Source organism: Lactuca virosa, chromosome 4, assembly GCF_052849685.1.
Source record: "Lactuca virosa cultivar CGN04683 chromosome 4, Lactuca_virosa_CGN04683_v6, whole genome shotgun sequence".
Lineage (NCBI taxonomy): Eukaryota > Viridiplantae > Streptophyta > Magnoliopsida > Asterales > Asteraceae > Lactuca > Lactuca virosa.
Window position 1 is genome coordinate 399509397 of NC_136429.1, and position 72089 is coordinate 399581485.

General features: G+C 38.7%; 2 protein-coding genes and 1 long non-coding RNA gene across 4 annotated transcripts; all 3 read right to left on the reverse strand.

The window, feature by feature from the left end:
• Positions 1–1154: 1154 nt before the first annotated feature.
• On the reverse strand, positions 1155–2783 carry PAD2 (proteasome alpha subunit D2). Its single transcript, XM_079045947.1, has 3 exons — positions 2503–2783; positions 1594–2008; positions 1155–1508 (listed from the first exon to the last, which is right to left on the reverse strand). Exons 1-3 carry the CDS (start codon positions 2673–2675, stop codon positions 1350–1352), a joined length of 747 nt encoding a protein of 248 aa, XP_078902073.1. The 5' UTR covers positions 2676–2783; the 3' UTR covers positions 1155–1349.
• Positions 2784–3597: 814 nt separating this feature from the next.
• On the reverse strand, positions 3598–5694 carry LOC145169049 (protein EARLY-RESPONSIVE TO DEHYDRATION 7, chloroplastic-like). Of its 2 annotated transcripts, XM_079087637.1 has the most exons (4): positions 4687–5694; positions 4427–4593; positions 4227–4311; positions 3598–4113 (listed from the first exon to the last, which is right to left on the reverse strand). In XM_079087637.1, the coding sequence occupies exons 1-4, from the start codon at positions 5586–5588 to the stop codon at positions 4110–4112; spliced, it is 1158 nt and encodes a 385-aa protein (XP_078943763.1). In that variant the 5' UTR covers positions 5589–5694; the 3' UTR covers positions 3598–4109. The 2 variants fall into 2 exon arrangements, with proteins under 2 accessions (XP_078943763.1, XP_078943764.1); XM_079087638.1 differs by lacking the exon at positions 3598–4113 and having other exon boundaries at positions 4223–4311.
• A 14004-nt stretch (positions 5695–19698) lies between these two features.
• On the reverse strand, positions 19699–23484 carry LOC145108858 (uncharacterized). The gene is made up of 2 exons (XR_013708601.1): positions 23248–23484; positions 19699–22808 (listed from the first exon to the last, which is right to left on the reverse strand). It is a non-coding gene; the product is annotated as an uncharacterized LOC145108858 (long non-coding RNA).
• Between the last annotated feature and the right edge of the window lie 48605 nt (positions 23485–72089).

Consider the following 72089-nt stretch of genomic DNA (forward strand, 5'->3'; position numbering starts at 1 on the left):
GTTTTTATATATTTAGCAATTTTTATTTAATTAATGTTTAATGTTTATAACATTATTGTCATCATCATTTTATAAATACATACGTTTTTATTTTATTTATTTATATTTTGAAATAGTTAATTTATTCTTTATATATTTTTGTCTTTATGTTAAATTAATACTAAAAACATGTAATGTTTAACAAAATATATTAATTTTTATTTTAAAAACCTGTATATTACACGGGACTCATACCTAGTTATGTATCAAAAATCAAAAATACTCTAGTAAGAAGCAAGACACAAAATAATAATAATAATAATAATGATAATAATAATAATATTCCCTCCGTCCCAAAATTATTGTCCACAGACAAAAAACACACAGATTAAGGAAGCATTAATTTCCACTAACTTTATATAATAAAATGACAATTTTGTCCTTACTTTGCATTTAATGTTCTATTAAATGTTTATTTGGTTAAGTAATAATGATGAGGTATTTGGTAATGTTATTTATTTTTAAAAGTTGACTATTATTTTGGGACAAACCAAAAAGAAAAGATGGACTATAATTTTAGGACGGAGTGAGTAATAAGTTACACAAAACTACTTCCAAGTTCGAACAATCCAATACCGAATTGCAACACCAATCAATCTATTTAAGACTAGAAAATCTCAATGACTTGATATGCTCAATTGCTCATATCACATCACATAAAATAATAAAGTTGAATCTCACCTACAAGTTTAGGAACGATATCACAAACTTTCTTAAAATATTGGTTTCTGGCTTTCCATTAAGAACCAAAAGAGCACCAACCTCCGACCATCTAAAGATCCAATGCCAAAGATTAAGCCCATACTCATATGAACAAAAAATATTTGATTTGCTCGGAGTATCCAAATCAAAATTTTCAAAATCAAAATCATTTAAAAGACATAAATACCCTTCTCATCTTAGTCATAAAAGATAAACCTAGAAAGCGTACTATTGAGTTCCATCGCACCTAGTTTTGTCTCATGTAACGAATACAACTCGAATGCATCATGAAAGATGTACCGAAAAGGTCAAGATGAGAAAAAGACGTAAATACCCTTCTTATACTGCTCACAAAAGCTAAACCTAAAAAGCCTACTATTCGGTTTTGTCTCATGTAACAAACACAACCCAAATGCATCACCAAAGATAACCAATGGCTCATAAAACATTCAATCAAACCACAAATCAAAGCTTCTTAAATGTCAAATTTAACAAATTCCTTATAACTACCATGCCAAAAGTCTTAAAATAGATGTATCCAAAAGGTCAAATAAGAAAACAACAATAAAAAACCGGGTGAGAAAAAGACATAAATGCCCTTCTCATCCTCATGTTTCCTTAGCGGGACCCTTCTTTGCCGCCTCAGCAGCCGCCTTTTCTGCTTCAATCTCTGCAACAATGGCATCAATTTCAGCCTCCTCAAGTTGCCTCAGCCCTTCCTTTGTCATCACAGCAACTTCTATATTCTTCCCTCCACTTTCAACAACCTAAACACATCATAAATCATAATCCCTAAGTTTTACTTCCAAAACAAACAAAATTAAAATAAATTTTACTCTAAAAAACACTTACTTCAAGCAAAGCACGAATGGCAAGTTTGATAGTTTCTTGACCAGATGTCTCTTTGTAATTCTTTTCAAGAAATTCCCTCATGGAATTGGAGTTTCTACCAGTGGCATTAGCTTTCCAAGCAGAAAATGTTCCTGAAGGATCAGTCTGATATAATGATGGAACACCAGTATAAGGATCAAATCCCACAATTAGAGTTGAAAGCCCAAATGGCCTCACACCACCACTTTGTGTGTACTTCTGTTGAAGACCTGCAATGTAACGTGTGATATATTCCACAGTTACTGGATCTTCAACAGTTAGCCTATGGCTTTGACACTCGATTCTTGCCCTGTTGATAAGAACACGGGCATCTGCTTTAAGTCCAGCACAAGCCAATGCTATGTGATCATCCAAGCTTACAATTTTCCTAACTGATCTGCAAACACAGGTAAGTAAAAGTTTCAGAAAAGAATAAATAAGAACACACAAACATACATGCCATAAACAATCAGTAAAGTAAAGGATTTGTATGTAGATTGTAGCCAACATTTCAATTCTCTCCATTCAGCTCTAATACACGACATAATCTTCAGATCCGAATTCGGAGCTGATACAAAATCGCAATTCCAGTGTATATGATTTATAGTGTCACTGAAAAGTCGAAGAGCAACTTTATGTGCTCAAAAGGCTGTTAATTTGTGAAAACTGGATCGCAATTAGGGTTTGAAATGTACGAGCATGTCTGCGGATATTTCGCATCAGTATTGGCAAATATCATTTGAAGGTAAACGAAGAAGATGAAATCGCAAATAAATGGTGTATACACAAATGAAAACAGAAGTAAATTTAACCATAGCTCTTCCTATTGAAGAGTCACGATGATGATTTTCTATTCATGTAAACGAATTACGAGAGAGTTTTGGTGTGGACCTTGAGTCTTGAAGTTTAACGGTGGACTTCTTCTCGACGCCAAGGACGATGGTGTCAGTGCCACGAACACCGACGGCGGCGTTACCCTTGCGTACGGCTTCCAGAGCGTATTCAACTTGGAAGAGGTGACCATCGGGGGAGAACACCGTTATAGCTCTGTCGTATCTCGCCATAGCTGATCAGATTCTACCGGAGATTTAGGTTTTCGTTCTCGGATTCGAACTTTTAGTTTTGATCCGGGACCAAAAATACAGAGCTCTTAATAATGGGGGATCTCTCGACTTTGGGAGCAAGGCAACTCATTTAGAAAAGAAACAAATAGACCCCCAAACTTTAAAACATTCTACTTCATCCCCCAAAACTTTTTTTTTCTTCCAGTTTACACCTAACCCTGTGGGTTTAGAGATTAAAAAAAAAAAAAAAAAATCAGATTCGTGTTTTAACCAACGGGCAACCCAACTAGAATGGTGTGACCTTTTTAGTTTTTACACCAAATTTTACTTTATTTCAATCATGTATTGAAATATCACATCAATAATTAATATTTTAACAAAAAGATGATGTATTTTACTATAAATTATTCACAAATTGGTGTAACTTTGTCAAAAAGGGGATTATATATATTTGTATCACATGCTCAACGTATACATATAAAAGCATGGCTAAGAGCGAAATTCGGTTTCCATCATGACATTAAAAGCTAAACAATCTTCAAAATGTACTAATCGTGGTCTAATTCTAATCCAACCCTTTTCCCTCTATACTAAGCCATATTCTTGAAACACATTTGAACATAGTAATTGTAAGCATATACTTGGTAAGTAACAATGATAATATCTCACAAGGAAATCCCAACTCATCAATATCACATCAAGTATAAACAATGTACTCATAATGTAAATGCAATGAGATGACATATATACGAAATGTAACAGAGACTACATCTATGAATCATATGCTACATTTTATGTTTGTTTGATTGTTTCTGTCTTTGTATATTTCCATTGATTGTTAACTTAGATTCTAACACCATCTACACACTATAAACAAAAGAAAAAAAAAACATTAATGAACATACTTACAAATAGACACACATAAACAATTTTACACTAGATTCTAAAATCATTATTTACATTTACATTTTATTTTACTAATTCATCTATTTATCTAAGTATCTTTTAAGGTTGCATTTGTTACACGAGACACAACTATACAGTATGGGATTAGACTAAACTCAACTGTACAAGCTTTTCAATACAATGGATTGTCTGTCCCAGTCTCAGTCCCTGTCCCACCTTCTTAGGTCTTCTGGTACATGACAAACACAGTACAAGGCTGTCTGTTGAACAAACTAGGCATTACCTATCTATAAATGAAACCAACAATCACTTGGATGTTTTTTGGGAATCTTTAGCCTTTATGTCTTTAAGTGCTTTATTCCTCATTTCTTCGGTTGCATCTTTAAGACCAGTTTTTGTAAGCACAGAAGGCGCCACAACTCCTTTTGGATTCATTGCGGTTCTAATTTTGAAAACTGTCCATGCAGCTCCTACCGCATGGCCCGCAGCATCCAGCCCTTCATTTGTCGCCTTAGCTGCCTCTTCTCCTTATCTACACACAAACAAATTACACTGAACAGGTTATACTGTGTTTCACATTCATTGTACTGGGTCTGAGACTGATGTCAGTAGTACAAAAAATAGAACAAATATTCATAGACTTACTTGTGGTTGACGAGTTCTGTTGTCACAGTAGATGATGTTGACATTACATTCTTTCCAGAAACTTCAAAAGCATCACAAATTTTGCCTATACACATAAAAAAGTTGCAGTTTTTAGTTTTTTTCATTGACATCTTTTATACCTTTGGATAAAAAAGTAACAGTTTTTTGTTACATTGAGAATAATGTAAGAGAGAACTTACTAAATCCATCAAGAGTCGCGAGTGCTATTTCCCCAGGCAAAAACTTGAAGAACTTCTTGCCAAGTTTAGAGCTAGCAACAGAGCTTGTAAAGAATCCAGTAATCTTCAGAACGCCAGAAAGAAGTCCACCCACAACTGTCTCTGTCATTTTCGTCACCTTATTAACCCTAGAAGAATCACCCACATAGTGAAAATGCAAATATTCACAGAGGAATCTTGGAAAATATATAAGAAAATAGTTTCAACATGAACTTCAAAACCTGTGTATAGCCTTTAGAAGTTCAGGATTAACTGCTGTGTTGCTAGCAGGTCCGATCTTTAGCTTCAAAATCTCATTACCCTTGATCAATCTATCCACTGTAACATCTCCACACCAGAGAATCCCTTTAACAAGTTGCCCTGAACCTGCAGCAATCAATTTTGCAGCCTTCGTACCGTAATCCTCCACATTTGGGGCTAATGTCGTCCAATAAGCTCTACAAATCTGCTCCATCTGTTCCTTATTTGCTTCCATTTTTAGATCTGAGGGACTCATTCGTTCCGCCATTGTCAAATCCAAAGCCCCCTTCTTCTCCTCCACTTTCTGCACCGAGAAACTACTGCAATGCTCCAATAACTCATCCATTTCTTTCAACAACTTCTCTTGTCCTTTCGAAGCAAATGTCAATCCGTAATTTAACGTCATAGCTTCGTGTTCTTTCTCCTTTGGAGCGCGTAACGAGAAGAAATAATGAGACTGGTCTAACTTAACGCAAGCCTCGTGTCTCGCCAAAGGCCATTGGATCTCTTCACCAACGCGTGCGAGAATGGCGATCAGACTGTCGGATTGACGTAGTTTGACTATCGAGAAATCTCCCATCGCTAGTTGCACGCTGTGATTCTTATCGATTAAATGTAGGATTGCGCCTGGAACAGAAACGATAACTTCTTCAAGTGATTCGGATGGATCGTGTGGCGAATTTGGGCCAGAGTCCGTGAAGAGATTGTCGGATTCGTCATTCGTATCTGCGTTTGGGTGAAGCGACGATGACGATGATGATGGTTGATTAGGGTTTGATGACGAGGGTAATGGAGGTGCGGAAGGGCTTTGGGATGTATCGCTTTTAGGGCACATTAGGGTTCTTGGAGATTTTGGGGTGGAATTAGGGTTTTCTGACGCCATGTTTGTTGAATTTGGGGTGAGGAAGATCAAGATACGCTAGGGGAACATGGCAATGGCAATCTTAACTGCCCGAAAATGAGAATCACGAAGAAGAAGAGCGCGTGGGCGTACAAATACGCGCGAAAGAAACAGTTGAATCTCTCCTTGTTCAACTTCTTTCACTTGCGTCTACAAGTTTTTTATAATAACATGTTTTACACTTTTATTTTGATATTTTTCAATTTGGTCCTCCTGCCCCCGACATTAAATATTTTTATAGCGGACATTTACCCCAATAACCAACTTTTCCAAATATCATCTCATTAAAAAATTTATAAACTAACCAAGATCTTCAAATAAATAAATAAATAAGATTTATCGTATTCTAGTAGTGGCATAGTGGTCTCGGTGCATAAAGCCTAAAATGATTTATTTGTATCCTAAAATAACTTTGAAAGTCTATACTAAAACGTACAGATTGGGCTTCACAAATCTTCAAAAATGAAAAGATATGTAAATTTTCTGCTTATTTCTTCATATATAGTGTAATGTGAAGTATTTTGTTAAGTTTTTAGATGAAAAAGCATTGTGAACATCAAGAACATGTTTGAAAATGATACACCAATTTTGGAATATGTTCTTCATGTTTGCAAATGTGTTTCTAGGTTTTATTTAAAGAGTGTTTATGTTGGTGATTTTAGTGTCACCATGTCATTTTAAGTAACTGAAACTAACATGTGAGCTAAGGGGCTTCATAATTTGTACTATATTATATGTACGGGGTTGTGCGGAGTGCACGCATGTATAAGATCGAATTAGAAGCCGGTTCAACGACTAGTCGGGGGTCCGGGGGCAGCGCCCCCGGGTCCGGGGTTTCTAAAGGGGCAGCGCCCCTTTGGCGGGGTCCAAGGGGCAGAGCCCCTGGCTGGGGTTGTCGAGGGGCAAAGCCCCTGCAGGGTTTGGGGCAGCGCCCCAAAACCTCACCGAATTTTACATATGGGAACATAATGGAAAATTCATTTTCTTGAGGGTGATTATGGTAAAACTAACGAAACTCGTTAGTTTTTGGTAACCCTAAATCCTCATTAAATCCGGATTAACATTGTTTGCTTCCAAAGCAACTAATGACAACTCAACCCTAATGAAACCCTAATCGTGTTTAATATATAAACAGCTCTTCCTCTACAGAAGAGGGTTACGATCTTAAGCTCTCGTTTCATCATACTTTCACAGAATCCTCTAGCATATTGGCTTACGTCTTCTGTGCCTAGAAACGTAAGTGTCCACTTGGATTATCCTATGCTGAATTTCTTGTAACCCAGGCATAGGGTAGAAATATCAGTTCGGAAAGTGATATCACGATCCAAGTTGGTATCCAGATCTCCACCACAAACCCTAAATTTCCCAACATGTTCGTTTATATTGGTCTATTAGGTTGTAGATAAAAGATTTTTTTATCATATTTGTTGTTTTTGAGTCTTTGAAGTAAATAACGACCCAAATGACCTTCTTCAAAAACGATGAGCATGTTCAGAAAGTATCATGGAAGCTTTGAACTATTTTGAACATCATGTTTTCAAAAATAATATTTTGATAATTATACATTTAAAATTTTGAAAATCTTAGGGTGCGTTTAGTTGCGGAAAAATGGGTCGTTTTGCGGAAAAAATTTCTAAGAAAAATAAGAATTTTGAAAACGCGTTTAGTTCGTCTGTTTTTCTAAATTTTTCACGGAAAATTAAAATTTTCCGTTTTCAAAAATTACAAAGAAATTGAAAATTTTTGGAAAACCAATAATCATTGTTTTCCACATTTTTCTAATTCCAAAATTTTTCTAAAATATAAACACACCTACTCTCACCCCCACCCACCTCTACCTAACTCACCTTAACACCCCCAACCCACCACACCCTTACCTACCCACCTCGCACCCCCCCCCCCCCACAAACACACACCCCTACCCACACCCCCACAAAAACACACACACACAAACAAACACCCCCACCCCCACAAACACCCCCCCCCCAAACACACACACACACACACACACCTACAAACACACCCCCACCCCCACAAACACACACAACCCACACCCACACCCACCCCACAAACACACACACACACAACCCATACAAACCTACACCCACCCCCACCTCCACAAACACACACACACACACACACAAATAAACCTATCTCATACCTACCCACCCCACCCCACCCCTACTACCTACTCCACTTGGATTATCCTATGCTGAATTTCTTGTAACCCAGGCATAGGGTAGAAATATCAGTTCGGAAAGTGATATCACGATCCAAGTTGGTATCCAGATCTCCACCACAAACCCTAAATTTCCCAACATGTTCGTTTATATTGGTCTATTAGGTTGTAGATAAAAGATTTTTTTATCATATTTGTTGTTTTTGCGTCTTTGAAGTAAATAACGACCCGAATGACCTTCTTCAAAAACGATGAGCATGTTCAGAAAGTATCATGGAAGCTTTGAACTATTTTGAACATCATGTTTTCAAAAATAATATTTTGATAATTATACATTTAAAATTTTGAAAATCTTAGGGTGCGTTTAGTTGCGGAAAAATGGGTCGTTTTCCGGAAAAAATTTCTAAGAAAAATGAGAATTTTGAAAACGCGTTTAGTTCGTCTGTTTTTCTAAATTTTTCACGGAAAATTTTAGAAATTGGAAATTTTTGGAAAACCAATAATCATTGTTTTCCACATTTTTCTAATTCCAAAATTTTTCTAAAATATAAACACACCTACTCTCACCCCCACCCACCTCTACCTAACTCACCTTAACACCCCCAACCCACCACACCCTTACCTACCTACCTCGCACCCCCCCCCCCCCACAAACACACACCCCTACCCACACCCCCACAAAAACACACACACACACAAACAAACACCCCCACCCCCACAAACACACACCCACACCCACCCCCCCCCCACACACCCACCCCCACAAACACCCCCCCCCCCCCAAACACACACACACACACACCTACAAACACACCCCCCACCCCCACAAACACACACATACACACACAACCCACATCCACACCCACCCCATAAACACACACACACACAACCCATACAAACCCACACCCACCCCCACCTCCACAAACACACACACACACACACACCTAAACCTATCTCATACCTACCCACCCCACCCCACCCCTACTACCTACTCCACTTGGATTATCCTATGCTGAATTTCTTGTAACCCAGACATAGGGTAGAAATATCACTTCGGAAAGTGATATCACGATCCAAGTTGGTATCCAGATCTCCACCACAAACCCTAAATTTCCCAACATGTTCGTTTATATTGGTCTATTAGGTTGTAGATAAAAGATTTTTTTTATCATATTTGTTGTTTTTGCGTCTTTGAAGTAAATAACGACCTGAATGACCTTCTTCAAAAACGATGAGCATGTTCAGAAAGTATCATGGAAGCTTTGAACTATTTTGAACATCATGTTTTCAAAAATAATATTTTGATAATTATACATTTAAAATTTTGAAAATCTTAGGGTGCGTTTAGTTGCGGAAAAATGGGTCGTTTTCCGGAAAAAATTTCCAAGAAAAATGAGAATTTTGAAAACGCGTTTAGTTCGTCTGTTTTTCTAAATTTTTCACGGAAAATGAAAATTTTACGTTTTCAAAAATTACAAAGAAATTGGAAATTTTTGGAAAGGGATAATGTCATAAAAAGGCTTAAGTTTGGCAGAAAATGTCGGTTTTACCCTTCGGCAGATTTTTTGTTCGTTTATACCGCAAACTTGTCATTTTTTTGTCGGTTTTGCCCTTTTTACCTGCAATGGCAGGTTTCCAGGTTACCATGAATTATTTTTTTACGAAAAAACCCTTAAGTTTACAAATATTTTGCAAAAAAACCCTTAAGATTATAAACATATAAATTATAAATATATATTCAAAATTTGATAAAAAACTAAATAGTTTTCTACTGAAACATATTTTTAGCTTTACGTACGGTAAATTTTATATTGGTTCGATATAAAGTTTTTATATTTAAATTTTAAAAAAGTTACCTAGTTTTATCAAAATTTGAATATATTTATTAATTAATACTTAAATTTTTCAAAGAAACATTAAAAAAACGTCTGTTAGCTAATAATTAACTATGTTAAAACAGTTAAACATATGAATAATATGACATTAGTTACATTCAATTAATTTTTTAAAAAGGAAAATAAAAATATTTTATATGTTTAAAATGTTTGTATTTTAGAAATAATAAACTATCATATTTTTTTATAAAAGTAAATATATTTATATAATAAATTAGACAAATATATTTATATTTTATATGTTTAAAATGTTTATGTTTATTTTTGATGTTTAAAATGTTTATAATATTTTTATAAAAAATATATGATAATATTATTATGTATTTTAACATATAAAAAATATGATACATTATTATTTCTGAAATACAAACCTTTTAAACATATAAAATATTTTTTTTTCCTTTTAAAAAAATTAATTGAATGTAATTGATGTCATATTATTCATATGTTTAACTATTTTAGCATACTTAATTATTAACTATCAGACGTTTTTTAGTTTTGCTTTGAAAAGTTGAAGTATTAATTAAGAAATATATTCAAATTTTAATAAAACTATGTAACTTTTTTAAAATTTAAATATAAAAGGTTTATATCAAACCAATATAAAATTTACCGTATGTAAAGCTAAAAATATATTTCAATTTTGGTTTCATAATATAAGTTCAATAAAACTTATATTAGTTTTGATATAAACTTTTGACCTTTAATTTTTAAAAAAATTATTTAGTTTTATCAAAATTTGAATATATATTTATATTTTATATGTTTATAATCTTAAGGGTTTTTTTGCAAAATATTTGTAAACTTAAGGGTTTTTTCGCAAAAAATAATTCATGGTAACCTGGAAACCAGCTATTGCAGGTAAAAAGGGCAAAACCGGCAAAAGAATGACAAGTTTGCGGTATAAACGAACAAAAAATCTGCCGAAGGGTAAAACCGACATTTTCTGCCAAACTTAAGGCTTTTTATGACATTATCCCTTTTGGAAAACCAATAATCATTGTTTTCCACATTTTTCTAATTCCAAAATTTTTCTAAAATATAAACACACCTACTCTCACCCCCACCCACCTGTTTTCCACATTTTTCTAATTCCAAAATTTTTCTAAAATATAAACACACCTACTCTCACCCCCACCCACCTCTACCTAACTCACCTTAACACCCTCAACCCACCACACCCTTACCTACCCACCTGGCACCCCCCCCCCCCACAAACACACACCCCTACCCACATCCCCACAAAAACACACACACAAACAAACACCCCCACCCCCACAAACACACACCCACACAAACCCACACCCACCCCACCCCCCCCCCCCCCCACACACACACACCCACCCCTACAAACACCCCCCCAAACACACACACACACCTACAAACACACCCCCACCCCCACAAACACACACATACACACACAACCCACACCCACACCCACCCCACAAACACACACACACAACCCATACAAACCCACACCCACCCCCACCTCCACAAACACACACACACACACACTTAAACCTATCTCATACCTACCCACCCCACCCCACACCTACTACCTACTCCACTTGGATTATCCTATGCTGAATTTCTTGTAACCCACACATAGGGTAGAAATATCACTTCGGAAAGTGATATCACGATCCAAGTTGGTATCCAGATCTCCACCACAAACCCTAAATTTCCCAACATGTTCGTTTATATTGGTCTATTAGGTTGTAGATAAAAGATTTTTTTATCATATTTGTTGTTTTTGCGTCTTTGAAGTAAATAACGACCCGAATGACCTTCTTCAAAAACGATGAGCATGTTCAGAAAGTATCATGGAAGCTTTGAACTATTTTGAACATCATGTTTTCAAAAATAATATTTTGATAATTATACATTTAAAATTTTGAAAATCTTAGGGTGCGTTTAGTTGCGGAAAAATGGGTCGTTTTCCGGAAAAAAATTCTAAGAAAAATGAGAATTTTGAAAACGCGTTTAGTTCGTCTGTTTATCTAAATTTTTCACGGAAAATGAAAATTTTCCGTTTTCAAAAATTACAAAGAAATTGGAAATTTTTGGAAAACCAATAATCATTGCTTTCCACATTTTTCTAATTCCAAAATTTTTCTAAAATATAAACACACCAACTCTCACCCCCACCCACATCTACCTAACTCACCTTAACACCCCCAACCCACCACACCCTTACCTACCCACCTCGCACCCCACCCCACAAACACACACCCCTACCCACACCCCCACAAAAACACACACACACACAAACAAACACCCCCACCCCCACAAACACACACCCACACAAACCCACACCCACCTCCCCCCCCCCACACACACACACACCCACCCACCCCCACAAACACCCCCCCCCCCCCAAACACACACACACCTACAAACACACCCCCCACCCCCACAAACACACACATACACACACAACCCACACCCACACCCCCCCCCCATAAACACACACACACACACACACAACCCATACAAACCCACACCCACCCCCACCTCCACACACACACACACACACCTAAACCTATCTCATACCTACCCACCCCACCCCACCCCTACTACCTACTCCACTTGGATTATCCTATGCTGAATTTCTTGTAACCCACACATAGGGTAGAAATATTAGTTCGGAAAGCGATATCACGATCCAAGTTGGTATCCAGATCTCCACCACAAACCCTAAATTTCCCAACATGTTCGTTTATATTGGTCTATTAGGTTGTAGATAAAAGATTTTTTTATCATATTTGTTGTTTTTGCGTCTTTGAAGTAAATAACGACCCGAATGACCTTCTTCAAAAACGATGAGGATGTTCAGAAAGTATCACGGAAGCTTTGAACTATTTTGAACATCATGTTTTCAAAAATAATATTTTGATAATTATACATTTAAAAATTTGAAAATCTTAGGGTGCGTTTAGTTGCGGAAAAATGGGTCGTTTTCCGGAAAAAATTTCCAAGAAAAATGAGAATTTTGAAAACGCGTTTAGTTCGTCTGTTTTTTCTAAATTTTTCACGGAAAATGAAAATTTTCCGTTTTCAAAAATTACAAAGAAATTGGAAATTTTTGGAAAACCAATAATCATTGTTTTCCACATTTTTCTAATTCCAAAATTTTTCTAAAATATAAACACACCTACTCTCACCCCCACCCACCTCTACCTAACTCACCTTAACACCCCCAACCCACCACACCCTTACCTACCCACCTCGCACCCCCCCCCCACAAACACACACCCCTACCCACACCCCCACAAAAACACACACACACACAAACAAACACCCCCACCCCCACAAACACACACCCACACAAACCCACACCCACCCCCCCCCCCCCCCCCCCCACACACACACCCACCCCCACAAACATCCCCCCCAAACACACACACACCTACAAACACACCCCCACCCCCACAAACACACACATACACACACAACCCACACCCACACCCACCCCACAAACACACACACAACCCATACAAACCCACACCCACCCCCACCTCCACAAACACACACACACACACACCTAAACCTATCTCATACATACCCACCCCACCCCACCCCTACTACCTACTCCACTTGGATTATCCTATGCTGAATTTCTTGTAACCTAGGCATAGGGTAGAAATATCAGTTCGGAAAGTGATATCACGATCCAAGTTGGTATCCAGATCTTCACCACAAACCCTAAATTTCCCAACATGTTCGTTTATATTGGTCTATTAGGTTGTAGATAAAAGATTTTTTTATCATATTTGTTGTTTTTGAGTCTTTGAAGTAAATAACGACCCGAATGACCTTCTTCAAAAACGATGAGCATGTTCAGAAAGTATCATGGAAGCTTTGAACTATTTTGAACATCACGTTTTCAAAAATAATATTTTCATAATTATACATTTAAAATTTTGAAAATCTTAGGGTGCGTTTAGTTGCGGAAAAATGGGTCGTTTTCCGGAAAAAATTTCTAAGAAAAATGAGAATTTTGAAAACGCGTTTAGTTCGTCTGTTTTTCTAAATTTTTCACGGAAAATTAAAATTTTCCGTTTTCAAAAATTACAAAGAAATTGGAAATTTTTGGAAAACCAATAATCATTGTTTTCCACATTTTTCTAATTCCAAAATTTTTCTAAAATATAAACACACCTACTCTCACCCCCACCCACCTCTACCTAACTCACCTTAACACCCCCAACCCACCACACCCTTACCTACCCACCTCGCACCCCCCCCCCCCACAAACACACACCCCTACCCACACCCCCACAAAAACACACACACACAAACAAACACCCCCACCCCCACAAACACACACCCACACAAACCCACACCCACCCCCCCACACACACACCCACCCCCACAAACACCCCCCACCCCAAACACACACACACACACCTACAAACACACCCCCCACCCCCACAAACACACACATACACACACAACCCACACCCACACCCACCCCACAAACACACACACACACAACCCATACAAACCCACACCCACCCCCACCTCCACAAACACACACACACACACACACCTAAACCTATCTCATACCTACCCACCCCACCCCACCCCTACTACCTACTCCACTTGGATTATCCTATGTTGAATTTCTTGTAACCCAGGCATAGGGTAGAAATATCAGTTCGGAAAGTGATATCACGATCCAAGTTGGTATCCAGATCTCCACCACAAACCCTAAATTTCCCAACATGTTCGTTTATATTGGTCTATTAGGTTGTAGATAAAAGATTTTTTTTATCATATTTGTTGTTTTTGCGTCTTTGAAGTAAATAACGACCCGAATGACCTTCTTCAAAAACGATGAGCATGTTCAGAAAGTATCATGGAAGCTTTGAACTATTTTGAACATCATGTTTTCAAAAATAATAGTTTGATAATTATACATTTAAAATTTTGAAAATCTTAGGGTGCGTTTAGTTGCGGAAAAATGGGTCGTTTTGCGGAAAAAATTCTAAGAAAAATGAGAATTTTGAAAACGCGTTTAGTTCGTCTGTTTTTCTAAATTTTTCACGGAAAATGAAAAGTTTACGTTTTCAAAAATTACAAAGAAATTGGAAATTTTTGGAAAACTAATAATCATTGTTTTCCACATTTTTCTAATTCCAAAATTTTTCTAAAATATAAACACACCTACTCTCACCCCCACCCACCTGTACCTAACTCACCTTAACACCCTCAACCCACCACACCCTTACCTACCCACCTCGCACCCCCCCCCCCCCACAAACACACACCCCTACCCACACCCCCACAAAAACACACACACAAACAAACACCCCCACCCCCACAAACACACACACACACACAAACCCACACCCACCCCACCCCCCCCCCCCCACCCCCCCACACACACACCCACCCCCACAAACACACACACACCTACAAACACACCCCCCACCCCCACCCCCACAAACACACACATACACACACAACCCACACCCACACCCACCCCACAAACACACACACACAACCCATACAAACCCACACCCACACCCACCCCCACCTCCACAAACACACACACACACACCTAAACCTATCTCATACCTACCCACCCCACCCCACCCCTACTACCTACTCCACTTGGATTATCCTATGCTGAATTTCTTGTAACCCAGGCATAGGGTAGAAATATCACTTCGGAAAGTGATATCACGATCCAAGTTGGTATCCAGATCTCCACCACAAACCCTAAATTTCCCAACATGTTCGTTTATATTGGTCTATTAAGTTGTAGATAAAAGATTTTTTTATCATATTTGTTGTTTTTGCGTCTTTGAAGTAAATAACGACCCGAATGACCTTCTTCAAAAACGATGAGCATGTTCAGAAAGTATCATGGAAGCTTTGAACTATTTTGAACATCATGTTTTCAAAAATAATATTTTGATAATTATACATTTAAAATTTTGAAAATCTTAGGGTGCGTTTAGTTGCGGAAAAATGGGTCGTTTTCCGGAAAAAATTTCTAAGAAAAATGAGAATTTTGAAAACGCGTTTAGTTCGTCTGTTTATCTAAATTTTTCACGGAAAATTAAAATTTTCCGTTTTCAAAAATTACAAAGAAATTGGAAATTTTTGGAAAACCAATAATCATTGTTTTCCACATTTTTCTAATTCCAAAATTTTTCTAAAATATAAACACACCTACTCTCACCCCCACCCACATCTACCTAACTCACCTTAACACCCCCAACCCACCACACCCTTACCTACCCACCTCGCACCCCCCCCACAAACACACACCCCTACCCACACCCCCACAAAAACACACACACACAAACAAACACCCCCACCCCCACAAACACACACCCACACAAACCCACACCCACCCCCCACACACACACCCACCCCCATAAACACCCCCCAAACACACACACACACACACCTACAAACACACCCCCCACCCCCACAAACACACACATACACACACAACCCACACCCACACCCACCCCACAAACACACACACACAACCCATACAAACCCACACCCACCCCCACCTCCACAAACACACACACACACACACACACCTAAACCTATCTCATACCTACCCACCCCACCCCACCCCTACTACCTACTCCACTTGGATTATCCTATGCTGAATTTCTTGTAACCCAGGCATAGGGTAGAAATATCAGTTCGGAAAGTGATATCACGATCCAAGTTGGTATCCAGATCTCCACCACAAACCCTAAATTTCCCAACATGTTCGTTTATATTGGTTTATTAGGTTGTAGATAAAAGATTTTTTTTATCATATTTGTTGTTTTTGCGTCTTTGAAGTAAATAACGAGCCGAATGACCTTCTTAAAAAACGATGAGCATGTTCAGAAAGTATCATGGAAGCTTTGAACTATTTTGAACATCATGTTTTCAAAAATAATATTTTGATAATTATACATTTAAAATTTTGAAAATCTTAGGGTGCGTTTAGTTGCGGAAATATAAACACACCTACTCTCACCCCCACCCACCTCTACCTAACTCACCTTAACACCCCCAACCCACCACACCCTTACCTACCCACCTCGCACCCCCCCCCCCCAAACACACACCCCTACCCACACCCCCACAAAAACACACACACACAAACAAACACCCCCACCCCCACAAACACACACCCACACAAACCCACACCCACCTCCCCACACACACACCCACCCCCACAAACACCCCCCCCCAAACACACACACACACACCTACAAACACACCCCCCACCCCCACAAACACACACATACACACACAACCCACACCCACACCCACCCCACAAACACACACACACAACCCATACAAACCCACACCCACCCCCACCTCCACAAACACACACACACACATACACACACACCTAAACCTATCTCATACCTACCCACCCCACCCCACCCCTACTACCTACTCCAATTGGATTATCCTATGCTGAATTTCTTGTAACCTAGGCATAGGGTAGAAATATCAGTTCGGAAAGTGATATCACGATCCAAGTTGGTATCCAGATCTCCACCACAAACCCTAAATTTCCCAACATGTTCGTTTATATTGGTCTATTAGGTTGTAGATAAAAGATTTGTTTATCATATTTGTTGTTTTTGCGTCTTTGAAGTAAATAACGACCCGAATGACCTTCTTCAAAAACGATGAGCATGTTCAGAAAGTATCATGGAAGCTTTGAACTATTTTGAACATCATGTTTTCGAAAATAATATTTTGATAATTATACATTTAAAATTTTGAAAATCTTAGGGTACGTTTAGTTGCGGAAAAATGGGTCGTTTTCCGGAAAAAATTTCCAAGAAAAATGAGAATTTTGAAAACGCGTTTAGTTCGTCTGTTTTTCTAAATTTTTCAAGGAAAATGAAAATTTTCCGTTTTCAAAAATTACAAAGAAATTGGAAATTTTTGGAAAACCAATAATCATTGTTTTCCACATTTTTCTAATTCCAAAATTTTTCTAAAATATAAACACACCTACTCTCACCCCCACCCACCTCTACCTAACTCACCTTAACACCCCCAACCCACCACACCCTTACCTACCCACCTCGCACCCCCCCCCCACAAACACACACCCACACAAACCCACACCCACCCCCACCCCCCACACACACCCACCCCCACAAACACCCCCCCAAACACACACACACACACACCTACAAACACACCCCCCATCCCCACAAACACACACATACACACACAACCCCACACCCACACCCACCCCACAAACACACACACACACAACCCATACAAACCCACACCCACCCCCACCTCCACAAACACACACACACACACACCCCTAAACCTATCTCATACCTACCCACCCCACCCCACCCCTACTACCTACTCCAAAGATATGAATTAATGCATTAAATTTAGCCCAAAACATTATATGAATAACATTAAAATAAAATGCACCATGAAATGATTTGTTAACCACGGATGATCAATCTTAAATCAATATGAGGTAGGGTAAAGTAGGGTTGGAAAGGGTGGGGTAGGGGTTGGTGGGTGGGGTAGTGTGTGATGAGGTATGGTAGGGTAGGGTAGGGGTGGGTGGGTGGGGTGGAGTGTGAGTGGGGTTGCGGGTTTGTGTTATGCTAGTTAAAATAACAAAAATTGGAAAATGAAAACTGATAGAAAAATGCACATCTAAACGCGTTTTCTAATTTTCTAAAATAGAAAATTAAAAATGAATAAGATTTAAACAACGTTTTCCACATTTTTCTAATTCCAATTTTTTTTTAAAAAATATAAACACACCTACTCTCACCCCACCCACCTCTACCTAACCCACCTTAACACCCCCATCCCACCACACCCTACCTACCCACCCCGCACACACACACCCCCCACAAGTATACACCCTCACACCCACCCCCACCCCCACAAACACACACACACACACACAAAAATTCCCCCACCCCACCCCTATAAACACACAAACACACACAAACCCACACCCCCCCCCACATACACATCCCCACAAACATACGCACCCACCCCCACAAACACAGACACACAACCCTGAAGGGTTTTGAGCATTTTAACACTCCTATGGTGTGCATGCAACCCTATGTGCCTTGGATTTATGTTTTCATTATTATACATGCAAATATACAAAATTCCAAAGCATCATCCTAACTAGCATATTATGGAGCAACTATACTACAAAATCTAGTTAAATGACATACCTTTTGATGGAGCTTGAAGTGTCACACCCCCGAACCAGACGGCGGAAACGTCCGAGGGCTTGTGTGACATAAATTCAAATATCATCACAATGAATATACATGAAACATAACATAAACATTGTTAGGCGTGTCAAACCCAACAAATAATAGGGGTACAATAGACTCCAGATACACTGCTTTAATGCACTAAAAAGTAGTACAAGGCAAGCAGGGTCGAACCACAGAGACACGGGACAAAAGACTATACCTTTTTGCACAAGGTACTTTGGTCACAGATGGGGGTTTTGTTTGCAAAAGTCAAATAATAAAAGAAATAACAATCAACTTTGAAACATGCAGAAAATGAAATAGATTTGTAAACAAGTTGTAAAAGTGCTTCCACTTCTAGTTCTTAATGTTGTCATTTAACCTGATTATGACTTGATGTAATTTGTGATTGCTATTCTAAGTTGGTACTGAAAGATATTAACACGCTCTAATACCTCTCGCTTGCCAAATTATCTAACCAAAATACGCTCTTTGACTAGACCTAGCTTCACTAATTCAACCTAAACACGCTCTTAAATTGTATTGGAAAACTGCATTAAGTTTTGTACAAGCTTCCCAACAATGTTCATTTGTTCTCATACGCTCGGAAGTGTGAAAACATGTGATATATGTTTTACAATAAGAAAACTTATTGCTTGTTACCAATTATTAACTTAATAGAACGATTAGGTGCCCTAAAAGTTAATTAACTGCACAAAAATTCAATTCATGAAAGTGGCCAATCAAACACAAATCAAATTTAAGGGTTCTAGTTTAAACAAAAACATAATCACTAGAATAGAATCACAAATCAAACATCAAATCATATGCTTCAAGTCAAGCAATCAACATGTTTTGAACAAGAACTAGAAACTAGGGTTTCTTAGCCACACATGGCTAAGAACAAATCAAACAAGAATAAAGATGGAATTGCAATGTTTAATTCTTACTAAAATGAAATCAAAAGTGTTTGCAATGATTAGGTCTTCTCAAAAGCTTTGAGAAATCTCCCAATTGCCCTAGATCGCCAGAAACTGCTCCCAAAACCGTTCCTGTTTTTTTTCAATGTCGTCTTCTCCTGTCTTTTATTAAAGTTCACGTGCATGCCATGAGGCCATGCGATTTTAGCATGGCCATGCCTTTTGCCCATGCGTTTTTGGCATGGCCATTTGTCTTGACCATGTGTTTTTGGCATGGCCCATGTTTTTTGCTAAAAATCCAACACGTCTTCACTGTTGGCTCCATCTTCAGTCTAGCTTCACCACGAGTCAGGTTGCTCAAATATAAGATGATAAAGGACAAATACGACCCGTGTCGGTGTGACATGAGTCGTGCTTCAAACGTAGTCCTTTGCTATGATGATAATGCACAATGACTCGGGTTCCGTCTTCTTGTTCTCTTCATTGCATGACCGGTTCATCTTCTCTTCATGCTCCAAAGCTCCATGCTCCAAGTTTCATGCTCCATGCATCCAAGCTCCATGCTCCATGCATCCATGCATCCAAGCTCCACGTTCCATGCTCCATAATGCCTGCAAAATAAATCAAAAATAGTGAAGTACCAGGCATTCTTAATGAAATATGCAATTGCCCTAATAATCAACTAAATGCAAGAATTATGAAGTAGAATGCTATAAAAAGACGGAAATAAACATGCAAAATAGGTGCATAAAATGCACCTATCAAATCTCCCCAAGCTTTAGACCTTTCTTGTCCTCAAGAAAGAACAAAATTGAGAATCTACCTAGAGAAGACGATAGGTGACTAAAAAGAAACTAAGATGAAAAGAATGGAAGGAACGAAAAGGACTAAATGGAATTAAGAGTGCATGCATGCAATAAAAGAAGAACTAATGAAAATAACATATGTACAAAACTTTTTTTTTTCAAACATTAATGCAATAAACAAAACAAAACGAACATATTCAATCCAATTAACCTCATTATGTCATACAGTCGAAGGTGTACCTGTCGGGCCTTGAGATAACTTGACATTAACCCCACAAAGATATATAACATGTAAAACAAGGTTTTTAGCCATTCCCTAACGCAACTCAACAAAATCAAAAGTTACAACACTTGTTCACTTTTACGGATATTGGGTTAGCACATGGAACAAATTATGGTCTTACTCTTGTGAAAACATGTGATGCAAAATATGCTCAATCATTTTCATTTTACAAAGCATGACAATGACCGACTCCAGCTATTTGTTGACTAACAACAATCTTTTTCTAAAAAATATTTTCTAAAAATTCCCTAATACTTACCCAGATTGGTTACACGTTTCAAACCACTTACACAAGTCAAAGTAGTTTACAATCAGTCCAAGGGAATCTTTTGGCGGCCAAGCATTTTTCCTAAACATATTATTCAATTAAACTATAAACATAAATATATACAAACTATCTAATTATATTTTCCTACAAATAAAGCTCATGACTTTCTTTGAAATCCCTGTAGCGGGCTTCCAACCAACACATCTAGACCAGATGGCCTTGGTGTGCTAGATTTAAAGAAATCCATCGGGTTTACTTGCTCGAACCTCAAAGGCCACAGATTAGCTTTATTTGAATATCTAAACCTATTTATATTATTTTTTTTTGTTTTTATTAAGTTCATGACTTTCTATGGAACCTCTGTAGCGAACTTTCAACCCAATCAGTCCCAAACAATACAACTTTAGGCAATTAGGTGTAGAACACCCCTCGGGGTTTACTGATTCAAGTCCCAAATGTCACAGATTAACTTAATAATTTTTTTTTATTTTATTATTATTATTATTATTATTATTATTATTATTATTATTATTATTATTTTATCTTGTTTGCCAGGTTTATTTCCTTATATTTTCGTCTTGCCTCTTTTAGGGGGACTGATGTAAACGCGCAAAGACCCGTAAGTATAGTTGGAAACAATGTCCCCAAGCAGGGTATTTAGAAGGGAATAGGTAGAAAAGACTTTTTAGAGCGCTGGAGAATTCGAGTCACTGAAATTTTATATTCATTTTATGGCTCTTTTGAATTTGAAGTTTGGATATGAGTGAGCACTTACTAATCATAAGACCGGTTGTGTGTTCCAAGGGCTAACCTATACCTGTCTTTATGCTTCGGTGTTGATAACCTTATCATTTTTTGTTTTGCACGAGTAACTTCGGGAGACGTGTTCGTGTGAGATTAGGTTGCTTCAATATTTTTAATGAAAAACGAACAAGTTCTAATCTCAAGCCACGACTAATTTACCACTTCAACTTATTCAAGAAGATTAGGTTTCTTTAGATTGAATTTTTTTTTTTTTTTTTTTTATGCATGAGGAAACTAGAACCTAATGTACAAAGACCCCTCCCCAAGCTTAAGATTAAGCATCGTCCTCGATGCTCGGAGAGGATAGGACAACCAACTTGCAAGACTAGATGGCCTTCGAGTGTGTGTGGGTATAACATAGAATATGAATTATAGACATTTGCACACACGATTGACACTAGCTCAATAATTAAACAAATAAACAAATGATATAAAGAGCACACATATGAGCAATTAATAAAGTCAGACTTGATCTATCAAAGTCAATTATGGTGGTCATATATACAAGTCTGTGAAATGTGTGTGTTCGCATAGGTCCTAACAACAACCAATATTTTAGTCATTTGAAGCATATGCCCATCAATTTGTGAAAACAACAAAAATTGAGAAGCTTTTGCCTTTCATCATGAGCATGAAATCAGAACATGTATACCTGAGATTCAAATTGGACGCAATTGCTTTTAATTGGTGTGGAGCCAAATGAGCATTTATGGAATCCTAGAAGTCTACAAAAAGAGTTAATTCTTCTTTCATTCTCGTAGTCAGTCCTCACAGCTGTAACATACTTCATTTGCCCATTAATCTGCAAAAATCTAAAATTAAATTCAAATTTGACTGTGTGAAACCTGGATAAATAACAGAATTAAGTTTGGGATGGTTGGCTTTGCGATTTGTAGCAGTCGGATAAGCAGAAAAGATGGAATTGTGAACTGATTTTTCGATGAACAGCAGGTAAAGAGAGATCGAGAGTCAAGGAGGATGTGGGTATTTCTTGGTGGTGGCTACAAACAAAAAAAACGACAGTGGGTGGATTATGGTATATACCGACGACACTGAGGTAATCAATATAGGGTTGGAGGCTGCTATGGGCTCTTCGATAGAAAGGAATTGAAATTAGGGATTTGCGGCACTGTGTGTGACCACCGGTGGTATTTGGCTTGCGATAAGCAGAAGAGGGAGGGAGTGGTAGAGATAGGAGAGAAGGATTAAAGATCAGATGAGAGGGGAAGGAGGGCGCGTACCTGGTAGCCGACGTGTGATGGTGGTTATGTGATTGATACCTGATCACCGGCAAGACAGACAGAAAACACAAGCTGCTTCGTTTCAACCTTTCAATTCCGAAAGGAGAGGACCGGTGCCCTATTTCTATTTTATTCTTTTTTTTTTTCAAGACCGTGAGTTTTGAGAATTGCCCATGCTTTTTTTTTTCTTTGAAAAATCAAGAGGTGTGTCGCAGACGCATGGGGTGATTCCAAGCCGTGCCTTTCCAAGTTTGGCCGTGCTCTCTTTTTTTTTCTTTGGAAAAGTTCGAAGTCTACGCACGGTCTAAAATCAAGCCATGCAATTTTTTTAGCCCATGCGTTTTACTTTTGTTACCCTCACAAAAATCACGTTTTTTTTTTAAGTTTAAAAAGACTAAAAAACATTGCAACACAACAAAATAAAGTAAATAAAAGAAATAAAATGGAAAGAAAATACTCCCCGAGTTGCCTCTCGATTAGCCGCCCTTGTTTCAAATCTTTGGCAAGACTTGACCCATGCCATATGTTATTCTTTGAATGTTGGGGCTCTCCAACTCAGTAAACTTCTTACTACTTCCTCAAATGGGACACTTATCTTGTACCTGACTTTCTTTTTGCTTGGGAATCATACTGGACTTAGACCCTTGATGACAACAATCATCTAACCGAACCTTTTCTTGTACTTGTCTAGTAAGGTGATCAACTCTTCTTTATTTGATAGGGATGTCGATTTAATGACCGGTTGGGTGTTTTCCTTCTTGGGATATGTATTCTTTAAAGGGTCTGATAGGTTTATCATTTTCGGCTCTTGTGGTTGGTCTACCAGTGAAAGGAGTTTCTCATTGGTAGTAGGTGGCTCAGCCTCTTTTTCGTCAACCTCCAATACATCCTTTACAATTTCCATGTCATCCTTCTCCATTTCTACTTCTTCCTTGACAACCTTCTCCACTTCTACTTCTTCCTCCTCTTCCCCATCTTCTAATTGCAATCTTGGGCCACCAACATTTTTCCCATCGTTCAAGGTGATGGAAGAAACGGTATGCCTTGGGTCCTCCTCCGTCTGCGATGGTAATTTTCCTTGAGTTTCCAATATACTCACAGATTGAGTAAGTTGTGCAATTTGTTGCTCTAAGCTTTTGAGGCTAGCTTTGGTTGTTTCTTGGAAGATCTGGGTAGTAGTGGCAATGCTTTTGACAATGTCTTCCAAGGACATGCTCGACGTTTCAGCTTGTTGGGGAGGTGGAGAATATGGTTGTTGGAACTGTGGAGTTAGTTGGTATTGGACATTTTCCCAAGCTCAGAAAGTTTGTCTTTTAGTGCATTAAAGCAGTGTATCTGGAGTCTATTGTACCCCTATTATTTGTTAGGCGTGTCAAACCCAACAAATAATAGGGGTACAATAGACTCCAGATACACTGCTTTAATGCACTAAAAAGTAGTACAAGGCAAGCAGGGTCGATCCACAGAGACACGGGACAAAAGACTATACCTTTTTGCACAAGGTACTTTGGTCACAGATGGGGGTTTTGTTTGCAAAAGTCAAATAATAAAAGAAATAACAATCAACTTTGAAACATGCAGAAAATGAAATAGATTTGTAAACAAGTTGTAAAAGTGCTTCCAGTTCTAGTTCTTAATGTTGTCATTTAACCTGATTATGACTTGATGTAATTTGTGATTGCTATTCTAAGTTGGTACTGAAAGATATTAACACGCTCTAATACCTCTCGCTTGCCAAATTATCTAACCAAAATACGCTCTTTGACTAGACCTAGCTTCACTAATTCAACCTAAACACGCTCTTAGATTGTATTGGAAAACTGCATTAAGTTTTGTACAAGCTTCCCAACAATGTTCATTTGTTCTCATACGCTCGGAAGTGTGAAAACATGTGATATATGTTTTACAATAAGAAGACTTATTGCTTGTTACCAATTATTAACTTAATAGAACGATTAGGTGCCCTAAAAGTTAATTAACTGCACAAAAATTCAATTCATGAAAGTGGCCAATCAAACACAAATCAAATTTAAGGGTTCTAGTTTAAACAAAAACATAATCACTATAATAGAATCACAAATCAAACATCAAATCATATGCTTCAAGTCAAGCAATCAACATGTTTTGAACAAGAACTAGAAACTAGGGTTTCTTAGCCACACATGGCTAAGAACAAATCAAACAAGAATAAAGATGGAATTGCAATGTTTAATTCTTACTAAAATGAAATCAAAAGTGTTTGCAATGATTAGGTCTTCTCAAAAGCTTTGAGAAATCTCCCAATTGCCCTAGATCGCCAGAAACTGCTCCCAAAATTGTTCCTATTTTTTTTTTCAATGACGTCTTCTCCTGTCTTTTATTAAAGTTCACGTGCATGCCATGAGGCCATGCGATTTTAGCATGGCCATGCCTTTTGCCCATGCGTTTTTGGCATGGCCATTTGTCTTGACCATGTGTTTTTGGCATGGCCCATGTTTTTTGCTAAAAATCCAACACGTCTTCACTGTTGGCTCCATCTTCAGTCTAGCTTCACCACGAGTCAGGTTGCTCAAATATAAGATGATAAAGGACAAATACGACCCGTGTCGGTGTGACATGAGTAGTGCTTCAAACGTAGTCCTTTGCTATGATGATAATGCACAATGACTCGGGTTCCGTCTTCTTGTTCTCTTCATTGCATGACCGGTTCATCTTCTCTTCATGCTCCAAAGCTCCATGCTCCAAGTTTCATGCTCCATGCATCCAAGCTCCATGCTCCATGCATCCATGCATCCAAGCTCCACGTTCCATGCTCCATAATGCCTGCAAAATAAATCAAAAATAGTGAAGTACCAGGCATTCTTAATGAAATATGCAATTGCCCTATAATCAACTAAATGCAAGAATTATGAAGTAGAATGCTATAAAAAGACGGAAATAAACATGCAAAATAGGTGCATAAAATGCACCTATCAAACATCACCATGCATTAATACATTACAACCGTCATTGTTCACATCCAGTACCTTGTTTACATTACATAATCCCAAATATAAATTGTTTATCAAATAACATCACACAAAAGACATTCAGACACACGCTTAATAATTCTTCATTCTAACGGTTACCTGAGAACACAAGTTATTTTGAAAACAGTCAACATATATAATGTTGGTGAGTTCATAAGCAGGTTTGATATGAAAATGTTTTGTATTGTTTGTAAAACCCAGAAAATCCGATATTTTCTGAAACAAGAATTGTTTACGAAAAAGGTGTGATGATCCATAAGTATATGTGTAAATGATTCCAAAACATGCAAAAGTGGAATGTTTTTCATAATAGTTTCTTGTATTATAGTTGTTGTAAGTAAAAGTGAATAATGTGGTTCCCCCGGAAAACCCGATGTTTTCTGATATAAATAGTATGATAGTTTTGTATTATTGTATCGTCATAGCACATGAACATGATTTCCCAATGATTACTTAGATGGTAATGGATCTCTATGTGAGTCGTTATAACCATGCATAATAATGACTAATTCGCCTGTCTTGGCATTCTAGTGAATGCCGGTATTGAATTAAGATTTTGTCACCCTAGACTGGCCGAGTCTAACTGTAGCGAACAGCTTAGGTGTGGGGGAGTCACCCCCGTATAGATCTATACACAAACTCTTGCTCTCCCTCCAGGAGACTTTGATTATAACTACAGACTACGACCGACACTTATTAGTGTCGCCCGTTATTTCTTACTAATCCAAAAGAAATTGTATAACATTGTTCCACGACCCGATTTATGTTTACTTGAATAAAGGTAAGCCTAACAGGCGAAGAGAAGAGGACTACGGAGGCCCACTAACTTTGTATGTTATTACAGGCTGTCGAGTATGCTACGGACACGTTATAGCCCATTAAGCATATTATAAAGGTTTAGGGTCTTATTAACAATACAAGTGGACCATTAAAGTCCAATAATATGTTAAAGCTAATAAAGGCCCACTGGGTATGTAATTGGGTCACCGGAAGCCCGATAAACATGTGTGATTATATTGGGCCCAATAATCAGGATATTGGGCCATATGATTATTGGGCCATAAAGGCCCAATAGCACGAATAGAAGATATTTGAGCCCAACCATTGAATCATTTATAATTTATTGATCTTAAGTTCGTAATGTAGTTGTTTGTTGTAAGTGAGATGTTTATTCGAAGTGTTAAAATATTTTGACGTTTGATTTATAACGAAGCTTGGTTATACGTGTATATATATATATATATATATATATATATATATATATATATATATATATATATATATATATATTTAAAACCATGCGTTATAAACTTAATATTTTTAGCCCAACAATTTAATATTTGTCTACTTGGCCCAAAAACATTTAGTTTGACCATTTCAGCCCCTTAATCTATAAAAATGGCACTTTTAGTCCCCTTTTATGAAAATTGACATTTTTGGTCCTTAAACCGTTTTTTCTTGACATTTTAGAGCCAAACTTTATTTAAATAATAATTTCAGCCCAAAAATATTGTATTTGTCATTTCCAGCCCTTTATTGTAAAAAGTTTACACTTTTGGCTCAAATTCCGTAAGTTTTACAATTTTGACCCTAAAATCAAAAACTTTGCATTTTTAGTCCAATTTTTGCATCAAAGTCATTTTCAGCCCCCAAAAATAGTTTATTCATGTTTTAGACTCATAGTTTGTTAAGTTTTCCAATTCAGCCCCTCAACATTTCATTTTTTCGCAACTTTGGGCCCAAAAACTCGTGACACCCAAATTAAAGCCCAATAAGCTAAAATTTATGTTTTTGACCCCTAGAAAAGTGTTATTTTCATAAGAGTTAGATTTCTATGTAAATAATACCATTTTGTCCTTATAAAACAGAAAATATCATATTTTACCCCAAACTTTGATTATTTTTGCAAAAATGACACTTAAAAGGACTTTGACTTTGTTTTCACTTCTTAAGCCTAAAGATCCTTAGATCTTTGAAGTAAATTGTTTATTATGTACTTTTTTATGTATTCTTCACACTTTAGCCATAACTTTCAAGATTTAGCAAATAACATCATATTTTCACAACATAAACCAAAGAAATCACATATAACAAACATACACACATAGATCAACACATAGTACTTGTATTCTCCCACAAAAACAAGTAAAAACCGAAAACAAGGGGGTATGAACTCACCTTTGCTTTGTTGTTTCGGTTTTTAAGAAGATATGAAGAAGATTTTTGGTCCTAGCAACACCTTGATGTGGATCTCGAGCTTATGGAGCTTCTAAGGTGTGATCATGGAATAAAACTATGTAAGAAGGAGTTCTTGGTGTTAAAATTAAAGAAGATGTTTGTTTTTTATAATAAATTACCAATAATAGTGATTGTGGTGAAAAAATCCCCTTGGAAACACCCTAAATCTCGAAATTTTGAGGAAATGAAGGAGGAGTTGTTCTTGAGAGCTTGAGAGAGTTTGAAGGAAGTTTGAAGATGTGTGTGTGTGTGTTGCATTCGGCCGAGAAGAGAAAAAGAAAGAGAGAGATGAGTTTGCATGGGAACATGAGAGGACTTGGATGTTTGGAGTGTAATGTGTCTAGTTATCCACCAAATAAAAATGAGGTGGCAACACAAAAGTCAACTCTCTTAATCTCTTTTTTTTTGTTTTGTTGGGCCGAGAACTTGGGCTAGAAGGAAGAGTTGCATAGTGTTGGGCCATTAATTATCTTAGTTCGAAGTTATAAGGCCCAACTTGGTATTTTCGGCCCATTGGGCTTTTAGGGGTGTTCATGGCCCAATTTTGTATAAAAGAATGGATTTATGGTCCATGAAAGCTAATTGAATCAATTATGGCCCAATAAGGCCCATTAAGGTAAACCAATTCATTTTGGATCCATTATGGCCCAAAATGTTAAGTTTCATGAAAGTGGGTCCAATTAGAGCCCATTTAAGGGTCCTAAACCCAAAATAGTCAAATTGGAAGCTTATTGGTCCATTAGGCCCAATAAGGAAATCCTAGTCCATAATGGACTTAAACCGGGATTTTTAGGGTTTCCAATCTTTTGTTGACTGTTTGAAGTGTTTGCATAGGGTGATTGATGGAACTTTGGTGTTATTGAATAAACATCATGCATACTTTCAAGTTTTAGTCACCAATGTTATCATTGTTAATGTTTACAAAAGCATTAGAATTCCTAGTTGTGACATCATCCCCCCGTAAGAGGGAATTTCGTCGCGAAATTCTTTTTGAAGCTAGATTTGAGAATGCGAGAATAGGTGAGGGTACTTTTGCTTCATCTGGTCTTCGCGTCCCCATGTGAATTTCGGTCCACGCTTTGCGTTCCACCGAACTTTCACAATCGAAATGCGACTTTGATTAGTACGGTTCACTTCCCTGTCCATGATTTCAACTGGTTCCTCGATGAATATGAGATTCTCGTTGATTTCGATTTCTTCCAATGGGATGACAAGAGTTTCGTCGGATAAGCACTTCTTCAAATTGGAAACATGGAACACGGGGTGTACACTGCTGAGCTCACCAGGTAACTGCAACCTATAGGCCACTGGACCGATTCGGGCAAGAATCTCGAATGGTCCAATGTACCGTGGGTTTAGTTTTCCCCGTTTCCCGAAACGAATCACCCCTTTCCAGGGAGAGTCCTTTAGCAACACCCGATCCCCGACTTGAAATTCCAAGGGCTTTCGCCGTTTATCAGCATAGCTCTTCTGTCGGTCTCGTGATGCTTGAAGTCGAGCTCTGATTTGAACTATCTTCTCTGCCGTCTCACGTATGATTTCCGGTCCTGTTAATGCATTGTTTGGTGTCTGTCCTCTTGCTAGCTGAGTGTCGCCTACCTCAGCCCAACACAACGGTGATCTACATTTACGACCATATAATGCTTCAAAAGGAGAAACTTTGATGCTTGTGTGATAACTGTTGTTGTATGAAAACTCAATTAAAGGTAAGTGGGTATCCCACGACCTTCCGAAGTCTATCACACATGCTCGAAGCATATCCTCAAGCGTTTGAATGGTTCGCTCACTTTGACCATCCGTTTGTGGGTGGTAAGCAGTGCTCATGTCGAGTTGTGTTCCCATACCCTTTTGAAGTGTTTTCCAAAAGCGTGAAGTGAACCTACTATCCCGATCTGAGATGATAGATATTGGCACTCCATGGAGTCTCACAATTTCCTTGATGTAGATTCTTGTCAGTCGCTCCATCTTGTATGTCTCCTTCATTGGCAGGAAATGGGCGGATTTTGTCAACCTATCAACTATTACCCATATGGCATCCATTCCATCAGTTGTCTTAGATAATTTGGTCACAAAGTCCATGGTAATCCTTTCCCATTTCCACTCGGGTATTACCGGCTATTGTAATAGTCCCGAGGGATTTTGATACTCTACCTTCACTTTAGCACAAGTGAGGCACTTGCTAACGTAAGTGGTAATTTCTGCCTTCATGTTAGGCCACCAATAATATTGCTTGATATCCAGGTACATCTTATCTGAACCCGGATGGATGGAGTATCGTGTCTTATGAGCCTCATTCATGACTACCTCTCTGAATCCCCCAAGTTTAGGGACCCAAATTCGGTTCATGAAATAATATGTTCCTTCCTCCTTGACTTCGAAGTTCTTTTCCATTCCACGTAACGCTTCGCTGGTTCTGTTTTCTGTCTTCATGGCATCAGACTGGGCTTTTTTGATTTGCGAGAACAGGTGGGATTGAATGGTTATTGAAAGAGTTTTCACATGACGATTTGAGTATTCTTTCCGACTCAAGGCATCAGCTACCACGTTAGCCTTGCCTGGGTGGTACTTGATTTCGCACTCATAATCGTTTAGCAGCTCAACCCATCTTCGCTGCCTCATGTTTAACTCCTTTTGATTTAAAATGTGTTGGAGGCTCTTGTGGTCAGTGAAAATGGTGCACTTCGTACCATAAAGGTAGTGCCTCCAAATCTTCAAAGCAAAGACCACAGCTCCCAATTCGAGATCATGGGTGGTATAATTCACCTCATGTGTCTTTAGTTGTCGGGATGCATAAGCTATCACCTTCCCACGCTGCATGAGTACACAGCCTAAACCCTGATTCGAAGTATCATAGTAAACTACGAAGTCCTCAGTTCCCTCTGGTAATGATAGTACTGGCGCACTACAGAGAGCTCGTTCAGAGTTCGGAAGGCAACCTCCTGCTTTTCTGTCCATTCAAATGGTACGCCTTTTTGTGTAAGAATGGTAAGTGGCTTGGCTGTTCTGGAGAAGTTCTGAATGAATCTTCTGTAATAGCCCGCGAGACCCAGAAATTGACGAATTTCTGTGGGTGTCATTGGGACTGCCCATCCTTCAATGGCTTTGATCTTAGAAGGGTCCACATGTATCCCTTCTTGGCTGACAACATGCCCTAAAAAGTTTACGCTACGGAGCCAGAACTCACACTTAGAGAGTTTTTCGTACAACTTTTCAGCTCGCAGGGTTTCCAGGATTTGTCGGAGATGTCGACTATGTTCCTCTTCGCTTCGAGAATAGACCAGGATATCGTCGATGAAAACGATTACAAAGTTGTCAAGGAATGGTCGGCAAATGCGATTCATTATGTCCATAAATGCGGCAGGGGCATTTGTTAGACCGAAGGGCATTACAACAAATTCATAATGTCCATAGCGAGTTCGGAAAGCGGTCTTGGGGATATCCTCTTCCCGGACCTTGATTTGGTGGTAGCCGGATCACAGATCTATCTTAGAGAAGTAATTTGCTCCTTGAAGTTGGTCGAATAGATCGTCGATTCGTGGAAGTGGGTAGCAATTTTTGATAGTGAGCTTATTCAGTTCTCTATAATCGATACACATCCTAAAGGATCCGTCCTTCTTCTGTAGACACTTCTGTGCCTTAATACATGAGATCAGACGAAGGTTCGTACTGGGTTTGTCTCCGTATATAATTAGGGTTTCGTGGTTTGAGAGATGAAAGCGAACGACCTTCTCGCGACATATAATTTAGGCATGATGGGGGTTCAACCAATCCATGCTGACAATCACATCAAAACTCCTAATAGTTACAGGCATCAAGTTTATTTGAAATGCGTGGTAATTTAAGGTTAGGGTACATCCTACGTAGATTTCCCCAGTTGATTCTGTTTTCCCATTATCCATTTCCACCGTAAAGGTTTCATTAAGCTTCTGGGGTTGTTGTTTTAGCAAATGTTTGAACTTATTACTCACAAAACTCCGCTCTTCCCCGGTATCAAAAAGGATGCATGCATATGAGTTGTTAAGGAGAAACGTACCAGTGACAACAACGGGATCCTGAATCGCTTCTCCTTGACCCATGGTCAGCACTCTCCCTGCTCCTCCATTCCCTTGGTTGTTGACATTGGGGCAGTTTCGACGGAAATGCCCAGTCCTTCCACATCCATAACAGGTGTGGCTAGCCCCAGCGTTGTTGCTGTTGTTGTTGGTGTTGTTGTTGTTGTTGTTGTTGCGGTTGTTGTTGTTGTTGTTTCCTTGTTGCTGGTTCTGGGGAGGATAGGTCCTACAGTATTTTGTCGTGTGACTTTTTCGGTTGCAACTGGTACATTGCATCTCCCTGCATTCACCATTGTGATGGAGATTGCACTTGTTGCACTTTGGGAGATTTCCGGAATACTGCTTAGGGGCACTTGGGGTGGATGAGGCTGGAGCATGTGGTGCGGAGGGAACTTGGGTGGTTGCAGCATGAACTGTTACTGTTTGTTGTTTCTTTGACGACTCTGAGCCTTGACGTCCCTTCCTCTTGTTATTCTTTCCTTTCTTGTTATCACTCTCCTTTTTGCTTTTAGTTTCCCCTGTTTTCTCGCCCCTCTTATTGTTGTGGTTGTACAACTTTTTGGCCAACCTCTTGGCACTGTCAAAAGTTTCAGGATTTGCGGCTATCACGTTTCCTTGAATTGGGGGAGTTAATCCCCAGATGAATCGTTCTATTTTCTTCCCTTCCGAAGTAATCATGCCAGGGCACAACAGAGACAGTTCACTAAACCTTGATATGTAGGCATCGATGTCGGAGTTTCGGACAATGAGATTCCATAACTCTTACTCCATTTTCTGAACCTCGCCACGCGGGCAGTATTCAGCCATTAGCATTTCCTTCAGTTCCGTCCATGGCATGGCATTAGCCATCGGAAGAGTCATAGCCTCCACATGTCCATTCCACCAGGTGAGAGCTTGATCAACAAATGTACATGCTTCAAACTTCACCTTGACTTCTTCAGGGCATCCGTATATCTCGAACACCGATTCCACCTTTTCAATCCATCTCTTCAGGGTTATCATTCCCCCTGTGCCATTAAAGGTCCGTGGTTTGGCATTGGTGAAATCTTTGTAAGAGCATGTCTTCGTAGATCCTTGGTTCATCCCGTTGTTTGAACTTCCGGCCCCCTGCCCGTTGCCTCCACCATTGTTCCCATTGTGGATCTGCGCTGCTGTGACTGCAGCAGATACAGGTGCTTGAAATGCAACTGAGTTGATTTCCGGTGGTGTCGGTGGTTGATTGTTTCCGTGATTTGGTCTTTGCGGCATCTTGCTCTTACGGAACAGAAAGATGTTGAGTACGTATTGTATTAAGTTGGGAATTTCGTGAGTCGATTTTGCATTTAAGTGATTCCATATATTTACACCAAACAATAAGAGTATAAAACACATAACAGATAACAACATCACGATAAAACACATAATATTTTCCACTAATAATATCCGCACTTTGATACATGAAAATTTGCTCTAAAGAGCATACATAAGGGTACAAAGTTCGGCAGCATAACGAATCTATGAGTAGTGTAATCACTTAAACATGGAGTCGGCAGTACATAACATGGTAATCATAAGAGAACATAACACTAGTAGGGGGTCTACTGATCCGGAGTGCTCCGAGATGTGTCGGGTGGTGGGGCTGATGATGTGGATGCGCCCTGAAGACGCGCCACTTGTTTTTCTGTGGCTCGTAGTCGATCCTCCCAAATTGCTTGACGTACATGAAAGTTATGGATTACTTCCTGAGTTTCTCGTTCCGCTCTTGCCACTGCGGCTCACATCTGATTCAGCTGCTCGGCTGTGTCCTGGGCTAGGTCGCCAGTGTTCCGCAACCTCCTCACCATAACAGGAAGTGCTCGGTCAGCCGGCCCTCCATCCCTCAGATCATAGAATTCCCTTGCCATGTCGTACGTGGGTCACTGACCTTGCTGCCTACTCCATCTCCAAATGTCAATTCCCCATGGGGGTGTAGGGCCATTAGGGCCCATCCGATGTGCTGGCACCCTAACTGGAAATGGTGGGTTGATGACTACGGACTCTGCGTCCGAGTCATCGTCACTACTGTCGCTAGATTCCTCCCCTCCAGAGTCGGCCGCAGGCTCTGCAGGCCCGTATTCGATCCCAACCTCTTGTTCCTCCTCGGGTTCCTCCTCAGACTCTTCTTCAGGTTCCTCTTCAGGCTCCTCCTCAGGTTCCTCCTCAAGCCATCCGTTATTCCCCTGATTAGGGAAATACGGATCTCCAGGAAGATGGAAACCAACCATATTGTCTGCAAGAGGGTATATAATTAAACCATTATTAATCCTAAGATATTTTGTTATTATTGAAATTGGTTTGATGTTCTCCTCTTGGTTAACAAAAGGGTATGCCTTAGGTTTATTGACCATCGCGATCGGTCCAGGACATGCGATAGTTGTATTCTGAAGGAAATGTAGTTGATCAGGCTACATTCAGCCCTAATATAACTGTGAACAGTCCTGGCTTAACCGAGATGTCAGGATTTCCAAAATGTCTTATTTGATTTGTTATTATGTTTATTTTTCTAAGTCGCACAAGTAAGAGTGTTTATTATTATATTTTAGTTGTTTTGTTCAGAGTTATTTAGTCCCTCTTTGGGTTTATAGTTGCATATCAATGTGTGGTTAGATATGCCAGTTCACTATAAACAGAGCTCTGATACCAACCTGTTACACCCCCGAACCAGACGGCGGAAACGTCTGAGGGCTCGTGTGACTTAAATTGAAATATCATCACAATGAATATACATGAAACATAACATAAACATCACCATGCATTAATACATTACAACCGTCATTGTTCACATCCAATACATTGTTTACATTACATAATCCCAAATATAAATTGTTTATCAAATAACATCACACAAAAGACATTCAGACACAGGCTTGATAATTCTTCATTCTAATGGTTACCTGAGAACACAAGTTATTTTGAAAACGGTCAACATATATAATGTTGGTGAGTTCATAAGAAGGTTTGATATGAAAATGTTTTGTATTGTTTGTAAAACCCAGAAAATCCGATATTGTGACAACCGTCACTTTCTGGTCAAGTCAAAGTCAAGAAAGTCAACAAGTCAAACTGGTCAACTCAACTAGTGCCAATATGTTAGGGATTACCTTATGTCTACTAATGTATGTCTCTAAATCTTAATGCAAAGTAACACTTGAAAGTTTCAAATGTTCAAAATCCTAAACCCTAATCAGTTTGAGGGAAGTAACAACTCTATAAAACACTATTACGTACCCTTCGGGGGCGTATAACACTCAAAATGGGATGTAACTAAGCCTACGACCTTTGATCTACGAAGAAAAACATTAATAAAGGCCCCCGACAAAGTCTCTCTCAATCTATCCCATTGTCTCTTAAATCTCTCCAAGTATGTGAAATCTCTCCCAAATCTCTCTAAGTATGTGAAATCTCTCCCAAATCTCTCCAAGTATATGAAATCTCTCCCAAATCTCTCCAAGTATATGAAATCTCTCCCAAATCTCTCTAAGTATGTGAAATCGCTCCCAAATCTCTCTAAGTATGTGAAATCTCTCCCAAATCTCTCTAAGTATGAGAAATCTCTCCAAGTATGTGAAATCTCTCCCAAATCTATCCAAGTATGTGAAATATCTCCCAAATCTCTCCAAGTATGTGAAATCTCTCCCAAATCTCTCCAAGTATGTGAAATCTCTCCCAAATCTCTCCAAGTATGAGAAATCTCTCCAAGTATGTGAAATCTCTCCCAAATCTCTCCAAGTATGAGAAATCTCTCCAAGTATGTGAAATCTCTCCCAAATCTCTCTAAGTATGTGAAATCTCTCAAAGTATGTGCAATCTCTCCCAAATCTCTCTAAGTATGTGAAATCTCTCCCAAATCTCTCTAAGTATGTGAAATCTCTCCCAAATCTCTCTATGTATCTTTCTCAGTCGAAAACAGCCCAAAACCGAAGGAGAAAACCCAAAAGGACTCCTCTTGGTCCGGAACCCTCTTGGTCCGGAACCCTCTAAGAAACCAAGAAGCTTCTCACTTCGGATCTCCCTTAGTCCGGACTATCCTCCTGCTTCGGAACCTCCTTCTGACTCCGGAACATGTGCGGCGGTTCGGACCTCCAAGCTGAACCGGACAAATTTCGCTCCTGACCTTGGATCCGAGAAGAAAGCTTCGGACCTCGCCCAGCGCCTCCGGAACTTCCTGCCTACCCACCTCGGACCCTCGCAGCCCTAATCCTCTCCTCCGGAAATTGGGTTATAGCTCCGGAATGCTAAGAGGAGCTTCGGAAATTTTGCTGTGGCTCCGGATTTCACCCCTTCACTCCGGATTTTTATCAATTTCGGACTTTTTAGTGATTTTAAGTGATTTTTACTCCGGAAATTTCCTCAGACTTTTATTTTTCAAATTTTAAACACTCCAAACTTATATTTTGATATATAAGACCCTATATTATCATATTTTAAACCATATTTTGGGAAATGATCGTAAACCAATGACAATATCTATTGGGTGAGATATTGTGTTAGAGTGTTGATTTTGATGAGTTTTTGAGCATTCTAACACTTCCTAAGTGTACATGCAACCCTAATAACCTTGAATCTATGTTTTCTCTATATACATGCAAATTTCTTTTTCAAGGTTATTTCCTAACTAGCATGGCATGGGGATTACATAAAACATAAAACTAGTAGAAATACATACCTTGTTGTTGCTTGGATTCCTTCAAGACTTTGTGAGCCTAGCACCCCAAATGTTGTGCCTCAAATGCTTCACACAACACCACAAGACTTGGAATAACTTGAGAGAATACTTCTAGCACTCAAAATCGGTTATGCCCTCTCTAGTAACCCCTAGGTCACGATTTTGCTAGCCATAGGGTTCCTTTTATAGTGTTGTCACAATTAGGGTTTACACATGAATGCCCTTAATTGTCATGACTCTTGATTTCTCATGACCCATGGGTTTGTAACTCCCATGGACTATCCATGGAGCTCCATATGGTTATAACCAAACCCATAAACCATGGATCATTAATCCACCATAAAAGAATTGATGATTGTCATAATCAACCCTATATATTTAATTAGTCTCACTTTGATCACCAAATTAATACTAGATTAATACTTGATCAATACTAATTAAATAATACTATTATTAATATATTAGAACTTATAATATATTAATAATCATAAGTGCCTTATTCTCTCATTTAGTCTATCCAAGTATTGCAATGCCATGCAACCCAAATGGACCATGCCGGGTCGGGTCAAGTACATACCAAATAAAGTTATGGACTTAGACACTATATCCAACAGTCTCCCACTTGGATAAGTCTAATAACTATATTTGCAAATATGACTTCAAAATCCGACTAGCAATCGTAGCTCTTTCAAAGTCTCTCGGAACTGAGATGATGATGATACGCCATTTAAGATAAGTGATCATATAATCCTCTGTTCTCATGATATCAGCCGGACAAACACATGGAACATGGTCTTACTTATTGTCCAGCATTTGTTTCTCGATCTCTGATTTGTTTCGACATAGAACTAAATTGAACACATCAATTAGGTTCTGACCGGGCCTGGTACATAGGTCAAAACCAAATCATCGAGGGGCCCAGATATCGCTTCTATTTCTAGAAGGAACAGATAAACTTCGACTGATATGCTTGTACTAACTACTTGTTGAATTATTCACAAAGGCACTTTTTATGACATCGAGTTACCAATGCGTTTTCGTACAATCAATGAATAACCAACTCATAGTCAACAACTCATATCTCTAGGTTTGAAGATTTATATGATATTACCGTCTCACGATCACTCGAGATAAATTCCATGAAGTGATGCAAGTGAGCGTGGGTTGGATCCAATACTCAGCCCTTATGAGTACTCATGAATGTTGTAGCAACCATTGCATTGTCCAAAGCACTTTAGACAAATCATACAAGCCAAATTCATGACAGTCTTAAATCAATACTTACTTCCAAAGTTTGACTGACTGTGGATGGTTTGAATAATAACTTAATTATTCTGGAAGTAAAAACATGCAAAATTGAAACATAGTAAACAATCAACACAAGATAGTAACACTTTACTCATAAATAAATAACAACTTTTATTTATCATCAAATGTCAATTACATTTTACAAGTTTCAGGAATCTAATTATTGAAACTAATATCATCCTTCAGCCCAATGCGCCTCGCATGCTGTAGATGCTTAACCCTGCTCAGTCCCTTCGTGAGGGGATCTGCCGGGTTCTCATCTGATGATACCCTCTTAGCCACGAGGAGTCCTTCTGCTATTCGATGTCTGATGAAATGGTATTTTCTGTCAATGTGTCTAGATGTCCCGTGATCTCTCGGTTCCTTAGCCAAAGCAACCGCACTTTCATTGTCACAAAAAATTTCCATTGGCTCCTTTATAGCTGGTACAACTCCAAGGTCTCCGATGAAGTTCTTTAGCCATATCGCCTCCTTAGCTGCTTCACTTGCTGCTATGTACTCTGATTCACAAGTAGAATCAGCTACTGTCTCCTGCTTGGAACTTTTCCAAGTAATTGCCCCTCCATTTAGGATAAAGACCCAGCCTGACTGAGAGCGGAAATTATCCCTATCAGTCTGGAAGCTAGCATCGCTATATCCTTCCACTCTCAAGTCATCACTGCCTCCGAGGGTAAGGACCCAATCCTTAGTCCTCCGCAGATACTTGAGAATGTTCTTTACGGCTGTCCAGTGTGCCTTGCCAGGGTTCCCTTGATATCTACTGACCATGCTCAAAGCAAAGGCCACATCAGGGCGAGTACAGGTCATAGCATACATGATTGAGCCCACCGCGGAAGCATATGGTATATGACTCATCTCAGCTATCTCAACCTCTGTATTCGGACTCTGAGTCTTACTTAGCTTGGCATTACTCTGGATTGGTAATTCTCCTTTCTTGGAATCTTGCATACTGAACCTCTTCAGTACCTTATCCACATAAGTACTCTGACTAAGTCCAATTAGTCTCTTACTCCTATCTCTCAATATCCTTATCCCTAGGATATAGGCAGCTTCCCCAAGGTCCTTCATAGCGAAACACTTCCCAAGCCAGGACTTAACCTCCTGCAAGGTTGGGACGTCGTTTCCTATGAGAAGTATGTCATCCACATACAACACCAAGAAGCTAACTATGCTCCCACTAGCCCTGACATACACACAAGACTCATCCTCACTCCTAGAAGAACCAAACTCTTTGACTTTCTCATCAAAGCAAAGATTCCATCTGCGAGATGCTTGTTTCAATCCATAAATGGATTTATCAAGCTTACACACTCTATTAGGGTATCTTGTATCGACAAAACCCTCTGGTTGAGCCATGTAAACATCCTCAGCCAACTTTCCATTAAGGAAAGCGGTTTTGACATCCATTTGCCATATTTCATAATCATGAAATGCAGCTATGGCTAACAATACTCTAATAGACTTAATCTTAGCTACTGGTGAGAAGGTCTCATCATAGTCAACTCCCGGTGTTTGAGTAAAGCCCTTCGCAACCAGTCGCGCTTTGTAAGTATGTACCTTCCCATCCATGTCGGTCTTCTTCTTGAAGATCCATTTGCACCCAACTGTCTTGCGACCTGGTACATTGTCAACCAAGTTCCAAACTTGATTGTCATACATGGACTGAATCTCGCTGTCCATAGCCTCCTTCCATTTAGCAGACTCAGGGCCTGCCATGGCTTCCCTGTAATTATTAGGTTCATCCAAATCTATTAGTGTGCTATCACTAATAAATGTATCACCTTCAGTGGTGATGTGATAACCATAATAAAAATCAGGTGTGTTCCTCACCCTAGTGGAACGTCTTGGAGGTACAGACTCATCTATCGGATCAACAGGAGTTTCCTCCTCAGGTTGGTCGATAGCATTTGAGGTTCCTTCACCACTTGACTCTTGAAGCTCTTCAAGGTCAATATGCCTCCCACTGTCCCCTTGGCTTATGAATTCTCTCTCACGAAAGACTCCTCTTCTTGCTACAAAAACCACATTATCACTGGGTCTGTAGAAGAGGTAACCAAAGGATCTCTGTGGGTAGCCGATGAAAATACACCTCTCACTTCGAGGTTCAAGCTTATCATGAGTCTCACGCCTCACGAAAGCTTCACAACCCCAAATCTTGATGTGGTCCAAATTGGGAACTTTCCCAGTCCACATCTCGTGAGGTGTTTTGGCAACCTTTTTAGTAGGGACTAGATTAAGGATATGGGCGGCAGTCTCTAAGGCATACCCTCAGAAAGAGATTGGTAACGAAGCTCGACTCATCATGGAACGAACCATATCCAACAAGGTTCGATTGCGCCTCTCAGCTACACCATTCAACTGTGGTGTTCTGGGAGGTGTCAATTGTGAGACAATCCCACATTCCTTAAGATAGTCAAGGAACTCAATGCTAAGATACTCTCCTCCCCGATCGGATCGGAGCATCTTGATGTTCCTGCCCAATTGATTCTCCACTTCCTGCTTAAACTCTTTGAACTTTTCAAAGGTTTCTGACTTATGCTTGATTAAGTAAATATATCCATATCTACTGTAATCATCAGTAAAAGTCACATAATAGCGATTAGCATCCCTTGTAGCAACTCTGAAGGGCCCACACACATCCGTGTGTACAAGGTCCAACACACCTTCACCCCTATCAAAAGTACCTGTGAAGGGTGACTTTGTCATTTTTCCAAGTAAACAAGACTCGCAACTATCACCTGACTTGAGGTCAAATGATTCCAAGACTCCAGCCTTTTGGAGTTGGCCTATGCGCTTCTTGTTAACATGTCCAAGACGACAATGCCACAAGGATGCTTTATCCAAGCTATCTGAAGAATCAATATACAACACATTATTTCCTAGATTGTCTACAACATTCACGGCTTCATATACACCATCACAAGGTAATGCTTTAAAGTAAAATACATCATTGTAATAAACATTAATAGCACCATTTTTATTATCAAATGAAAATGAAAAACCTTGTTTGTACAAGCCATGAAAAGAAATAATATTTCTCGCCATTTCGGGCGAGTAACAACTCTTATTCAAATCTAACATTAACCCATTATTAAGCAATAAAGAATAAACTCCTATCTTGGTAACAGGTGATGCTTTCCTGTTGCCCATGACTAAGTTTATCTTCCCGTGCTCCACTTGCTCACTTCTTCTTAGTGCCTGCAAATCAGTACAAATGTGAATACCACACCCTGTATCAAGCACCCAAGAATTAGCATTAGATGAGTTGTTAGACAATATTGTGTAAATACCTGCATGGGTGGGTTTAACCTTCCCATCCTTTAGATCTTGCAGATATTTGGGGCAGCTTCGCTTGAAGTGTCCCTTATCCTGGCAATAGAAGCACTGTGCTTCCTTTGGGTTTGAATAAGGAGTAATGGGACCTTTCTTTGTCCCACTTGAAGAGGAACCATCAAGAGTCTTACCCTTGGTACCCTTCGAAGGGCTTTTCCTCTTCTTACCCTTTCCCTGCCCAATAGCCAGAACAGGGGATGTTGAAGGAGTAGAAGTAGCAACCGCTTTACCCTTAAGGCCATTTTCAGCTGTCCTTAAGAGTCCTTGAAGTTTGCTAAGTGTGACTTCCTCCTTGTTCATATGATAAGTCATACGAAACTGATCATAACTTGGAGGTAAGGAATGGAGAATGATGTCAATCGCCATTTCCTCAGGAAAGTCAACATTTAGCTTTAGCAACCGGTCAACGAACCTTTGCATCTTCTGCAAGTGACCGGTGATGGGTTCACCATCCTTCATCCTTGCGGTTATCATGGAGGAGATGATTTCATACCTCTCCTGACGCGTGCTCTGATGGTACCTTTCCATCAGATCCAGGTGCATCTCATAGGGGTAGAAATCTTCATAGGATTTTTGAAGTTCAGGAGTCATGGTGGCCATCATGATGCATGCTACTTTAGTAGCATCCTTTTCATGTGCAACAAACTCCGCAAACTATCATCTGAAAAGGAAAGAAAGACAAGTTTCATTAGATTAGGAATCCTTAATAATTCACCCAAATGAAATATTAAGGCTAGGATCCAACAAACTATTTATAGTTGGAAGAGGGATGCCGTAATCCATACTATAAAATATTTGAAGGTAGGTAAATGACGATTTACCAATTTTCACCATAAGAACGAAATATTTTATTATTAGGTTTTATTGGTTTTGAAACTCCTAGATCTTTTGAGATACATTGAACTTTTCAATGGCATGTTTGAATCTCGATTGTGCCCTCTCAAGTTTGTGACTGGGATGCCGAGGATCACAAACAATGTGTGAATAACCATACAAATTGACTTGGTACCCTCACTAATATTACCTAATCGATGTGCCGGTTAACCACACACGCTCCACCGATCTATAATAAGGTCAAGTTACCCTTTGCCACTCTTACTAGTCCATGTTAGTGTGCCGGTTAACCACACACGCTCCACTAACGACTTGGTAAGGTACAAAGTGTAATTTTATGGGCTAGCACCAATTTCACATTTTCCTAAAGTAACTAAGATTGGGAATTTATAATGTATAGTTACTTTATAATTCATTATACTTTTAACGAGTATTTAAAGTCGTATCCTACCCGTTCGGCTAACGACCCTCCACCGATCAAGGAAGCGGTGGGTGAGAGTGGACACCCATTAAGTCACCATTTTATAGGTAACAACCTTATACCCCCCTTATAGACCGACTTCGTGAATGAGGCCTACTAACAGTAAGAATGACATATTCTTATACATATCTATATAATAAAATTATAATAATAGTATAAGTGTTGATTTTTAAACTTTTTAAAAATCTAAGGTTTAATTTGGAATTAAAGTATTAAAGTGTAAGACTTTTCAAATTCCAAAACTTGAGGGCAAGATTTGAAACTATTCCAAGTCTCTTCAATTTGTAACTTATGAGTTTTAATGGTTCATAAAAATGAAGACTCTTCATTTTATGAAACCTCTTTAGTTCTTTAATCATAACTAAAAGAAGTGACTCTTGGTTATCCATAACTTGAGGACAAGTTATGGACACCATCATAGCCATCAAGATCATGAATTAAACACACATGGAGGTTACACATAATTCCTATGATCTTCTAAAAACTCATAAGAACACAAATTCATGTCAAGCAATTTCAAGAAATCATATAACTATATACAATACTTGAAAATTGATAAAAGTCATGCAAAAATGGGTTAACATAATCATTATCATTTTTGAAAAACAGATTTTACAAGTCCAAAACAGATTGGGATAATGATCTTAATCCATTTCCAGCAACAAAACTCAAAAAAACTGCCCAACACGCTCCTACTCGCCGAGTGCACTATTCTACTCGTCGAGTAGGATGAATTTGTTCATGGACTCGGCGAGTCCTCCCCATGGACTCGGCGAGTCTAGTCGTCAGAATGCAGAATTTTCGATTTTTAAGCAGTTTTGCATCAAGTATACAGAAAACAATCCTAGGCTCTGATACCACTGATGGGTTTTTGAGCATTCTAACACTTCCTAAGTGTACATGCAACCCTAATAACCTTGAATCTATGTTTTCTCTATATACATGCAAATTTCTTTTTCAAGGTTATTTCCTAACTAGCATGGCATGGGGATTACATAAAACATAAAACTAGTAGAAATACATACCTTGTTGTTGCTTGGATTCCTTCAAGACTTTGTGAGCCTAGCACCCCAAATGTTGTGCCTCAAATGCTTCACACAACACCACAAGACTTGGAATAACTTGAGAGAATACTTCTAGCACTCAAAATCGGTTATGCCCTCTCTAGTAACCCCTAGGTCACGATTTTGCTAGCCATAGGGTTCCTTTTATAGTGTTGTCACAATTAGGGTTTACACATGAATGCCCTTAATTGTCATGACTCTTGATTTCTCATGACCCATAGGTTTGTAACTCCCATGGACTATCCATGGAGCTCCATATGGTTATAACCAAACCCATAAACCATGGATCATTAATCCACCATAAAAGAATTGATGATTGTCATAATCAACCCTATATATTTAATTAGTCTCACTTTGATCACCAAATTAATACTAGATTAATACTTGATCAATACTAATTAAATAATACTATTATTAATATATTAGAACTTATAATATATTAATAATCATAAGTGCCTTATTCTCTCATTTAGTCTATCCAAGTATTGCAATGCCATGCAACCCAAATGGACCATGCCGGGTCTGGTCAAGTACATACCAAATAAAGGTATGGACTTAGACACTATATCCAACAGATTTCCCATAGAGCGTAACACAAGCTATCCCCCATACCCACTTAGGACAACCCCCAGTCACTATCCACCCCTACCTAGTCAACTATTTGTCCTCTCACACCTCTCCTCCAGCTGGTAACTTGATCAAAAGTTGGAAACTCCCATCTCTCCTTCCGCTTTACTTACACTCTCACCAAGAAACAAACACTTCTCTCTCATTTCCTTCTCTAAGAACTCGAGACTCCAAGGCTGCCTTTGAACTTCTCACCCTCGTTCAGTTAGTATTCTCATCCTACATTGAACATTCTTCACTCCTTCACTCAACTTATGAATATCTCATAACCAATGTCACCATAATTGTTCTTAGATCTTCAACTCTCCAAGCTTCTATCAAGTGTTCTTGACTTAGAAACCCTTTCTCTTCAGCATACATCTAAGGAAATCACTTAAGGTGAGTTCATACCCCTACATTTTCATGTTTTCTTCAAGTTTTAGGGGGGGAATACAAGTTAACACACCTTAATATAACTCAAACTCATACTTCAGCTTTTCACAGAAAAGTTGAGTCCTATTCACGGACTGTTTTGACCATCTTAAACTTAATATATTTCAAAACTGTTTCATATGCAAGTATTTCAGGTTTATGCCTTTCTAATGACTACTTGCACACCTCCATACGATTTTTCTACAATTTATGGTGAATTTTATAAAACTGTCTATCATTTCCGAAACGAATTCGGACCAGTCTGTGAATATGAACATTTTCACATAAGTTAGACACTTCTAAAAATCATACTAAAAATTATGGATAAACTAGACACATTTTCTAAACTCTCAAAGTTTACGGATTTAGTTTTCGACTTCGTATGATTTTTCTATGATTTTTATAAAATAGTGCAGAAAGGTTAAAAACTAGTTCACAGCTTACAATTTTCATAACACTTTGTAACATGTTGAGCAAAGTGCTTGTCTTTGATGACTTTATAATTTACACATGTTTTCTATAAAGTTATGGTTAAATAACAGAATTTTACTTCCTGAATTGTAAGAGTCCTTTCACATTACAAACATACAAGATAAAACATAAGAAGCATAGTCATGCATTACTAAGCATGCTACATGTAAACTCGTTAACGTAAGTTGTGAGAAAATTCTTCAATTGTACTCTTAGAGTACGGGTTAAAATTCCTGCAAGTTATAACCAGAGTCTCTTGTAGGGAAAGCGTGATAATTGTGTATAGATCTATATTGGGATTGACACCCCACACCTCGCTGCTAGCTACAGCAGGACCTGCAGGTCTACGGGTGACAAAAGTCATAACAAATTTTAACGTCTGAAAAACGTTGTAACAGGTCATCCGGTTGTAGTATGGTTATAGCGACTCACATAGGGAGTTAACATCACTTAAAGTTTACGGGAGATACTACTTTAAAAAGGAAAACAAAAAGGGGGTTTATCTATTTAAAACTGTATTCTTCGTTTAAATTACGACCACACACTCATGCATTTGGTCTTGGGATTTAAGACTACATAATATTTTAGAAGGAAAATACTGGATTTTTCTTGTGTACACATTCCATTTTACAAATAAAGGTTTTTCCAACATTTCACCCAAAAGCTTATGAACTAACCAACTTAATTGTTGACACTCTTTCAAAACTACTTGTATTCTCAGGAAACCCGTGAAACAGGTAATCAACTGCTTTTGAGGATGGGATGCCAGACGTCAAATTATACATTTTTGTCATCATAATGTAATTGATTTTGAAACATGTAAACTCATACTATGGTGTAACTTTTTCAATTATATTTATGATGGTTGTATTTACTATGCGCACTATTATACTCGTTGTTGTGATACTATACATGAAGTCCTCCACCCCTGAATGTTTCCTCCATCCTTGGTTTGGGGGTGTGACAGATTGGTATCAGAGCATTGTTTATAGTGAACATAGTATATCAAACCATATAAGATATACAAACTATAAACACAAAGGGACTAAGACATGCAAAAGTATATGTGTAAATGATTTCAAAACATGCAAAAGTGGAATGTTTTTCATAATAGTTTCTTGTATTATAGTTGTTGTAAGTAAAAGTGAATAATGTGGTTCCCCCGGAAAACCCGATGTTTTCCGATATAAATAGTATGATAGTTTTGTATTATTGTATCGTCATAGCACATGAACATGATTTCCCAATGATTACTTAGATGGTAATGGATCTCTATGTGAGTCGTTATAACCATGCATAATAATGACTAATTCGCCTGTCTTGGCATTCTAGTGAATGCCGGTATTGAATTAAGATTTTGTCACCCTAGACTGGCCGAGTCTAATTGTAGCGAACAGCTTAGGTGTGGGGGAGTCACCCCCGTATAGATCTATACACAAACTCTTGCTCTCCCTCCAGGAGACTTTGATTATAACTACAGACTACGACCGACACTTATTGGTGTCGCCCGTTATTTCTTACTAATCCAAAAGAAATTGTATAACATTGTTCCACGACCCGATTTATGTTTACTTGAATAAAGGTAAGCCTAACAGACGAAGAGAAGAGGACTACGGAGGCCCACTAACTTTGTATGTTATTACAGGCTGTCGAGTATGCTACGGACACGTTATAGCCCATTAAGCATATTATAAAGGTTTAGGGTCTTATTAGAATTACAAGTGGACCATTAAGGTCCGATAGTATGTTAAAGCTAATAAAGGCCCACTGGGTATGTAATTGGGTCACCGGAAGCCCGATAAACATGTGTGATTATATTGGGCCCAATAATCAGGATAGTGGGCCATAAAGGCCCAATAGCACGAATAGAAGATATTTGAGCCCAACCATTGAATCATTTATAATTTATTGATCTTAAGTTCGTAATGTAGCTGTTTGTTGTAAGTGAGATGTTTATTCGAAGTGTTAAAATATTTTGACGTTTGATTTATAACGAAGCTTGGTTATATATATATATATATATATATATATATATATATATATATATATATATATATATATATATATATATATATATATATATATATATATATATAAAACCATGCGTTATAAACTTAATATTTTTAGCCCAACAATTTAATATTTGTCTAATTGGCCCAAAAACATTTAGTTTGACCATTTCAGCCCCTTAATCTATAAAAATGACACTTTTAGTCCCCTTTTATGAAAATTGACATTTTTGGTCCTTAAACCGTTTTTTCTTGACATTTTAGACCCAAACTTTATTTAAATAATAATTTCAGCCCAAAAATATTGTATTTGTCACTTCCAGCCCTTTATTGTAAAAAGTTTACACTTTTGGCTCAAATTTTGTAAGTTTTACAACTTTGACCCTAAAATCAAAAACTTTGCATTTTTAGTCCAATTTTTGCATCAAAGTCATTTTCAGCCCCTAAAAATAGTTTATTCATGTTTTAGACTCATAGTTTGTTAAGTTTTCCAATTCAGCCCCTCAACATTTCATTTTTTCGCAACTTTGGGCCCAAAAACTCGTGAGGCCCAAATTAAAGCCCAAGAAGCTAAAATTTATGTTTTTGACCCCTAGAAAAGTGTTATTTTCATAAAAGTTAGATTTCTATGTAAATAATACCATTTTGTCCTTATAAAACCAAAAATATCATATTTTACCCCAAACTTGGATTATTTTTGCAAAAATGACACTTAAAAGGACTCTGACTTTGTTTTCACTTCTTAAGCCTAAAGATCCTTAGATCTTTGAAGTAAATTGTTTATTATGTACTTTGTTTATGTATTCTTCACACTTTAGCCATAACTTTCAAGATTTAGCAAATAACATCATATTTTCACAACATAAACCAAAGAAATCACATATAACAAGCATACACACGTAGATCAACATATAGTACTTGTATTCTCCCCCAAAAACAAGTAAAAACCGAAAACAAGGGGGTATGAACGCACCTTTGCTTTGTTGTTTCAGTTTTTAAGAATATATGAAGAAGATTTTTGGTCCTAACAACACCTTGATGTGGATCTCGAGCTTATGGAGCTTCTAAGGTGTGATCATGGAATAAAACTATGTAAGAAGGAGTTCTTGGTGTTAAAATGAAATAAGATGTTCGTTTTTGATAATAACTTACCAATAATAGTGATTGTGGTGAAAAAATCCCCTTGGAAACACCCTAAATCTCGAAATTTTGAGGAAATGAAGGAGGAGTTGTTCTTGAGAGCTTGAGAGAGTTTGAAGGAAGTTTGAAGATGTGTATGTGTGTTGCATTCCGCCGAGAAGAGAAAAAGAAAGAGAGAGATGAGTTTGCATGGGAACATGAGAGGACTTGGATGTTTGGAGTGTAATGTGTCTAGTTATCCACCAAATAAAAATGAGGTGGCAACACAAAAGTCAACTCTCTTAATCTCTTTTTTTTGTTTTGTTGGGCCGAGAACTTGGGCTAGAAGGAAGAGTTGCATAGTGTTGGGCCATTAATTATCTTAGTTCGAAGTTATAAGGCCCAACTTGGTATTTTCGGCCCATTGGGCTTTTAGGGGTGTTCACGGCCTAATTTTGTATAAAAGAATGGATTTATGGTCCATGAAAGCTAATTGAATCAATTATGGCCCAATAAGGGTAAACCAAATCATTTTGGATCCATTATGGCCCAAAATGTTAAGTTTGATGAAAGTGGGTCCAATTAGGGCCCATCTAAGGGTCCTAAGCCCAAAATAGTCAAATTGGAAGCTTATTGGTCCATTAGGCCCAATAAGGAAATCCTAGTCCATAATGGACTTAAACCGGGATTTTTAGGGTTTCCAATCTTTTGTTGACTGTTTGAAGTGTTTGCATAGGGTGATTGATGGAACTTTGGTGTTATTGAATAAACATCATGCATACTTTCAATTTTTAGTTACCAATGTTATCATTGTTAATGTTTACAAAAGCATTAGAATTCCTAGTTGTGACATGAAGTCTTGAACCTTTAAGAGCTTAGCCCCAATAGTGTGGAATCCTCAAATGGACTTACACAACACCACCAACAGATGGAATAACTTGAGAAGAAGGTTACTTTGGTTCTCCCTATGAAATCGGCCCTTGCCCTCACTATGTGTATCTACTAGTGCCGTTTCATGAACCATGGGATCCTTTATATAGTGTGGCTCATTAGGGTTACACCATGTAAACCCTAATGTGCATGACTTTCCATTTCCTTCATGATCCATGAGTTTTAACCTCCATGGAGTATCCATGGGTTACCACATGGGTTAAGCCCAACATGAAGGACAATGGATCACAAGCCCACATATATAAGAATGAATGATTTACATAATCAATCCCCATATATTTAATTAGTCTCTTTTGATCACAAAACTAGTTCCAAATTAATTTTTGATCAATACTAATTAAATAATGTGATTTCATATTAATATATTAGAACTTATAATATATTAATATAAATCATAAATAACCTTTTCTCACTTGTCTATCCAATTGTTTCGATGCCATGCAACCCAAATGGACCATGCTACTCTCGGGTCGAGTACATACCAATAATACTTATGGGCTTAGAAATCTAATCCAACAGTCTCCCACTTGGATAAGTCTAAAACTATTATTCAAGCATGTCTCCAAGATCCCGACTAGCAATCGTAGCTCTTTAAGCCGTTGTCGAACTCTGACCTAGTCAAATGACGTGTCCATTAGATAAGGGATCATATATTCCTCCATTCTACATATCATATGGACTGAGACACGGATTATAATCATTCTCTCTGTCCATTTGTTGTTTCCCGATTTCCGATTTATGACGACTGACTAATTGAACAAATCAAATCAGTCCAGGTGTAACACCCATAAAATTTGAGCCAAATTAAAACATTTTAATTCATTCAAAAACCATTGAGTTCATACATCTTGTTTTCAAAATAGTTTAAACATAATAGTATCCCCCAGAACCATATCACATAAATCATAAAACATGAGGAGCGGTACGATCACGCCTTCGCCTTGCCACGATCTCCTGAAGTACCTGAAACAATACACTGAACTGTAAGCCCGAAAGCTTAGTGAGTTACCCCCAAAAATACCAACCACACATAAACATACTCATAACATATCACAAATAGAACAGCCATGCTCAATGGGTCTACTGTGTGACTGGTCCGCCCGCACCGGGCCTTCAGTCCACCTGGTCCACCCTCCGAATCTAGCCATGTACATCGAGTCTATAGTATGATTGGTTCGCCCGCACCGGGCCTTCAATCCACCTGGTCCACTCTCTGAGTCTACAGTATGACTGGTCCGCCCACACCGGGCCTTCAGTCGGGCTGGTCCACTCTCCGAGCCTCGGCACGTCTGGTCCGCCCTCTTGGGGCCTTCAGCCTATCCGGACCGCTCGCTGGGCCTTCGGAATATCCGGTCCGCCCTAGGTATGTTGGCCTACAGCACAAAGCAGGACCCGCCTCAACCCAACCCCCGTCAAACAACCATGTGCACATAAACAATTAATCGCATAACAAATCCTTAACCAAACAAACAGTCTAACAGATCACATAGCATATCAACATCCTAACCAGGATTCTGACCTAACCAGTCACTAGCATAACATTACCCTATATACCGGGTACCGAACTTAACCAGGTCACTAACATAACACCATCCTAAATACCATGATGCAGATCTAGCAAAGCAATAACATCACAAACAATACCCAAATTTCCATCCGATAAGGGCCGGCCTTGGTGCCGTAGACCCTGTCGATATAGTGAGGATAACTCACCTGCAATTGCCAACTGAAGAGATAAGACCAAGCTGCTCCGACCACCGACACGAACTCCACCACAGAACACTACCAACGAACCAATACCAAAATTACCAAAATACCCTTGGAAGTTAAACTGGTCAACTCTTGGTCAAAGTCAAAGTCCTCAGTCAAAGTCAACCTTCCTGGTTGACTCTACTCGCTGAGTCAACCCGTCGACTCGTCGAGTCCTCATACTCAGAAAACTCTTAGAACACGACTCAACTCGCCGAGTCACCCCAAGACTCGTCGAGTCCAACGATCTCCGAGTCCTATCCTGTCCAACTCACTGAGTCACCCCTCGACTCACTGATCTGCGTCTCAACCAGAAGAGGTTAGGGGTTTTGCGACCTGACTCGCCGAGTCTAAGAACAGACTCGCCGAGTCCAAGGCAATCTTCAACAGACTCGCCGAGTTGTTCTTCCAACTCGCCGAGTCCATGCACATGTTCATACAACTCGTCGAGTACACCCATGTGACTCACCGAGTCTCTTCAGTTCTAAATCCATATAGAGGCTTTTCGAGCCATGCAGGGGCTCCAATCCGTTGATCCACTCTTCTACAGCCTAACCCTCACATAAAGTTGCAAACTTTACGTGAAACCAAGGAGATATAAGCCCAAAACACTCTAGGGCTAGGGTTTATGACAAAAGGGCTTCACCAATAACTCTTAGATAGGAGCTTTATGGCATTAAGGACCATCACAAGCTTAGATCTGGAGTAGCAACCTCAGATCTAAACTCCAAACCCGAAATAGGTCTCAAACAAGCTAAGGAACTCCAAATCAACCACCAAAGATGAACCCAAAAAGGAAATAGCTTAAGATAATGGCTCCTTACCTCTAAGATGTGCCCAAACTGATGTAGATCCCAGATCTACACAAGCCCCTTGATGCTAGCCTCTAATTTCTCAAGCTCCTTCCACCAAATTCCTCTTCCAAGCTCCAATCTCCTCAACAATGAAGTCTCACACGAAATTAGGGTTTTCTGGAACTCTCTGGGGGATTAGGAGGCTGGGAGAAGGACATAAAGTCCTTTTGTGACAACCCGAAATTTGTATTCTGTACAACCCTTCACTTCAATAGAAGTCAGAACTGTTTCTGCTAACTTTTGAGCTGTGTAGAGTCAGTTTGAGTGTTTTAAAGCTTAGTAGTTCAGTAGATAACTGGAGAGAGGATGCTCTAGGGTTTATTGTGCATCAGTAAGATCTCAAAACTCCAAGAGTTTGGAGTTTACGGCCTAAACATGGAGTTTACGGCCGTAAACTCCAAAGAGTATAAATATGACACTTAGTCATTTTACTCATTTTTTTTTCACACTTTCAAAAGCTAGAACATCAAATCCTCTCAAGTATCATCCGATTATCCTTCTTGATCTTCAACTTTGTAAGTGTTTCTTGCCCTAATTAGTTGATATCTTACTTAATCTAGTGATCTTACATGATTTCATCCGTGAAATCATTCCATTTGTGTAGATCTTCAAGTGTTCTTAGTTTCACCAAGAACACACACTAGTGTTTTTGGACTTTTAACACCCTTTCAAGCTCCTTTATTGTAAGTACTCTTACCCTAGTGTGTTATAAGGCTTATTACACTTATTAATCAACTAGAAAACACAATGAAACACAAGATCAAAGGTGTTTACGGTCCAAGCATGTTCTTGAACCGTAAACCCTAATGAAAGGGCCATTGTGTGCCCTAGTCCCTTACCAAGCCTTGGATACTAGTCTAGATAACATCCTTGAAGTGTATAGGACCTTAAACATCGAAAACATCAAGGACCATTAGAGTTTACGGCTGTAAACTCATGGAGAAGTGGTCCATGGGCCGTAAACTCTACAAAGGGGTGAAATGTTGCCCCAATCACTTCCTAAGGCTTAGACTTGAAGTTAGGATGCTTCCTTATGACCTTTAAGACTTCAAAACACAAAATGGTAGAAGTACCATGAGTTTACGGCCGTAAACTCATGGGTTTACGACCATAAACTCCAAGGGAGTTGGTCCCAAAACCGTAAACTCATAAAGAGTTTACCCTTGAACCTTAAACTCAAATGCAAGGCCCTACAACCCTTAGATGCAATCCTTAGTACTTATAACACTTAAATCAAGTGTTTTTCATGTCCTAGGATGTCTATACTTGATTAATTAGTTGTTAAATGACTAATTGGATACATATATGTGTTATTATATGTTAACTAGGATCCTTGTGTGTGTTCAAGTCTTCACTTGACACTTAGCATCCTATACCATCCGTTCATCCAAACCACTCACTACAGGTGAGTTCATACCCCTTAATCAACCTTTTAAATGATTTTAAATGCTTTTATGGGGGGAGAATACAAGTTGATTTATTATAGTTATTATATCAATCACATGTGATTAATAACTACCAAACAAGTGGATTTCTTACTTTTCAAACTGTGTTATAAAACAAACTACTTTAAACTGTTTTACAAATTCTTTTACATGTCAAATACTTTTATTAAACTCTTTTAAACTTATATTATGTTAAATGTGTATCTATATAGATATAGTTATATAAGTAGGATTGAAAGGACTTAGGACTGATAGCTCACCTTGCCTCCTGTTCCTTGTTTGGTTGTGGACTTAGGGTATCGGTTATTTGTCCGAAGGTCGTTTGAATCCTAGTCATATATATTATGTATATGTATATAGATATAAAAGTTCCTTCATTCTATTCAATACCTTTGGGTAGCAAAGGTACACAAACATGTTCATGCATTCAAACAACTTTACTAGTAAACTATAATAGGTATAGTTTAGGAAGTTACTAATACTATTACTAGAACAGTGAAACATACAATGAGTCAGTTCATACATGAGTCAATACCATACAGAGAGAACATAACATACAGATAGAGAACACTATGATGAGAAACAAACAATACCATACAGAGAGAACATACATACATACTAGACAGAGAGAGAACATACAATACAACTAGTACATACAATACCATACAGAGAGAAAATACATACATACTAGACAGAGAGAGAACATACAATACAACTAGTACATACAATACATTCACAAGTGCACTAATACAGTTATGTGAGCCACGTAACAGGGCATGGCATCACCTGTCATGGCTCGTTTTGTATCCAGAATCTCCTTAAATGGAGAGCGTTGAGTTTGTGTATAGATCTATACTGGATTGACTATCCTACACCTTGCTGCTCGCTACAGTGGGACTTGCAAGTCTACGGGTGCCAAACGTCATTTCTTCCGACGTCTTACATCGTCGTGTTTATAGTCAGTAGTATGGTACAGGCCGATCACATGGTACTTTAAATAACAATTGGTTTAAGGTAGTTAGTACAGCAGTAGTTACTTAATACAACACTACAGTACTATTTCATTTTCCCATTGCATTCACTTTGTAATCTTCACACAATAAACAGAAATGTAAAAACTATATTTTGTTCATGATAGTCAGATTTGGGAAAATACATACTCTTACAAGAGACACACACACCAACACTTGATGCCTTGGTAGAAGGCTACTTTTAGTAGGAAACATAGGGTTTTCTAGGAGAGTTCAAACAATTACAAACTTTTACAAACTTATACATCACATACTTACAAACACTTTCATACAAACAATGACACTAAAATACTTATGATCTCACCAGCTTTAAAGCTGATACTCCCTTTCAAAATAACTTGTATTCTCAGGTCACCAGTAGACAGGTACCGGTGCCAGGTTTTGAGAAGATGGAGCTCATTCAAGACTCATCTTTTATTTTGATTCATATTTTTGGTGTCTATTTAACTTGACAGAACACACTTGTATTAAATTATATTATTAATGCAATGGATGATGTTGTTGCTTGTTTACTACTTTGCATTGTTGTGATACTGTACATGACGTCCTCCACCCCCGAACGTTTCCGTAGTTCCGGTTTTGGGGTGTGACACCTTTAAATAGGGTGCAACCCTTGGGATTAGGGTTTTCTCATTCCAGCACCAACTCGTCGAGTCCAAGCCGTCGACTCGGCGAGTTGGCCACTTAACCCGCGATCAATCCCGCTCCGACTCGACGAGTAGCATACCTACTCGTCAAGTAGCTTCCTTTATTTACACTTTGCACCCTCCAACTTCTTGCTTCCGAACTTGGGATGTTACAATTCTCCCCCACTTAAATTAGGCTTCGTCCTCGAAGCCTGCGGCAACACAAACTTCTGGATGATTCTCCCACAATGCACCCATTGATCTCAAACCAACCCAGATTCCTTCAAACATAGTTATCGAGTCTCTAAAATCCATCTCTTCCCTTGCAGGGTCCTGATCAACTGCTCCAAGCCAGCCACCGACTTCTTTTCTCTGATGACAACACTCATCAACTAAGTGTCACCTGAAGACACTACCTCACTTCCGTCTTACGCATTCATTCGCAACCTGCGAAAACTGGATACCACAACACCCACTGAGCTCCGCCAAGACACTAATCCATCTTCCTTCGCCCAAGATTGGCGATAACCCTGATAACTTGCAACCTGGAACGAATCCACATGATGGAATACCCCAGATTGGAATACCTCCACATACATAACTCAAGCCTTCAACCATACTCGGAACTAAGGACCTTGTCCTTGCGTCACCCTCGAACCCTTCGGTTCGACACAACGGAGTGCAACCCACTCACACCTCCCTATCACGATCTCTAGGTCCTTGACCTCCGACTGTAATATCCTTATACAGTCCTCAGCACCAGTCCAGACTACTCTCGAGTCTGTTAACCTGCTGTCTCACCTTCCTCTGTCCCATTCTCCAATCTGGAACCACTTTCCTCCTCCTCTTCCAAGGAGACTGAAAACATGCCTGCGCATCATCCAACATTGCCACAGCCTCAACGGGCATCCAACCCGTATGTGCTTCCATATACCTGGTACAACCCCAGTGCCCACTACCAAGCACTTTTGATCATCCATTTACTCCACTGCCTTCCCTTCAGAGGACCCAAACTCCTTCCGGAGCTACATACCTTCTCTTTCCGGGAAGTCTACTCAACAACCCTTACCGCACCTATAAGTGCCACTGAGCTAAACTCCACTCTACATTATCCATGTAGAGCAACTGCTATTCTCGAACTCCCATATACTCCGATTCTGATCACATAACTAACAAGGCCCACGTACGGCCTCCAGCCAACTTCATCATTATGACCAATACTTGGGGCCAGACCATATCGATTACTATTGCATGGCGACACAGCCACTCATTCTCCGCATACAGATCTACTAACACATACAAAGTCTTCAGCATGACTGGACCGCCTTTCCAGGCCTTCAGCCTATCTGGACCACTCTCAGAACCTTCAGCATGTCTGGACCGCCCTCCTGGGCCTTCAGCCTGTCTGGACCGTTCCCCGAGCCTTCGGTCTGACTGGTACGCCTTCTGGCGTTCAGTCTATCCGGACCACTCAAAACTGTTGTACACCATCCTGAACCATTCTTCCTGGGAATCTCTCCCGTGCATACTGTTCTAGCCCTCTTGGGGTTCCGAACTCCAGCTCCATTCCATATACTCAATTCCCGGCCTAACCCTAGGCCTTACAATAATCAGTCACCTTTTCCGAAAACCATGGTCTGTGCTCCACCCCACTTGTCTATCACTTGCTCTCACCGATCCACACCCTCAGCAAAACACTGCTGAAATCCAAACAGCTAACCATCCTTGGATGCATGCTGTTTCACCGGAGAATTTTCCAATTCTCCCCCACTTAGTGCACCGACTACTAACCACCGATGCCCAAAACCGGCATAGCTCGATCGCCCTTACTCCATATATTCCCTCTTATCCATGAACTAACTCCCTCGGGAATGAGTAACCTTCACCGAATAACCCTTCCGCCATCGCACACCCGAACTCCAAGGAAGCAGAATCTCAGCCGAACACTTCTCACATCGCAGGTGCCATACCCAGCAAAGATATCATATATCCTACCTTCCGATCATCTATCCTCTTGGATGCTAACCAACTACAACTTCTAACTACTAAGATCCTCAATCATACTACGAAACATGAGGAACAATGCAGACAGATTTACAATACCACACAAATAACAAGATAACAAGATGGAAACATACCCGCAGCTGCATCTGGCTCTGCCCTGACCTCCTCTGCTGTAAGTTGGAATGCGCGTCCCTGAGCCCTCGGAGGCTCCGCTCCACCCTGAACCCCACCAGTAATCCTCAAAGTGGCTGATGCTGGAGCCTGCACCGATCCAGCAGCAAACTGTGGGCAATTGGCCCTCAAGTGTCCAACCTGATGACAGTGATAACAAATCCTCATATCCTGTACTGGGGATGACTGACGGAAATCCATCGCATAATGCCCCTCTCTCCCGCACTTGCGGCACACACCACCGGACCTACAAACTCCGGTATGACCCCTCCTACACTTCTCACAAGTGTGGCTGCTCTGACCCTTAATCCTGGAGTCAACGGTTTTGAACCGTTTCGGCGCCAACTGCGACTGCACCGAGGCCTGCCTCTGCTCTCGCAGCTGCAACTCAATCTCCAACTCACGCCGCCTGGCGGCCTCCTGCAACTCTAACAAGGTATCACATCTTTGCGTGGACACAAACTGCTAATATCCCTTTTGAGCATACTCAGATACCAGGACATTTGAGCCTGCTCCAACGCGAACTCCGGGCAAAACATCGCCCTCTCAGTGAATATCCTGGTGATCTCCGTCACTGACTCCGAATCCTGCTTCAGCTCCAAGAACTCCTGAGCTAACCTCTCTCTCTCAACCTGTAGAACATAACGAGTACCAAACATCTCCCGGAACTGATCCCAAGTAACCGCAACCCGCTGCGCATCAGAATAAGATCCCGTAGTCAACCTCTACCAATCCTTCGCCCCGAGCCTCAAAAGGTTTAGAGCACACCTCACCCTCTGATCCGCAGGGCATGAACACGTGAAGAAACAACCCTCCACGTCTGACAACCATCTCATAGCAACGATCGGATCCTGAACTCCATCGAAAGTAGGGGGCTTCGTATTGTCGAAATCCCGATACTGAAAGCCCAGACCGGCTCCTCCCCCTGCCGCTGGTACAACCGATGTAGCTGCCGCGGCAGCCGTCTCAGTAAGTGCTGCATAACGATCATCGAAGTACTTCCTCATAGCGGACTTAATAGTCCCAAACAACTCCGGGATCTGACCCCGGACAATCTCAACCACCTCCTCGCGCATGATCTCCCTGACCCGATCCTCTGTCAACATTGGTCCCTCCTGGCCGATAATCTCAGGTGCCACTGGGGCCTCCTGCTCACCCTGTCCTGATCCCGATCCGGATCCAGTCACGACACGCCTCGTAACCACCATACTACAATACACCAACAAGATCCTCAGATACCTTGCATAACCTCCGAGAACTAACCTCTAACCAACAACCTAGGGGTTGTGACTTCCTTGACACGCGCATGGGTCCTGTGCTTTCAGTAGCACGAGCCCATACTACCTTCCACACCTACCCATATTTGTCTCAAGTATCACCACAACGCCCTAAGCACCAACATACATAGCAAGCACTCAATCCTCACCCCTAGAGGAATACCGAAAATCTCATATCAAGAAAACCCTAGGCTAACAGGCATCACAAATCAGGCAATTATATCATGCAATTCCTGAAGATCCCTAGCCTAGTACTAGCATGATGTTCTAACATATCACATAAACAAATAACTTGTATGGTATTTTGGGGTCTACTTACTGGCTCTGGCTGATCGTACCCTCTGCATCCTCCTTTACTTATTTCGAAAACCTTTTAAAACCATTTTGAAAATCCCTCCTTGATTTGAGACTGGATTCACACGATTGTTCCTCCAATTCACTCAAACCAAGGCTCTGATACCAACTTGTAACACCCATAAAATTTGAGCCAAATTAAAACATTTTAATTCATTCAAAAACCATTGAGTTCATACATCTCGTTTTCAAAATAGTTTAAACATCAGAGTATCCCCCAGAACCATATCACATAAATCATAAAACATGAGGAGCGGTACGATCACGCCTTCGCCTTGCCACGATCTCTTGAAGTACCTGAAACAATACACTGAACTGTAAGCCCGAAAGCTTAGTGAGTTACCCCCAAAATACCAACCACACATAATCATACTCATAACATATCACAAATAGAACAGCCATGCTCAACGGGTCTACTGTGTGACTGGTCCGCCCGCACCGGGCCTTCAGTCCACTTGGTCCACCCTCCGAATCTAGCCATGTACATCGAGTCTACAATTTGATTGGTCCGCCCGCACCGGGCCTTCAATCCACCTGGTCCACTCTCTGAGTCTACAGTATGACTGGTCCGCCCACACCGGGCCTTCAGTCGGCCTGGTCCACTCTCCGAGCCTCGGCACGTCTGGTCCGCCCTCTTGGGGCCTTCAGCCTATCCGGACTGCTCGCTGGGCCTTCGGAATATCCGGTCCGCCCTGGGTATGTTGGCCTACAGCACAAAGCAGGACCCGCCTCAACCCAACCCCCGTCAAACAACCATGTGCACATAAACAATTAATCGCATAACAAATCCTTAACCAGACAAACAGTCTAACAGATCACATAGCATATCAACATCCTAATCAGGATTCTGACCTAACCGGTCACTAGCATAACATTACCCTATATACCGGGTACCGCCTTAACCAGGTCACTAACATAACACCATACTAAATACCAGGATGCAGATCTAGCAAAGCAATAACATCACAAACAATACCCGAATTTCCATCCGATAAGGGCCGGCCTTGGTGCCGTAGACCCTGTCGATATAGTGAGGATAACTCACCTGCAATTGTCGACTGAAGAGATAAGACCAAGCTGCTCCGACCACCGATACAAACTCCACCACAAAATACTACCAACGAACCAATACCAAAATTACCAAAATACCCTTGGAAGTCAAACTGGTCAACTCTTGGTCAAAGTCAAAGTCCTCAGTCAAAGTCAACCTTCCTGGTTGACTCTACTCGCCGAGTCAACCCGTCGACTCGTCGAGTCCTCATACTCAGAAAACTCTTAGAACACGACTCAACTCGCCGAGTCACCCCAAGACTCGTCGAGTCCAACGATCTCCGAGTCCTATCCTGTCCAACTCACTGAGTCACCCCTCGACTCACTGATCTGCGTCTTAACCAGAAGAGGTTAGGGGTTTTGCGACCTGACTCGCCGAGTCCAAGAACAGACTCGCCGAGTCCAAGGCAATCTTCAACAGACTCGCCGAGTTGTTCTTCCAACTCGCCGAGTCCATGCACATGTTCATACAACTCGTTGAGTACACCCATGTGACTCGCCGAGTCTCTTCAGTTCTAAATCCATATAGAGGCTTTTCGAGCCATGCAGGGGCTCCAATCCGTAGATCCACTCTTCTACAGCCTAACCCTCACATAAAGTTGCAAACTTTACGTGAAACCAAGGAGATATAAGCCCAAAACACTCTAGGGCTAGGGTTTATGACAAAAGGGCTTCACCAATAACTCTTAGACATGAGCTTTATGGCATTAAGGACCATCACAAGCTTAGATCTGGAGTAGCAACCTCAGATATAAACTCCAAACCCGAAATAGGTTTCAAACAAGCTAAGGAACTCCAAATCAACCACCAAAGATGAACCCAAAAAGGAAATAGCTTAAGATAATGGCTCCTTACCTCTGAGATGTGCCCAAACTGATGTAGATCCCAGATCTACACAAGCCCCTTGATGCTAGCCTCTAATTTTTCAAGCTCCTTCCACCAAATTCCTCTTCCAAGCTCCAATCTCCTCAACAATGAAGTCTCACACGAAATTAGGGTTTTCTGGAACTCTCTGGGGGATTAGGAGGCTGGGAGAAGGACATAAAGTCCTTTAAATAGGGTGCAACCCTCGGGATTAGGGTTTTCTCATTCCAGCACCAACTCGTCGAGTCCAAGCCGCCGACTCGGCGAGTTGGCCACTTAACCCGCGATCAATCCCGCTCCGACTCGACAAGTAGCATACCTGCTCGTCGAGTAGCTTCCTTTATTTACACTTAGCACCCTCCAACTTCTTGCTTCCGAACTTGGGATGTTACACCAGACTTGGCCAAGCACTTAGGGGTGTCATCACTAAATCATCGAGGGGCCCACAAATATCGTTTTTATACCTACAAGGTTAAAAAGAATGGATAAGCTTCGACCCAAATGCTCGCTTGTACTTACTCATCAAATCACACACAACGATATGTTTTATAACAACCAAGTTACTGGCTGCGTTTACATATGTCAATGTGCTACCAACTCATTCCTATTTTACACTTTTATTTTTTAGATCTTCAACTCATACTTCTTCAATCTATTTAGTCTTTTAATCTAACACTACACGATATATTTACAAAGTCTAATCTTAAAGAGAAGTTTGCAAAAAAGTCTCAATATTTTGAGAAAAGTTTTAATAAAATCTTAAATTTTATTTTTTTAAAGGAAAAGTCCGGACTATTTAACTTTATGAATAGAATAGCCCAAGAAACCGACTAATTTATTCACTTTAGCCATTTTTGACCTCTTCAGCAGGTCATGTGACATAATCGTTAAATTTTGCAAAATAATAGGACTTTTCTGCAGATTTCGTCAAAATTTGTATATAATGTATAAAAGTATTTTTTATGTATATATATTACGTATTTTTTAAGTTTTTATATGTATATGTTTATGTATTTTTATGTATTTTAAGTGTATAAACGTATTTTTTTACATATTTATATGTACTTTTAAGTATTTTACATATTTATTTATTTATTTTTATGTGTTATTTTTTATTATTTATGTATTTATCAATGTTGTAAAAATCCCGATTCGATCCCGATTAATCTCCAATTAATCTCTAGACGCTACCCAACCGATTAGAGGGCGTCTAGCGATTAATCTATGCCTTCAAAATGAGTGAGGTAGTAGAAAACAATGAAATTTTAACATTTTGAAGAAGTTTTATCTCAATATAAACCATTTGAGGAAGGATTAGTGTTGTATTACTCATAATAACATATTTTATTATAATATTATTGATATTTATGAACTTTGTTATGATATTAGTCATATTTAGTTTTTAAAAATTCAAAGAAATAGAAATTAATGGTCCCCGATTAATCCCCCAAATAATCTCCGCCTAGCCGATTAATCTCTTAACCCCAGTCCACCGACTAGGTAACGTCAAACGTTTTTTACAACCTTGGTATTTATATGTATTTTTACGTATGTATTTTTTCAAGTTTATTTTATGGATGTTTGTGTATTTTTATGTATTTTAAATGTATAAATGTATTTTTTAAGTATTTATATATATTTTTAAGTATTTTAAATATTTTTTATGTATTTTTATGTGTTATTTTTTATGTATTACATATTTATATGAATGTTTACGTATTTATGTATTTTTTAAGTTTTTTATATAGATGTTTATTTTTATGTATTGTAAATGTATAAACGTATTTTTTTTGCATATTTATATGTATTTTACATATTTTTTATGTGTTACTTTTTATTTATTACATATTTATGTATTTTGTAAGTTTTTTTATATAGATGTTTATTTTTATGTATTGTAATTGTATAAACGTATTTTTTTTACATATTTATATGTATTTTACATATTTTTTATGTGTTATTTTTTATTTATTACATATTTATATGTATTTATGTATTTTTTAAGTTATTTTATATAAATGTTTATGTATTTTTATGTATTTTAAATATATAAACATATTTTTTTTATTTAGATGCTTACGTATTTATATGTATAAACGTCTATATAAAAATATGTATAAATAAATTAAGTGTGTTAATAGCCAAACATTGTTCATTTATGTGTCTCAGATCATGGTCTTCATTGAAATATGTTTATAGAAATGAAAGTGTCATTCTCCATTCATACTTTGTTGTAGTTCATTTATGTGTTATTTTTTTATAAAATCTCTTCACATCATGGACTGAAATACATTTGAAAATGTACGAAATCTTGGAAAAATCCCAAAAGTTCTTTAAAAATACATAAACATCTATATAAAAAAATATGTTTATACATTTAAAAAACATAAACATACATAAATCTTTATATAAAAAACTTAAAAATACATAAAAGAGTATTTAAAATACTTAAAGATACATATAAATACGTAAAAAACACGTTTATACATTTAAAATATATAAACATCCAAATAAAAAACTTTAAAATATACATAAATACGTAAAAATATATAGAAATACGTACTACATAAAAAATAACAAATAAAAATACATAAAAAATATGCAAAATACTTAAAAGTACATATAAATACGTAAAAAATACGTTTATACATTTAAAATACATAAAAATATGTAAACATATACATATAAAAACTTGAAATATACGTAAATATGTAAAAATACATATAAATACGTAAAAAATACGTTTATACATTATATACAAATTTTCACGAAATCTGCAGAAAAGTCACATTATTTTGCAAAAATTAACGATTTGGTCTCATGACCTGCTGAACAAGTCAAAAAGAGCTAAAGTGAATAAATTAGCCGGTTTCTTGGGCTTTTATATTCAAAAAGTTAAATAGTCGGGACTTTTCTGTTAAAAAAAATAAAATTTAGGACTTTATTAAAAAAGTAAATTACACGAATGGTCCTTATGGTTTGTGGTAATTTGCATGTTTGGTCCCTAACTTATTTTTTTAACTCGGACCATCCTTATTGTTTGGTTTTGTTACGAGTTTCATCCCTACCGGACCTAAAAAGACTAATATACCCTTATCTGATTATTTTAACTATATTATAATTATTATTTTGTTAAAGAAAAACATTAATAAGCATGTGGGTCCCATTACCCACTTTATCTATTGACCCACGTACTTCTTGTGTTCATGACGACTGAAACCTATCAACGTATCTAACAAAACTCCACCCCATCGCACTACCTTCGTTTTCTTCGATAAGGTTGTCATTCTTCGTAGGAATATGATTTCAGGTGGGACGCCGGAGGCCTAAAAATCAACGGTGGAAGTCATGTGGGTTTTTGTTCGTTGACGACTCAGATACAACCTGATTGATATGGATTTCACTGGTGGGAGTTCAATTCATGGCAACGATCAATGCTTTTGTTTGTTGGGGTTTTAAACGTTACATTCACCATACAAATCGTCGATTTCTCTCCTGTGAAACCTAATAGACCACCATCGCCGCCTCAGATGTGATGTGGGTTTCAATTGACGGCAACGATCAGTGATGTTGGGTTTCTGTTCGTTGACGATTCAGATACCCTCATCACCAGCTCCTTTGGACCACCGTTAAACCAAATAGACCACTGATGTTTCGCTTCAACCACCTCCGATTACAGGATTTGAAACGAACATTGAATTTGTATTTGAGGCTAAAAAACGACCGACTACGAAGTTCCTTCCACCGGAGAAGGTTAAGAGAAAAGAATATGACTGTGAAGGCATCTATTACTAATAGCATATTATGGTGATGGGAAGGATTGGACTTCTTTTAGAGAGAACAGATTCTGACTTAGTTTTGAGTTTCAAGATTCGGTTTGAATTTCAATTTCACTTTTGAGTTTCAAGATTTCATTTAGGATTTCATCAGGTTTTGATTTATGGTTTTGAGTTTCTTGATTTCATCTACTTCATCTCCTATTCTCTTGTCGGGCAACGACCATCAAAACCTGCATTTCTTTTCAATTTTTAGTTACTGTAAGTTGAAAAGGAAAAGTATGAATAACGATTGATTGGTGTTTTTAGTTACTGTATTTCTTTTTAATTTTTAGTTACTGTAAGTGGGGAATTAGGTTTAGCAGAAGACGTGCGAGAGGGAATTAGGCGATGATGGGGATGACGGAGTCATTGGGTTGAAAAAGGGAGGGGACACCGGTGAGTTGAAGAGGGAGAGAAGAGGTTTGTGGAGATGGCTGGAAACTAGAGAAGACGTGTGAGTGGAATTAAGTTTAAGAAATTCTATTAATATTTATTTTTAATATTTAATTTAAAAATAAGTTTTAAATAAAAAAAAGAAAAAAGAAAAGAAAAGGGTAACATGGTCATTTCAGGTCTATTAGGGACGAAACGCGTAACAAAATCAAAACATAGGCACACTCCGAGTTAAAAAAATAAGTTAGGGACCAAACATGCAAATTACTACAAACCACAAGGACCATTCATATAACTTACTCTTACTAAAATTTTTCTAAAATATTAAGACTTTTCTAAAAAATTTCCAATCTTAAACCCAAAATACAAACTCAATGGGAAAATAAAAGGGTTTTTGTCTCGGAGACCCATCTAACTTTTACATTAGGTTTTAAAAGACCAATATTGGTTTTTTTGGTCTTTATGGACCCTCAAACTCGAAAATTACCTGTCTCTCATACCCTTATTCATTTCCTAATTTATTTAGCCGGTAAAATAGGTGACGTGGCCGTTGACTTGGGTGGTCAATTATTAATTGTGTCAAGTGTGTTATTCCAGAGTGTAAAAAACTGGTAAATAATTTTAATTCATTTTCCTTAGTCGTACGTCTTATAAGAAGAGGAATGAAGATTTGAACTAGGGTTTTTAACCATCTTAGCCACTATTAAGATTGCACTGTTGTTGTCGAAGGTATTCTACTCTTTGAAGATTGTTTCACTGTTGCATAGCTGAGAACGATAACGAAGCTGTATATCTGAGAGTTCATCTACACTACAATGGTGTATTTATTTGACATCCTTCTAGGTATGTTGGTGGGAATCAGTTCCTCTTCACTGATGTTGATTAGGCAGGTATGGATGTAAGAGACTTTTTTGATTTTCTTGATAGAGCTATCAGGGAAGAGTTTCAAAACGTCTACTACTGCTTACCTAACATCCCTTTATCTAGAGGGATTCGTCCCATTGTAGATGATTTGGATTTTGCCCATTTTATAGATAGCGGGTATGAATAGGGGGAAATTTCAGTTTATGTTGATCATAATGGGAATGGGTTGGAGGAATGGTGCGATGATGACATGAATCTGGTTTTTATTGAAGATAATGAAAGTGGTCTTTAAGATGATGGTGTACCTAGAAATGAAGAAAACACTGCCCCTGATGAAACCCATCCCAATGTAGGTCTTGAAGATGAAGTAATTGTCATTGACAAAATACCTTTGAACAAGACGACTGGGGATGAGTTTCCTAGTAAGTTATGTCCTCCAGAAGGTGATACTGGTGACAATGAAGTTGAAGAAGAAGATGTTGAGATCCATTCCATTTTCAACCCTGATATGCAATGGAAGAGGCAAGTACCTGTTCTTGGGATGAAATTTGAACGTCCAAAACAGCTGAAAAATATGTTATGTAACTATGTTGTGGCAAATGGATACCAACTATGCTTCAATAAGAATGTAACAACCATCAATTTTGGCCAAGTCAAAGTCAACTTAAGTCAACAAGTCAAACCGGTCAACTCATCTAACCCTTGTATATTAGGGTTTCCATTATGTTTCTTATTGAACAACTCGCAATCTTAATACAAAGTATCACTTAGAGTTTTCACGTGTTCGGAAATTCTAAACCCTAATCAGGGCAAGTGATGAAACTACTCGATAAAACACTGTTCCTTGACCCTCGGGGGCATATAACAATCATAACAAGACTTAACGAGGTTTACGAACCTTGAATTTCAGAGCCAAACACTCAAAAAGGTCACAAAAGAAGTCTCTCCCAATCTCTTTCACTCTAACTCTCCCAAAACTCTCTAAGTAGGAGAAATCTCTCCAAGTATGTCAAATCTCTCTCAAATCTCTCTCTGTATGAGAAATCTCTCCAAGAATGTGAAATCTCTCGCAAATCTCTCTCTGTATGAGAAATCTCTCCAAGAATGTGAAATCTCTCCCAAATCTCTCTCTGTATGAGAAACCTCTCCAAGAATATGAAATCTCTCCCAAATCTCTCTCTGTATGAGAAATCTCTCCAAGAATGTGAAATCTCTCCCAAATCTCTCTCTGTATGAGTTATCTCTCCAAGAATGTGAAATCTCTCCCAAACCTCTCTCTGTATGAGAAATCTCTCCAAGTATGTCAAATCTCTCCCAAATCTCTCTCAAAACCTCTTTTGATTTTTGGTAATCATTTGGGGCATCCCGACACTTGACTTGATGAAAAACCATTCGAAACGGGATGATACCTTGGAAAATAGCCTTTTAGGGCCCAAGTCTCTCTATAGGGACCAAACCCTCCTTGAGCCAAAGCTCCAAGAACCAAGGCCGAAGTCCCCTTAAGGAACCGCAGCCATAGGACCGGAACGGCTGAGGACCCGAAGCTGCTGTGGACCGAAGCGGATGAAGACCGGAGCCTGAACCGAACCCGAAACTGAGCACCGCATCTGACCTTCACCTGCGGTCCCTTCTGATGGGTCCGCCTGCGGTACCTGCTCCGACCGAAGTCCTTTCCCCTCGGTTCCAATGCACCAACCGAACCATCACTGCGGTTCTAAGGCTGCTAAGACCGAAGTCCCTTGCCCTGACTTCGGATTTTCCATTTTCCACCCGGTTTTTGACCACGACTCCGTTTTAAGCCCGTTTTTAATTATTTTAACGAGGGATTTTCACCCAAACTTATATTTTGACATATAAGACCCCATATATTCATAAATTAAGCATATTTTTAGGGAAATCCTTATTTAAGAATAAAAATCTGTTAAGTAAGATCTTGTGGTGGAGTGTTGACTTTGCCTTAGTGTATGACACAAGCAACCACCCCCATGCCCACTCCATGACCAACCATTGTCCTTCTACCATACCTAGTCACTTCCATCGTCCTTCCCATCATTTTCTTCCAGCCATACACTTGAACAAAGGATTGAATCATTATATCTCCTCTCTCATTTCTCTCTTTTCCACCAAAGAACAAACACCTTTCTCTCTCACTTCTCTCTCTCTCTCTCAAATTCGAGATTCAAGGGCTGATCATCAAGTTTTCTTTCATTTGTGGTAAGTGATATTATCCTCCTTATGATTATTTCACTTCCTTCTACTCAAATCATAGATATCTTACACAAACATCATCACATTCATGTTAGATCTTCGAACCTTCAAGGCATCTTCTTAGTGTTCTTGAGTTGAACACTACCTTTCTCCATCATCCATTTACTGAAATCACTCAAGGTGAGTTCATACCCCTACATTTTCATGTTTTCTTCAAGTTTTAGGGGGGGGGGGGGGAATACAAGTTAAAACACCAAGAACACAACTAAACTCAAACAACAGCTTTCATCAGAAAAGTTGAGTCTTATTCACAGACTGTTTTGACTATCTTAAACTTAATATCTTTCAAAACTGTTTAATATGAAAATAGTTTAGGTTTATACCTTTAAAATGAATACTTGCACATCTCCATACGATTTTTCTACGATTTATGGTGATTTTTACAAAACTGTCTATCATTTCAGAAATGAATTCGGACCAGTCAGTGAATATGAACATTTTAACACAAGTTAAAGACTTCCAAAAATCATAATAAAAATTATGAATAAACTAGACACATTTTGTGAACTCTCAGAATTTACGGACTCAGTTTTCGACTTCGTATGATTTTTCTATATTTTTTCTAAAACAGTGTAGAAAGGTTAAAAACTAGTTAACAACTTACAACTTTCATAACACTTTGTAGTATGTTGAGCAAAGTGTATAACCATAATTTCTAAATGTTGAATGTATTTTCTTGTTAGTTTATAATCATAAACTGAAATTTAGTCATTCATGATAAGGTTTACCCATTCATTTCTAACACATATAATAAACTTCAATAAACATAGTTTATGGATTTTACTACATGAAAAAGGTTTTACTCTCAAAACAAATGGGTTTTTCATATCCTACGTGATAAACTATAATAGTAATAGTTTAAGGATTTCATATCACTAATTTATTTAGAAAAGGTGATTTTACTTCCTCCACGGAAGAGGTTTTTAATATCAAACCAGGTGCAAACTACTTAACTTAGGTTGTGAGGCAATTCTCTCCCCGTACGTTCGAGTACGGGATCCCAATTCCTGTAAGTTATAACCAGAGTCTCTTGTAGGGAGAACGTGATAATTGTGTATAGATCTATATTGGGTTTGACACCCCACACCTTGCTGCTAGCTACAGCGGGACCTGCAGGTCTACGGGTGACAAGAGTCATAGTATCTTAACGTCTGAAAAACGTTGTGCAGGTTATTTCTCGTCATAGTATGGTTATAGCGACTCACATAGGTAGTTAACAATCTTTCAAGTTTACATGGAAAATTTTACTTTGAAAAGGGGTTTACTTCTAAATCAAACGAGTTTATGTTGATTTAAACTTGCATGAATTACTTTAAGTATGGAAAAATACTTGTACACTTTCGGTCTTAGGATTAAAGACAACACATAACACATAAAGTTTACGGGGTTTTTCTCAAATCAAAAAGGGTTTTATGCCGATTTAAAACCACTTTTATATCTTTAAGTATGGAAAATACTTGTTTATTTTCGGTCCTGGGATTTAGGACCACATAACTTTTATAAAGAAAATATAGGATTTTCTTTGGAACAAATTTCTCTTAAAACTACATAAAACTAGAATAGTTAGACTTCAGCTATAATTGCTAAGTGTATATGATAGAGTTATATAAGAATCTAGTCACAATCGACTTAGAATTGGTGGGCCCGCCTCATCTCCTGTTCCTTGTTTGGTATTCAACGGTTTATTTAACTAAAATTTTATATAACTTATATACGTTGGGCGATTATAGAAGGAATCTATGGGTCCTTCTAGGGTTCATTATCGCATAACATAGAAGTATTCATTTCACTTAATAAAGAAAATATTGGATTTTCTGGAAACATACTTTGTCGCTTTTACAAGGAAAACGGTTTCTTTCTCAAACAAAACTCTTATGAACTCACCAACTTAATTGTTGACACTTTTTCAAAACTACTTGTATTCTCAGGAAATCAGTGAAACAGGAAAACCATCAGCATTTTGAGGATGGGACGATAAATCGTCAAACAGTTCATTTTGTCATCATAATGTAATTGATTTTGAAACATGTAAACTTATTCTATGGTGTAATCTTTTCAATTATATTTATGATGGTTGTATTTACTTTGAGCACTATTATACTCGTTGTTGTGATACTATACATGAAGTCCTCCACCCCCGGACGTTTCCGCCATCCTTGGTTTGGCGGTGTGACAAAGAATGACAGTAAAAGGTTGTTGGTGGTGTGTTGCAAAGGAGCTTGCCCATTCAGGTTATGGGCTACATGGATGAGGCAGGAGGTGTCATTTCAAATCAAGTCATTAAAGATTGAGCATAATTCTGGTAGAAACTACAAACTAGGATCAATTGTCACATACTCTTGGATAGGAGAGCATTATACTAAGGAAATTTTGCATAAACAAAAGTTAACAATTAGACAATTGAGATTGGAGGTCATCAGGAAGTTTGGAATACAGGTTAGTTTAAGTCAATGCAGAAGAGCAAAGGCACATGCCATGAATCTTATTGAGGGGACCCTTATTGAGCATTATTCAAAATTATGGTCTTATAGGGAGGAAAATAGAAGAAGCAATCTAGGTTCAACAGTCAAAATGGGTGTCCAATGCATGCCTGATGGTTTGAATTACTTCAGTAAGTCCTATGTATGTTTTGCTAATGTGAAATCTGGTTGGTTAGAAGGTTGTAGAAAGGTGTTAGGTATAGATGGATGTTTCCTTAAGGGTGTATGCAATGGGGAATTCTTGTGTGTTGTGGGTAGAGATGCTAACAACCACATATTTCCAGTTGAAAAAGCAGTGTATGGGAAAAATGGTGAAGGCAACTCAACAATAAATGCAGTGAATATAGATTAGGATTTGTCTCTTTACACATGTTTCATGTTTTGAACCTTTATGTTATGTACTAGTTTATGTTGTTGCTGCATGGGGAACATTTGTGTCTTTTGAACCTTTTGTTAACTTCACATGGATGAAACATCTATGTCGTTTGAACCCTATGTAATTTGTCTTTATGACTTATTGTTCTAATATCACATGTGATGGTACTATTTTGTAACGCCCGTAGATTCGGGCTAGTCAATTTAGAGACGATAAGCGTCGAAAATGACTTTCTGATGGAAGCTAATTCAGAAGGAGTAATCTTAACTAACTTTTAGTAGTCGTGACAAGGATTCCGAATATATAAAGAATGTCGAAATCTGAGTTATAACGAAGAAATTATGACCTGTCGAAGTTTCGCGACAGAACCGACACGACACAGCGCGACGTAAATAGTGAATTTACAATAGAGCGATATTTGGCCTTAGCAATCTAAACGAAAGTCGTAGAATACGTTAAACCGAGAGCGTGCATAAAAAGAACGTCCAAATCTGACTTCGTATGAGGAAGTTATGATTTTTCTAAGTTTCAGCTTAGCGGTATGCAGCCCAAAGTTCGAATATGAGATCGAGTGGTTTCTAGCCGAAACAATCTAAACGAGAATCGAAGATCTCGTCGATAGTAGTGC

Coding starts and splice junctions, on each gene's coding strand:
- LOC145169049 (XM_079087637.1), bottom strand. CDS start 5,588: ATGGCGTCAGAAAACCCTAATTCCACCCCAAAATCTCCAAGAACCCTA. Junction 4,594..4,686: donor CTTCTAAAGGCTATACACAG/GTTTTGAAGTTC, acceptor TGATTCTTCTAG/GGTTAATAAGGTGACGAAAA. Junction 4,312..4,426: donor CGCGACTCTTGATGGATTTA/GTAAGTTCTCTC, acceptor TTATGTGTATAG/GCAAAATTTGTGATGCTTTT.
- PAD2 (XM_079045947.1), bottom strand. CDS start 2,675: ATGGCGAGATACGACAGAGCTATAACGGTGTTCTCCCCCGATGGTCAC. Junction 2,009..2,502: donor GTTAAACTTCAAGACTCAAG/GTCCACACCAAA, acceptor CTGTGTTTGCAG/ATCAGTTAGGAAAATTGTAA. Junction 1,509..1,593: donor CCATTCGTGCTTTGCTTGAA/GTAAGTGTTTTT, acceptor TGATGTGTTTAG/GTTGTTGAAAGTGGAGGGAA.